At 38.1% G+C, this 62,707-nt stretch overlaps 1 protein-coding gene across 1 annotated transcript; it reads right to left on the reverse strand.

Moving 5' to 3' along the window:
- Positions 1–312: 312 nt before the first annotated feature.
- Positions 313–46,580, reverse strand: nubp1 (nucleotide binding protein 1 (MinD homolog, E. coli)). Its single transcript, XM_067414639.1, has 11 exons — positions 46,427–46,580; positions 45,887–45,991; positions 43,380–43,513; positions 22,173–22,241; positions 21,543–21,575; positions 21,330–21,420; positions 15,960–16,114; positions 14,454–14,564; positions 9,203–9,305; positions 8,789–8,872; positions 313–779 (listed from the first exon to the last, which is right to left on the reverse strand). The coding sequence occupies exons 1-11, from the start codon at positions 46,455–46,457 to the stop codon at positions 730–732; spliced, it is 966 nt and encodes a 321-aa protein (XP_067270740.1). The 5' UTR covers positions 46,458–46,580; the 3' UTR covers positions 313–729.
- Positions 46,581–62,707: the final 16,127 nt, after the last annotated feature.

A 62,707-nucleotide genomic window follows, 5' to 3' on the forward strand; every position in this document is an offset into this window, starting at 1 on the left:
CAGCTTTTGGATGCAGCCAAAGCAAAAAAGACCCCTAAATACTTTGCAGTGACTCAAAACAAATATTGATCTAGCAGACAACACCTTAAAAAAAATGGAAACTCCCCAAAATTTTGAGTTGAATGCAAGTACTTATGGTAGCACTATGAATAATACTCAACGAACATTATAAATACTCTGATGTGCTTCAGAAACATTTTGGTACTTAATTGTATCACAGAATAATAAAAAAGGTTCAATGGTGAGTGTGCTATAAAAGGTGCATGTGTTGCATTTAAAGAAAGTATGAGGTGTAGTACAGATCAGATTTAGAAATTGTTGTCTTAAAGTATTTATTAGCAAATTTTACAAAGCATTTAAAACACAAAATCAAACATTAGCCATTCTCTACTGACAGGAAAAGGTCACTGTATGATCCACATTGCAAGTTTTCTGATAATTAATTAAATGGACAGACCAAGACTCTTTCTTTTCAGTAATAATTATATTTCTGTTTCACTTTCATCATTTGCAATTTGTATACTTGAATTCATGTACAGCTTCATGTGAAATTATAATATATATATATAATATTATATATTTGAAATCTGTGATTCAAAGCAATCTGGTTATCCAGACTTAAAGGCTACGTTGCCCTGTAAATACATTTTCGTGTCCAAGAGTATTAAGCAGATAATCATGATCTTTGATCTGGAATCAGAATCATGATCTGGCTGGACATTCTCTGTATCAACAAGGATCATCTGATGCAGAATGGGAAGAACAATAATCTCTGATTTCTGTGAAGAAAAAATAAATAAATATTGTCAGCACAAATTAAGCAAATGCCAAGCACATAACTGCAAACTTAACTAAACATTGAGTCAAAATAGCAAGATATCCGGATTCTAAAGAATACACACTTCTGTATTCTGGGTCTAGGGAAGGATCACACTGACATCAGGGCCTGTATTTATCAAGCTTCTTAATCACTTCAGCTCTGCAGCACATTCAGCGCCCTACCCACATACATTGGAGTAAATTGATAAAAATGGTCTCATTTTACAGAAAAAACTCTACATTTTAACACAGTGGTGGAATATTGCATATATTATATTGTATCTATTCACAATCTTATGATGAACATAAATAAAAAAATATATATTTTGATTTATTTTTTATTAATTTGTTATTAATTATATTATCATCATTTTGGTATCCAAGCTTTTTAGAAGTTTCTTTTGATTCTATAAATTGGCACTAAACAGGGGAAAAAATAAATTTCTTGATATCTCCTTGCAAATAAAAGTATCTAATAACTCCTACTCATCTCCACTGACATAAACTGGCCACTAGGAAATCGAAAAGAAGGCTCCGCCTCTTCAAATTTGTAAAGGGATATCTCGGGCTCTGATTGGTCTAGAATCATGATCCACATGTCTATAAAGAGCTGAGATTCTCAGCTTTTCTGTCGCATGATGCAATATGTGATTACATCATCAGAAATCGTGGCTAACATCGACAATCAAAACTTGCAATAATAAGAGTATTTGTCTGCATAACATGTTTTGATCTGGACATCGGTGACATTTTACAGGGTCATTTGGCCATGCTTGCTGCTCACAGACATGTAAAAATAGTCTCATTCTGAAGCAAACAACCTAAGGAATACCTTAGGTGTTTGAGGATAGTAGCTGATATAGTGTTTGAGGCTAGTAGCTTTACAACAAATTTGTGATCCGAACAGGAATACTACTCATGTGTTTGGTTGTTCAAAGGAGTCATTTCCATTCTTTTGATAATAAATTTACTGTAAATTATTGGATCGGTGAAATTAACTGCTCAGCGATATTCCTGAGGCAGATAGCTTTCATTTGATATACGACTTGTCTATTTTAGGTGTGTTTGTGTGATAAAAATATGAAATTTTATATTATTTGCATGATTTTCTCCAAGGGGGGGTCGAATTCAGACCGTATTATTTTCTTCTGTGTAATATAAATGCAGAAGGTATTGGGTTATTAAGAAAGCCGAGGTTCTAATCTTTCAAATGATACCATATATGTCTAGTTTTGTGGTGCGCGAGTTATAGATTTTTAAAAAAGATTATGTTGATGCAATTTTGGACTCACGTGCAGAGCTTAAGTGGTTAAAGTGCTATTTTAGTCTTAAGTACTGAGAATTCATGAAATGTACTCATACTTTCTAACTTAAGTATAAAAGCAAGTTATCAAATTTATTAAAGCTAAGAATCACTCTTAAGGCCGTTAAGCTTGGGACATACTCAGAAGGAAAACAAATTTGTGTCTCCCATGATTTCATTTTGTTCTTGCAGCCCTGGTTTGGGAGTTCTCGCAGCTTGTTCTTGACACATTGTCAAGCAAAACATTTTTCTTTTGGGTGTCCGAGAACTATTGTGTGATTGGTCATATATTTAAAGAGGGCATGGTTAATGCGGTGAAACGCAGATGATCGGCACCAGCGTTTCTCGTGAAGTATGGAATCAATCAATCAATTTGTAAAAACAATCAAAAAATAACTCAAATCAAGTTGCCAGCCACCGCCAGGGTTTTTGACCATTTTCACAAAAATGTCATATAATATAATATTTTGTTTTATAACAAAAAAAAAAAAAAGAGCTTTTTTATTTTTATTGTAACTTATGCATTCCTTTTTTTAATCAAGGCCTCGAGTCCATCAACACTCCTAATGCTTGCACAGTCCTGTAACTCGTCCTCGGGTCACATTTAGGGTGCGTTCACACTTGTAGTTCGGTTCGTTTGGTTAGTTTGGTCCGGACCAAAAAACAAAAACAAACATAATAGTCCTGGTCCGCTTAGCGTTCACACGGGCATTTTTAACAGCGAACCTAAAGTTACCGAACCAAAGGCACAGGGAGACGCTCACAACCTGATTGGTCGGTTTATATGACGTAGGAGCTCGTTTACCGAACATTCAAAACAATGCTGTGTGCGGATTACACGCGCAGGCATTTTATGCGTGTACATATGGCATTATTTTTTTACCAGAGAACTCATGAAGAGCTCATGAAATGTTCACAACATTCAAAACAACGCTGTGTGCTGGATTAAACGCGATCATTTTATGTGTGTAACACATATGGCGTTATTTTTTACCAGAGAACTCATGAAGAGCTCATGAAATGTTCAAAACAACGCTATGTGCTGGATTAAACGCGATCATTTTATGCGTGTACATGTGGCATTATTTTTACCCGCTGAGAACTCATGAAGAGCTCATAAAATGTTCAAAACATTCATAACAGCAGCAGGATATCCTCCGTTGTGCAGAGACGGCCGTTCTGTCGTCTGTACCTGCTAATAATGGGCAACACAGGAACTTTGATGAGAAGAGCCAGGTATGCTTTTTGTGTGTTTTTTCTAGCATTTTCGAAACATGCTCGTCAGACCAAATATTGATGAGGCTCTTCCTCGTTGCTCTACATTTGCCCTCTAACGTTAAAGTTACTCATTTTGGATAACGTACACCGATCTTTCCGCGTCGTCAAATCAGCTGCATTATGCGTGGCATCTTGTGACATTATACGTCCGGTTTTTGGTCCGTTTACATGTCTTTGGTCCGTGTTGCGTTCATATATCAATCGAACCGCACCAGAGTTCGTTTGGAAGCGGACCGAGACCCATCTTTTTAGCGGTCTCGGTCCGCTTGTTTGGTGCGCACCAGAGTTCGGGTGGCAGCGTTCACATATGTTCAAATGAACCGCACTAACCGAGCAACCGCACCAGGGTTCGTTTTAATCGAACCAAACATGACAAGTGTGAACGCACCCTTAGTTCACTAACATTAGATAGTTTTGATTTATATAATGTTTAATGTTGATGATCATGTTATTTTACATATGAATTTGCGTACATATGATCGCTTGTTTTACTGTGTCTTCCTCACGTGTTTTGATTAGGAGATTCTGTACTCATTTAAAAGATGCGCAACAGTGCCCCCTAGCATCTAACAGTGAAAACCCAGAAAATTCTGTGTTTGGCGGGAAAGTGTTTTTCTCATAAATAACGGAGTTAAAGGTGGGGTAAGTGCTATCTGGTAACCGTTGTTGATATTTCAAATCACCAAAACAAACACGCCCCTACCCCCAAAAGGGTCTCGCCCCTATTTTGATAGCGCCGCCCCACACATACGTAACCCAGAGGCATCAACGGCTATGGCAGAATCTGTGTGCATCTAATCCAGGTCGAATATTCAATGAAAAAGTCATCCCTTCTATCACAAAAACACAAACCGTTCATGTGAACAACTCGATAGTACACGAGCAAGACAGTCCAACTAACGAACATATTATTATTATGACAAGATTAGAGTTACAGCAATCACAAAAACACCCACAAACCGTTATCATGAACAACTCGATAGTACATAAGCACACAGTCCAGCTAACGACATATTACAATTATGACAAGATTAGAGTCATAGCGATCAAACTGTTCTCATGAACAACTCTATAGAATACAAGCACGGCAGCCCAGCTAACGACATATTACAATTATGACTGGATAAGGGTTATATAGATCATGAAAAGAGTAAAAAAACATATATTAGGAGTATAGTATCTTACTTGTCGGAGACATTGTGTGAGCTGATGCTTGAAGCACACAGTGAGGAGATTTAGATGCTCCATACGGTGTGGAAATGAACGGGTCTTTATCATCGCTGAAGTGAGACACAATACGATCGCAAATGGACTAACAAGTGAACATGACACACGAGCATATTCAAGCAGCATATATTAGGCTAGTTCTCGGCTAATGTCCGTCATGTGTGACTCGTGTGTTTTGAATAATGACGTGCACAGAGCGAGAGCGAGCGCTCTTCTCACCATCAAAAGTAGACACGCCCCTTACCTTCTGATTGGCTACAAGTTTGCTATTCCACTCGGCCCGTGTCCTTTTTCTAAAACGGTTTTAAAATAACACTTATCCCACCTTCAAGGGAGTTTGCCACTGTACTGTTTTGTTGTTGTGTTTTTCATTAATAGTCTAATGACCCGCAGCCGAAGCGCTTATTCAAAACCGAAACTAAAATGTGCACTTTCATTCTTTCATGGCTGTACAGGGAAAATGTTTTTTACACATACATTTTGATTCTATTATTCTATTTTCCACAAAGTCAAACCAACGCAGCTTTAACCCAAAATGCAAGTTCAGGCTTGCGGTTTCTTCCATGTAAGCTAGTGCAATTGTTCGCTCTAGACAGCTACTTAGGCTAAGAAGCAGCAAATATATGTATTATGTACTAAGTTGTATTCCTATTCAACTGTTGGCTAGGCTATAAAGATAGTATTGTATTTCGCCTGAATATTCGAATCCCAAATTTAAAAATTGAATACCAACCCACTGAACAAATAGTGTAATATTCTGGTACAGCCCTAGAAAATTCTGTGTTGAATGTAAACTCCTCTTAGGAAATTCACCATTCAATGTCAATTTATCTGAGAATATTTTTAAATAAGGAAATCTATTCAGTGATTGGTCCAAATGTCATGATCCAAAATCCTGTTTGTGGCACAGCGAAGTGTCATGAATCAACTCTAAGACTGACACTTAAGATTTAATATTCACAATATTCAGGTTAGGGGAACTCATATTAATGTTGAAAAACCTCATAAAATAAAAATGTCATGCCATGGAAACTTTAAGCCTTCATAGGAATGAAGATGCTTTTATGCCTTTTTTACCAAGAGTAAGTATTTAACATTACGTGCAGCTTACACGCAATGAGTTCTGCTCAGAAAATCCATGGCCTAGTTGCAGGTTGATGTATTCAAGTGACTGTTGGATTATGTTAATGCTAAACTGAGGTCAAAGAACATAGTTGCTGTTTGGTTGTTATGGTATCTTTTTTAATGTGTGCAGGAATGCTGGTGATGTTTCAAAAAATTTAACAATACAGAATGTTTACTTTAAAACTATGATGTTGACAAATACATAAATAGTTTGATTCAATTGAATTTAACTATTTACATAATGGATTTTGGAACTTTATAAATTCACGAATAAGGCCTTTTTTTCTTAAAATCACAGATTCTAGCAAAATCACATTTCTTCTTCAGACCCTTTTTATTAGAGTATATTTTTGGCAATATACTTCCAATGTAATATACCACAAAGGATAGTCTTATACATTTTTTTTTTTTTAAACTGATTTTTTTTTAAAAGCACTGTTGATAACTATAGAAAATGCATCATCACAGTCTAAAAAGTATACACCTTGTACCTAATAGAGTGGTAAAAGAGTGTATACGGATCAAGAGAAATAGATCAAGTGCAACACCTTTAAGGAACCAAAAAGGGGAAGACAGATTCTGTATAAATAAAGTTCTCAGAAAGTTATCTTAGGCATTCTTGGCACTCATTTAAATGCCTTATGCCCATTGAGTTTCACAACTCAAAAATCCGTTGTAACAACCGGTTTTCATAAAAAGAATGGGGAATTAAATTCTCTCAATCAAACTGCTAACACACTGTCTTTATATTGTGTTATCTGTGCAGGTGTTTACTCTTAATGTCAGGGGTAATCTGTCCTTTATTCAGTCGTTTTCAAACATTTTCAGTGCGAAAATGTATCCTACCCCCTTGCGTAGGATACATCCGTTTCTTGGCAAAACATCAAATATTAAAAGTGCATTACAATTTATATAGGTTACAAAGTCATTGAACATGGAAAGCAATAGAAATTACATACAATTTAGGAAGTAAGCCAAGTTTAATAATATTTCCCACAAAGTTAAATGTTCAGTTGTATGTCCCGCTTTGCGCTTGGATAGGACTGTGGGACACAAGCAGGACAGAGCCCATCTCTTGTCTAATATCTTCCGATGTCTGTTTGTCTAATGTTTTCTTCTGATGCAATTGACACTGGTTGTAAAAGGTCAGGAGAGCGAATTTCATCTTCCGCACGAGCGATATATTATAGGCTGTTTGACGTTGAGCTTCCAGAGAAATCAAAACCGAATTAGCGGCACGTGTGAAATGCACTACACAAATAAACTTGATGTACCTTACCTTGTCTAACAAGCACAAACTAATTTTCTAAAAAATTTCTACAAGAAAAAGATATAACTGTAAGAGTGCACATTGTGACCAATAATGTAATTTGCCAATTAACAAATCACTTGTTGAGATTACTGTCATTTGCCGAATTCAATTCAATTAAAACAAAACAAAAAAGTCCATAGCCTAATGCATTCTGTTGTTTTGGCAGGCTTGTTTGTTTGTTAATTAAGTTTTTAACCCCATGTTAGCATCATAACTATTTACATGGCAAACACAATATCACAATCCATATTTATATACTATATTAAATTATATCAAACATTAAAACTTGCCATAAGATATAAAATCTAAAAAACAGTCGGGTGATAAATTCTATAAAAAAAACGATGTGAATATTTAGCCTGGCTCCACCCTCATATGTACTCCCACTCAAAAAAATGTCCCCTTCAGTACATCGTTTGGGTTTGAGGTATAGTCGCTGGTTTTCTCCGGTCCAATCAGCGAACAGAGAGAGTGGTTGCGAACAATGACGTTGATGCCGTGTTAGTTTGCGCACGACATGCGTCACCAAATTTTAGCGATTGGTTATGGCAGATCCAGAGTGGCTCTGGGCAGATCCAAATGTTTTAAACTTCAACAGAGTGCCCGACTTCACGGAAGTTAACGCTTGTCAAAGGAGTGGCCAGACTCTCAGTACAAATGAAATGTACGACAGTCTGGTAGGACCAGGGTAGAGAATATTGGGATTAAAGGTGAACAGAAGGAAGAAACATTTCTAATCCCCTACAAAAGGACGTGAGTGAGGATTTGGGAAAGTCCAGAAGAATAACTCACGGAATATTGTTTAATTCTTAGAAAATCGCGAAAAGTCAATATTATCACATAGCCATCTTCACTCAATCAGCACAAATCAAAATATTTACATGGCTGCAATTTTACATTTGGTTGCCATGTCCTAATTCACGTGTGCAAAATTGTGTTTTGGCATTGTCATGTTACGTTACGTTATGTATTGTCACGTTAACACAGCCCTAAATAAAAGGGAATCATTTATGTAATCATTTATGAACAGTATTGTTGTGGCAGGGGACGTGGTTTAGCGAGGTCCATAACGGGAGAGAGTTCGGAGACAAGCGCAGAATTAGTGGGTCAAATGAACCTTCGTCTTGTTCCAGTAATGGGCGTGGAGAAATTGCATAAAATCAGCTGGAAGAGGACATTCATGGAGGGAGACGGACTGGAGACTCGTTCAACAGGGGAGAGCTCTAGAAAGCGTATGGACTGAGTTACAGAAAGGATTGAGTTGCTGTTGAGCGACAGTGGGCGTATTGATGTATTGTTAGATCACTGACTTGAAGAAATAAAAAGTACCCGAGTCTCCTTTAAGCCGACCCCGCCTTCTTACTTGCCAGGTTTCAGCACCAGTGTAACAAGTTTGTAGTTAGTGAAGGTTTAAAGGAGACTTAGGTACTTTTTATTTCAACAAAACATCAACACGCCCGCTGGCGCTTCACAGCAACTCAATCCTTTCTGTAACTCAGTCCATACGCTCTCCAGAGATCTCTCCTGTTGCCCGTTTCTCGAGTCTGCCACCCTCCATGAACCTTAGTTTGTCTAAACCAGTAATTCTTGGTTTGTTTACACCTGTAATTAGAACTGTTAGGTAACACACAAAAGTGACATTACCAGAATGGTTCGCTGTGTCAGTTCAGTAGCTTATGGGACAGGTAAGTAATGAGAGGCTTGCTGGCGTTTTGATGACTTACTCTGGACTATGCCCTGATAGGCCAATGCTGCAGGAGATTCTGGAACTTCAGTTAGGAAAGACTTTCCCTCATCGCAGCTTTTCCCTTGAAAAGCAAAATACAGAAGTAGATTTTGAGAACTAGAAACTGCTGGCTGCTGAATTTTCTTTAAATGTTTTAGAAGAACTACTGCAGGGAGTTTTTTCGTACATGATTCAATCTACTGACTTACATGAAGTAAATATAAAAACAAGGAAACACTCTCACAAAATCAAGAAATGGTATGCACCACAGTGCTACGGTGTAAATTGTTATACTTCCTCATGTCTTGACCACTTAATGGGGAACAAATGTACAATAGTATTTCATCATTATTTAATCCGGTTTAAAACATTCTCTTCCTTGTAAATGCTTATCGATTAATGCTCATTGTACCTATTCGTGGGTCCAGGGGTACTCTGCCCAACAGAGGGAGATTTAGTTCTTCACACATTCTCTGTGCTCCTCCAGTGGTCAGAGGAAATATCTGTGAAGTATTCTGTAAACAGAGACAAAGGGTATCAAAAAAACTATATATAATGCTGTGACAGGTCAGTCACCTGTGTCATTTTAAACATGTACAACCATCTGTCTTCTGTAATTCACATGAATCGCTCTTTTCCATGCAAGTTCAATGGAGCATTTAAAAAAAAAGCTTTATGCGATGAAGAGAATGGATTTGAAGTTATTTCCTGACAATGTGTGACATTTTTTTTCTTCTATTTGAATATATTTTAAAATGCAATTAATTCCTGTGTTTTTTCTGGATTCAACACTTTATTTTTTCTAATTTGTTTGAGTAAAAAGTGTCATGATTGCGATGTTCAATTTTATTTTCAAGTAGCCCGATCTTGCCCATGAGATCTGATTTCATGGCATTACATTTATTTTTTCAGATCAGATGATGTAATGTTTTTTTTTGTCAGTAGTGGAAACTACTCCAACAGCGTTCCTTTGTTTGACAGATGCCCCATTTTTATTTTTGATGAGCTACCAAGATTTTTAAGCCACTATATTTCCCTCATCTATTTTGAAACAAAACGTTATTATATATGATTAAATTGTAGTCTGTATATAAAATAATTGTTATTAACAACCGTCTTTTTTTTAACTCTGTTATAAAGACTATTTAGATCAATACTTGACCAAGCAATATTCAGAAAAGGGTGCAGCTATGATATTTCTGAGTTTTATCAGATTGTAAAAAACAGACAAAATGACAAAAATAACGATGAATAATGTTTGAGAGGCAAAACCTCTTATTCTTACGACAGTAATAAAATAATTGAATATACAATTTATAATATGAATAAAATAGATTTAATGCATCTACATAGAACTACAGACAAACGGTGCTTTAAAACTAAAAAACACCATGAACATGGACCCTATAGGCTAATTATGTCATGTGACACCAAAGTTATTTGCATTAAAGCCAAGCGGCAACCTCCCATGATCCCTCTTGAAGCCAATACGGAAGTAATGTAAACTGCAATTCCTCGATTGACCACTAGGGACAGGCTCCAGAAGGGAGGTGAATCTTATTGAGCCCCATGTTAAAATTCCCAACTTTACAGCAGAAAAAAAACATGTTTACAGCCTGGTACAAATTGTGGTTTTGGTCTATACGGCTAATTTTGCCCTTCATGACAACTGTGAGGGGGTGAACTCATTCGTTTACATTATATAAAGCCTTAAAGTTCTGCATAATTAAGTGGCGTGGTTACTTTGAGTGACAGGTGGATAGCCATTTATCAGCTGTTTATAGTCATCGCGTCACCTAAGCTCTGCCCAAATCCCTTTTTGCTCATTTTATGTTATCCAGGAGTGACGGCGATGACGCGCTAGCAAAGATGACAACGGCCAACTCATCTCTACTTTAAGCTTTAGAACGGCTTATTGGAATCCTATGGTTGACGTCACGGATACTACGTCCATATTTTTTTTTACAGTCTATGGTAAAAGCCCCATTTCTCAACAAAAAGTGTTTCCAAACTGTTTTTTTTGTGACATTTGAAGTATCAACAGAATTTATACGCTAAAGTTAAATGAAAAAAGACTGTCAACATTTGATTATCGATAATTGTCATTTCCATCAGCTATATAAGTAAACATATTGATGCGCTAAAAACGTCCGGAAAAAAAATAAATCAAAAAAATATAAAATGCAATTTTAATTTTTAATTTTTAATATATATATATATATATATATATATATAATTGGATGAAAACCAGGCTAGTGTCACATAATTCTTCAGAAATTATTCTGATATGCTGATTTTCTGCTCAAGAAACATTTATCATCATCAATGCTAAAAGAGTTGTGCGGTCTTTGATGAATAGAATGTTCAAAAGAACAGCATTTATTTGAAAAATTATTGTTTTGTAACATTATAAATAATGTCACTTTTGATCAATTAATTAAATCAATTAATACAAGTATTAATTTATTTTATTATAATTAAAGATTACAACTATATCATAAAATATTTTTTTACTTTATTTTTGTGAACTGCAAATGAAATCGGTATGAATAGAGTAGAAGAATGAATGATACAAATTCATCAGGCTGGGGATGATGAGGCATTATTAATTCCCCTGGGCTGTGTTGTGACGTATGTCAGAAATCTCTTTGTCTCTATGTAGTTTGTGGTGGAGTTCAGGAAAAATGCAAATGGTTATTTCCAATATACAGTATAACAATAGTCCATTTGTTCTTTCAGATGCATTTACAGATGGAATAACAACATTGGTATAAAAAGAGCATTCAAGTGTTTGGTGATTTGTATGAGATAGATATACTCATACCATTTGAGTTGGTGGAATTGATTGCAAAAGCCCTTAACGATTATCAGGTGCAGCATTATATTGCTACACAACATTATAAGAGATTAAAGTGCCTTGTGTCATATGTATGTCAATCTCATTGACTTTTATGGAGATGATACACCACCTTCTAAATACAGATGTGTATTTTTGAACAAGATACTTGGTAATCTACAGGTCCGTCTCAAAAAATTGTGATAAAGTTAATTATTTTCCATAACGTAATGATAAAAATCAAACTTTCATACATTTTAGATTCATTGCACACCAACTGAAATATTTCAGGTCTTTTATTGTTTTAATACTGATGATTTTGGCATACAGCTCATGAAAACCCAAAATTTCTCAAAAAATTTGCATATTTCATCCGACCAATAAAAGAAAAGTGTTTTTAATACAAAAAAGTCAACCTTCAAATAATTATGTTCAGTTATGCACTCGATACTTGGTCAGAAATCCTTTTGCAGAAATGACTGCTTCAATGCGGCGTGGCATGGAGGCGATCAGCCTGTGGCACTGCTGAGGTGTTCTGGAGGCCCAGGATGCTTCGATAGCGGCATTAAGCTCATCCAGAGTGTTGGGTCTTGCGTCTCTCAACTTTCTCTTCACAATATCCCACAGATTCTCTATGGGGTTTAGGTCAGGAGAGTTGGCAGGCCAATTGAGCACAGTAATACCATGGTCAGTAAACCATTTACCAGTGGTTTTGGCACTGTGAGCAGGTGCCAGGTCATGCTGAAAAAACAAATCTTCATCTCCATAAAGCTTTTCAGAAGATGGAAGCATAAAGTGCTCCAAAATCTCCTGATAGCTAGCTGCATTGACCCTGCCCTTGATAAAACACAGTGGACCAACACCAGCAGCTGACATGGCATCCCAGACCATCACTGACTGTGGGTACTTGACACTGGACTTCTGGCATTTTGGCATTTCCTTCTCCCCAGTCTTCCTCCAGACTCTGGCACCTTGATATCCGAACGACATGCAAAATTAGCTTTCATCCGAAAAAAGTACTTTGGACCACTGAGCAACAGTCCAGTGCTGCTTCTCTGTAGCCCAAAAGTGTCTTGACCTGGGGAATGCGGCACCTGTAGCCCATTTCCTGCACACGCCTGTGCACGGTGGCTCCGGATGTTTCTACTCCAGACTCAGTCCACTACTTCCGCAGGTCCCCCAAGGTCTGGAATCGGTCCTTCTCCACAATCTTCCTCAGGGTCCGGTCACCTCTTCTCGTTGTGCAGCGTTTTTTGCCACACTTTTTCCTTCCCACAGACTTCCCACTGAGGTGCCTTGATACAGCAATCTGGGAACAGCCTATTCGTTCAGAAATTTCTTTCTGTGTCTTACCCTCTCGCTTAAGGGTGTCAATGATGGCCTTCTGGACAGGGTCGGGTCGGCAGTCTTACCCATGATTGCGGTTTTGAGTAATGAACCAGGCTGAGAGTTTTTAAAAGCCTCAGGAATCTTTTGCAGGTGTTTAGAGTTATTTAGTTGATTCAGATGATTAGGTCAATAGCTCATTTAAAAAAGCCTTTTCATGATATGCTAATTTTTTAGAGAATTTTTCATGAGCTGTATGCCAAAATCATCAGTATTAAAACAATAAAAGACCTGAAATATTTCAGTTGGTGTGCAATGAATCTAAAATATATGAAAGTTGAATTTTTATCATTACATTATGGAAAATAATGAACTTTATCACAATATGCTAATTTTTGGAGAAGGTCCTGTATTTGTGCAAATGCCCTAAGATATTCATGTACAAACTACAGTGCATCTAGAAAGTATTTGCAGTGCTTCACTTTTTCCACATTTTGAAAGAATACAGAATCTCTGGATCAAAACACATGCGACAAACAAGTAGAAACAAGCGATAAAACCATTGCTTATGCACGCTTTAGCTTAAAACATTTTTATTTGGACTTTTGTTGATTTTATGAAACTTACCCACCTTCAAGTGTTAAAGGGTTAAAAATACATGGGTTAAAAAAGGTTTAAAAATGACAAAAATACATCTTGGTCCAAAAATAACAAAAACTATGACTTCATTCAGCATTGTCTTCTCTTCCTTGTTAGTGTTCAAACTTCAAATAAAGATTCAAACGGTTGTGAATCAGTGAATCGATCAATGATTCGGATCGCATGTCAAATTGCCACATTGCTGAAATCACATGACTTTGGCAACCCGAATCATTGATCGATTCACTGATTCACAACCGTTTGAATCTTTATTTGAGGATTGAACACAAACCAGGAAGAGAAGACAATGCTGAATAAAGTGGTAGATTTTGTTATTTTTGGACCAAAATGTATTTTCGATGCTTCAAGAGATTCTAATCAACTAACTAACTGATGTCACATATGGACTACTTTTTGAGGATGTTTTTATTCCCTTTCTGGACATGGACAGTATAGTGTGCATACACTTAGATACGTTGTCGGACTAAATATAAAATATCTTAAAATGTGTTCCGAAGATGAACGGAGGTCTTACGGGTGTGGAACGACATTTGAGTGAGTCATTAATGACATCAATTTCATTTTTGGGTGAACTAACCCTATTGAACTAACCCTATAATAACAAAGAATGCATGAAGCTAGAACAAAACAGTTTTTTTTTTGTTTAAAAGCAGAGGCTTCTTTTTTGATATACTGCATATTATATAAATACACATAAAAAAACAAAAAGAAGAAAATATCGAACTTCATTACACAAGTTAGAAAAAATAATAATATTCAAAATTATTATCATACAGAAAACATTAAGGGTGATGTGTGCTGTAATTTACCGTAAGATGGAATTTAAACTTGTATACTATACCTTGCATTTAGGACAAACAAAGCCACTCATGTTTTCAATCACACCGATGATGGGCAATTTGACCTTTTTACAGAATCGGATCTCTTTTCTCACATCCTGCAAAGATACTTCCTATTCAAGAATGGGAACAATAATAACAAGAAACATTATACAGCAGTCAAAACATGCGGTTACAAATTAAAGGGACAGTTCACCCAAAAATGTAAATATCCCATGATTTACTTACCCTCAAGCCATCCTAGGTATGCATCATATTCTTCTCTCAGAAAAATGCAATCGGAGTTATATTAAAACATTTTTGTTTTAACATTTTTTTTAAACACTTTTAACACTTTCGAATGCAACTGGCTTGTCTCAAGTCCATAAAAGTGCATCTATCCATCATAAAAGTGCTCCACACCGCTCCGGGGGGTTAATAAAGGCCTTCTGAATCGAAGCGATGGGTTTGTGTAAGAAAAATATCAATATTTAACACACTACAAAAGTAAAATATCTAGCTTCTGGCAGACCGACTTAAGCATTCAACTTTCGAAAAAAGAGTAACTGGTGCGACAATGACGTTAGACTTAAGTGTTTTGAACTGCTAAAGTTGTTACACTTTCTTCGTAAGTTGAATATGGAAGGTGGTCTGTTGGATACTTCAGTTTATCAAGTTTTAAACATGGATATTTTTCTTACACGAACCCATAGATACGCTTCAGAAGGCCTTTATTAAACCCCCAAATATTTCAAATTTTGGGCTGCAATTCACTGCCATTATAATGCTTGGATTAGCCAGGACATGTTTTAAACATAAGTCTGATTGTATTCGCAAAGAAGAATGTCATCTACATCTAGGATGGCTTGAGGGCGAGTAAATTATGGGATCATTTCCATTTTTGGTTGAACTATTCCAGCAAAATTGTTTACGTTGGATGATACTTTTCCCCCCTCATGTGCAGTGGTGACAGTATGTGTCTTGACAATGGTGACCCTAACATCTACAAAGCAAACATTAAATTCTAAACCGTAAAGCAGTCTGGTATTGCAAAACACTATGGTCCTGCAAAAAATGACCGTTGGCAATTTTAAGGAAGTGCATTTTTGTGTCCTTTCACATAGCTGCAGTGGAAGCCTCTCTAAACATGATTTATTATTGATGTTACTAATCAATCGCCTACTACTTGATGCTTGTTGTTATACATATTTATAGGTGGCTTCTTTAAGCATGTGTGGAACTGAAGACATAAATAACTTTTTTTTTGTACAGTGTTCACACCACTAAGTTCCACTTCACTGGTAATGTGCAGGAAATTAACAATTTTTTTTTAAACTTTCAGTTAAGTGTGAAAGCATACTGTTCTTGGCACGTCAATACATCTGAACACCTAAAACAAACCAGATCATTTTGCACGTGTTGTTTCTTTTTTTTTCTGTTAATCTTTTTTTTAAATGCAAACTAGATCACATGTAAAAGCAATTTCCTGGAACAAGCAGTGTTTCACATGTCTGAGTGTTGCTGTTCACCTGCGGGGTGGTGATGATGACCGCCCCATCAATGCCAGCACCGCTAAGATACTGCACAATGGACAAGTGTTCATCAGATGTTCCTGGGGGCGTGTCTACGATCAGATAGTCCACTTCTCCCCAGTCTACATCCCTCAGGAACTGTTTTATCATGCCTAAACAATAGCAAGATACCAAAAATGAAACAATATACAATACCAAATGTATCAAGTTGCAAACAACTGAACTGTTTAGCACTTCAGTTTCCCTTAAAGTTGATTTAACCATATAAATGGGCCTAATAAAAAAACACTAATATTATTTGTCATCAAATATTTAAATGTTTTTAAAAAATACCATTAATCTATAACAAAAAAATGTTCAGAGTCCATTTAGAATCAAACTTAACTGTAAAATGTCAGTGGCAGACTCAGTGACTGAATGAATCAAGAGCAAATAAAAAGTTCCAGTTTAGAAGAATCATTTGTTTGCGTATCCTACATCACAGCTTTCGTTGCGTTCGATATCGCGTGCAGGAAACAATGGCACATTAACCTCTTACAAAATTACATCCGGCGAAATCACATATCGACTGACTTGATTTTTTTGGAAGCATTTGCACCCATTTTAGGTGCAGTCCGGAGATATAATGAAATATAATCCTGATTTTCTAAATTCTATTTCAGCCAGACAAGGCCAGTGATACTCACAATGAGCCTTTCTCACAACTCTCACAAAGTAAACAGAAAGCACAGAGATAACAGAGTGCTTTATAACACACAGATAACACAGAGTAAAAAATACAATATTCCAAGTTTGTTTTGATTCCGTACCAAATGTACAAACCAAAATCATTCTTGGTGCATAATAATCACTGTCCTGCCAAACCACCCACTTTTGATAAATGATCACAAATAGTACACAGTGTTAAGAACAATACAATACATAAAAATACAAAAAATAAATAAATAAAAAACAGATGAGAAAACTACAGGTCCTTCTCAAAAAATTAGCATATTGTGATAAAGGTCATTATTTTCCATATTGTAATGATAAAAATTTAACTCATACATTTTAGATTCATTGCACAGCAACTGAAATACTTCAGGTCTTTTATTGTTTTAATACTGATGATTTTGGCATACAGCTCATGAAAACCCAAAATTCCTATCTAAAAAAATGAGCATATTTCATCCGAACAACAAAAGAAAAGTGTTTTTAATACAAAAAAGTCAACCTTCAAATAATTATGTTCAGTTATGCACTCGATACTTGGTCGGAAATCCTTTTGCAGAAATGACTGCTTCAATGCGGCGTGGCATGGAGGCGATAAGCCTGTGGCACTGCTGAGGTGTTCTGGAGGCCCAGGATGCTTCGATAGCGGCCTTAAGCTCATCCAGAGTGTTGGGTCTTGCGTCTCTCAACTTTCTCTTCACAATATCCCACAGATTCTCTATGGGGTTCAGGTCAGGAGAGTTGGCAGGCCAATTGAGCACAGTAATAGCATGGTCAGTAAACCATTTACCAGTGGTTTTGGCACTGTGAGCAGGTGCCAGGTCATGCTGAAAAAACAAATCTTCATCTCCATAAAGCTTTTCAGCAGATGGAAGCATGAAGTGCTCCAAAATCTCCTGATAGCTAGCTGCATTGGCCCTGCCCTTGATAAAACACAGTGGACCAACACCAGCAGCTGACATGGCACCCCAGACCATCACCGACTGTGGCTGCTTGACACTGGACTTCTGGCATTTTGGCATTTCATTCTCCCCAGTCTTCCTCCTGACTCTGGCACCTTGATTTCCGAATGACATGCAAAATTTGCTTTCATCCGAAAAAAGTACTTTGGACCACTGAACAACAGTCCAGTGCTGCTTCTCTGTAGCCCAAAAGTGTCTTGACATGGGGAATGCGGCACCTGTAGCCCATTTCCTGCACACGCCTGTGCACGGTGGCTCTGGATGTTTCTACTCCAGACTCAGTCCACTGCTTCCACAGGTCCCCCAAGGTCTGGAATCGGTCCTTCTCCACAATCTTCCTCAGGGTCCGGTCACCTCTTCTCGTTGTGCAGCGTTTTTTGCCACACTTTTTCCTTCCCACAGACTTCCCACTGAGGTGTCTTGATACAGCACTCTGGGAACAGCCTATTCGTTCAGAAATTTCTTTCTGTGTCTTACCCTCTCGCTTAAGGGTGTCAGTGATGGCCTTCTGGACAGGGTCGGGTCGGCAGTCTTACCCATGATTGCGGTTTTGAGTAATGAACCAGGCTGGGAGTTTTTAAAAGCCTCAGGAATCTTTTGCAGGTGTTTAGAGTTAATTAGTTGATTCAGATGATTAGGTTAATAGCTCGTTTAGAGAACCGTTTCATGACATGTTAATTTTTTGAGATTTTTGGGTTTTCATCAGTATTAAAAAAAAGACCTGAAATATTTCAGTTGGTCTGCAATGAATCTAAAGTATATGAAAGTTAAATGTCCCGTTCTTTGCGATTCCATCTTTCAAACTTTAGTTAGTGTGTAATGTTGCTGTTAGAGCATAAATAATTCCTGTAAAATTATAAAGCTCATAGTTCAATGCCAAGCGAGATTTTATTTAACAGAAGTTCCCTTTCAAAGCCTACAGCGAACAGCCAGTTTGGACTACAGCAGGAAGTGCAGGGATGTAATGACGTCACTACCGTTTGCTGATTAACCCTCCACCCACAAGAACACACAAAATAGGGGGCGTGGTCTTGTTGCTCTCTCACTTGGAGAAGAGCGCACATTCAGCGCTTACATATCCCAGTTATGGTAAGAGGCGGGACCTTTCCGGGCAAAGTGTGCAAAGCTGCTGTCCAATCACAACACGGGAAGCGCTGGCCCAATCAGAACTCGTTACATATTTCTGAAGGAGGGACTTCATAGAACAATGAAATCAACAGGCCGTTTTTAGGACAGAGGAAACAGCGCTGTACAGATAAGTAAATTGTGTGAAAAATACTGTTTTTTTACATGCGAAACATGAACTCATGTTATATTGCACACTGTAAACATAATCAAAGCTTCGAAAACATGCGGAGAATGGGACCTTTAAATTTTTATCATTACATTATGGAAAATAAACTTTATCACAATATGCAAATTTTTGGAGAAGGACCTGTATTTGGTTTTGTAAAAGGTAAATGTCAGTCATAACTTTTATTTGACACTTCCCCTTCATTTTATTTTTACAAAGATTGTTGAAAGTCCTGATGGCCTGTCCTTTATCTTTCTGGCCATTTGCATTTAGGGTGCTTTCACACCTGCCTCATTTAGTTCGGTTGAATCGTACTAGAGTTCGTTTCCCTCTTTGGTGCGGTTCGTTTGGTCAGGTCTGAAAGCAGCAATCGCACTCGGGTGCGCACCAAAAGCGGACCAAACAAGTCTACCGAGACCACCTCTTCAAGGAGGTGCTTGCAAACGAACTCTGGAGCGGTTTGTTTGTGGTGAGAACGTGATCCGACCTCGAACAGAACCAACTGCAAAAGTACTGATCATTTTTGGACTGAACCAGCTGCCATAGTTAGCTGTGCATGAGATTATTACCTGATAGATCGTTGGAAATATTTTCGGGAAGATGAGCATGTCAATGAAGAATAATTAATGCATGCCTCCGCTTGAAGTGACGAGTGATGCGCGCTCGCCGTCTGCAGTGCATTAGAATGTTGTTTTCATGTCGCATCCGCGCTTCATTATAGAAATGTATTGTTTGCATACTGTGGTAAATACACACAGTGTATTATGGCCAGGGACAACACTGGCCCGCGCGGCCGTCTCTCCATAGTGTTATTATATCTTGCTGGCTTTGCCTCTTCTGTTGGAATTTTTCCACACGCAAATTCTGACCAATTGAAAAGCAGTTTAGGAAATACGCCATGGCCAATGAGTGATGTGGATGTTGTCACGTGCCTGCTTTTTGGTTCGTTTCAACTGGTTCGGACCAAAGCAATCAGTGTGGTGTGAAAAGGAACCAAAAAAGCTGAAAAATGCAACAATGTATAATTGTTTGCCCTTGGTTCGGACCAAATAAACCGAACTAGAGATGTGAAAGCACCCTTAGTTGAAAAATGAAAAAAAAAAAAAATAATTCATACAATGTTGCTTCCTAAAATGCTAAAACAGCCGGCTCAACATCTGATAAACATGCTTGAAAATGGCTGTGCCATATTTTTGTGTACATGAGATTCTACAGCAATCAAGAGTCATTTAGCTCTCACATGGGGCTACTCAACATCTTGTCCATGACTGTATCAACAGAAAACAGAATGGAGAGGCCGCATTCAACCCACCTTAAAAACACAGTTAAGGAGACCAAATCCTCATGACAGATGAGACAATTAGATATCAGACGGTGGTTACGATACATAGCATGAGGAAGTGAAACTCACTCGGTCTAAACTTAACTTAGTGCTCCAGATAAACATAATTTCTAAGCATGTCATTATGGAACAGTTTTTCTGTTCCTTTTTACTAAAGGCTATAAAACACATGACATTTGATCACACACTTTAGACTTTTTACTAATTATTAGCAACTTTGCAACTACATAGCATCAATATCAATATTGTATGTGCAAAGTTACTTAAAGTCAGTAGAATGTTTGTTGGGGGCCCATCTAAGTAAAGTGTTAGCAGATATTAAGCAGACAGTCTAATAATGATAATAACAACAGTCAAATGACTGGTAGGTGGTAGACTGGTAGTTGAAATGTTACTTATAGTTAGTAGAATGTATAAAGTGGTTAATCGAAATAAAGTGTTACCTATTTAATAATAATTCTAAGTCTAGCACAAAAATAAGGATGATTTTCACAATGCATTTGATTTCTGTTTTGTTTTGGCCAAGTTCCGCTAATAGTCATATCTGTTGGAACGGAACCATTTTTTAAATTTAATTCTGAAAGCAGCACTTCTGCTTCACAGAGTTCTAATGTCGCAGGAAGCTAACACTGCCCTTATATCAGCTACCACTGGATCAAATGCCATTTATTTAATGAAATTTACATTGTAAGAAGCGGCAGTTATTGCAGACTAACTGGAAGAGATTGAGATGAAAGATAAAAAAACTGTTTACTGAAATGAAACCTGCAGATTAACCAAGTGGAAACATTTTAGAAAAACAGCTGCATGAAACCAAATGTGTACTACTAAGATATACTTAACCATTAAACCAACAATCCTATGACTGCTACCCACAGTGAAAAAAAAACATGTACCATTATCTGTCATCTTTTAGGTCAAGGACATGATTAGGGAATTTTCACACTCCTGAAATTTTTCAACAAGATAATGGGGTTCTTGCACTCAAGACTGCATTACTACAAGGAAGGCAATTTAAACAAATCAATACAAATATAAAAAAGGGCTAAAGTACAAACCATTCTTTTTGGGGCCTCTCCAGATAACAGCATCATCTGGACTACTGAGCAGAAAGCCGATGGACATGACGGCCAAATTGTCCTCAACATACTAGACACAAAGAATATGCAGGCATGTAATAAAGTAAAACAAATCCCAGTTTATACCAATGAACCGGCATGAGAATCCAAATCAAAATAATAGATTAAAAAAAAAATTAAAAAAAATCTCACCACTGGGGACCAGCCTGAGCCACTCTGATGAACCTGCAGAGAAAACAAAATGAAAACAGAATGAGATTTAAAAAAATCTCAGCATTCTGACACAAGTATGATGCCTAATGAATTAGGCGTTTTTATTGTCATTGTAAAAGAGTTACAACGTTTCTAGCTCTCTTCTGTAACCGACTGGTATAAACTTCACCCAGGTTTATAAGCTCAGATTCAATGATCCTTTGTGCTGCTTTTAACCACATGCTGAAGTTCTCTCTGATCAGCGGCACTGTAGCTATCATACCATACTCTGATAGAGTAGGAGAGTATACTCTATGTTACTGTGGTAAAAGTTGAGGCATTTGTACCCTTTTAAGTTACCATAAAAAATACTTTTGTTAGGCCTTTTTAACCTGATGAGACATGTTGTGACCAAATCAAATGGCATGAAATATAAACCAAGAGGGACTTAAAGTGCTCTGCTCTCTCCACCTGCTTCCTCACCATCTTCTATTTTCCAGAATCTTCTGAAGTCCACTATAATCTCCATTGTCTTTGCAGTGTTTTAAGTTATTACCTTGACACCATTGAACAAGATGTCACACCTGCTCTCTATATGCCGTCTCATGAAGTATGTCTATAGTTACATACCTGCTCCCCCTCTAAGCCCATTATTCTTGGTATAGATGGCCCACAGATGTCCACATCTAGGAGTGCTACCTGGAACAGAATTTTTTTTAAAGAATGAAAACTGGCATAAGGTTATTTAATATATCTATGGATTATGTAAACACTTTTAGGGCCCCATCATACACCGGGCTTAATGCAACAATAGGCGCAAGGCAAAAGTTTTAGCTCAACGTAGTCATTTTCACGTCAGGCATCACGTTGTTTAAATAGCAAATGCACTCATGCATGTTCATCCATGGGTGTGCTGGCCTAAAAACGAGTTGTGTTTGGGCGCATTGTTGGTGTGTTGCTATTTTGAGGCAACTGAAAATGACTGCACCATTGACCAACAAAAACCTGGTATTAAAGGGATAGAAAAAAATTACATAAATTACGGCTCAATTTCTCACACAAACTGACCGTTGTGTGTCTTAAGATATCAATGTGTGGTCATGAGCCACAGGGCTCTTTGTGCATGTTGTCTAAGAATGTTTTTTTTGTTGCTCTTATAGAATTGTTATCCATTCACATCATTATATGACTGGCACCAGGAACTGGATGCACTGGGGTAAGCAGATAAACATCACATTTTCATTTTTGGGTGAACGATCCCTTTAAGTCAGTAGCGCAGTATTATTTTTTAGTTATTTAAAAGGTGCGTTATAGATGGGTGCACAATGCTCAGTACACTCTGCTTATTGCAGTGACACGCAGCAGCACACAAACATTTTTAAATATTAAAAATAAAAGAAATCATCTCTGGAGAAGCGTTCTTACCACCATGTAAATAGCGAATCTGCCATGGTGCAAGGTCAACTGGCTTTTAAAGTGAATGGGAGATGAGACTCTGACTGGTTTACTGAACATCAAGCCCAAAACTCATCCATGACATATTAAGTCTAGGTACAAACCTTTTGATCCATGCGCCTGGCGTGCCAACCATTTTTCTAGCAAAACTGGATTAGCACTAAGTGCACCTGCATGCACTCTTATCGTTAAAATAGGGCCCTTAATGTCTCATTTTTACATTGTGTGCCTTTTAACCTGACTTTAATAATTCAGCAGAACAATTATTGTATAAATGTGGCAAAAATTACCATTCAAATGTGTACATTTGGTAAGTCCAGTTGAGTACCGTGCTCATATTATTTGCTTTAATAAACAAAAAAGACAAACCAGGCAAATAGGTTGAATGAAAATTGCACCACAACAATGTTACCACAAGATGTCAGTGTGCCACAGCTTAGTGAGTCACTCAGCAACCCTCACACAGACTACACACACACAGCTTCAGTCTGAACAGCACTGACTCATACATAAGTCATTACATAAGACCACCGCTTCAGTTCCAGCTCTATACACACAGGCCGCAGCAACCTCCAATACATGTTTAAGCTATTTAATCTCATCTCTGAATGCCACATTACCCTGCTGTGACCGGGAACCATAACCTTTCCATGGCCTACATGATATGAATGAAATCATCAGGTCTGTGGTATGTCATGTCTGAGTTTACAGCCTTGATTTGGTGTGGGTTGTGTACCAGACCTAATGGTTATATCTGAACATTAGGCCAGATGTTGAGCAGAGCTTTGAGATAAGAACAGGTGGCCAAGTTTTTTGAAACAGTCTCCCGTTACACGTTAAGTCTGCCCCTTCTTTGTCTTGTTTTCAATCAGCTCTAAAAATGTACTATTATGCACTCACATCTAACAGTGTCTAGGGTCTTAATTTTTATCATTGATTCATGTTGTGTGGGTTTGTCGTTTTATTTGTTGGCTTACTGATTGTGTACAAAACTTCAGAACAACACGCGTTGCATTTAAAGGGGGGGTGAAACACTCAGTTTCAGTCAGTGTCATGTCAATCTTGAGTACCTATAGAGTAGCATTGCATCCTGCATATCTCCGAAAAGTCTTTATTTTTTTAATAATTATATAAGAAACATGCGCTGTTCCGAGTCTTTCCGAAAAAAGCCGAGCGGGTGGGGGCGTATCGTGTGAGCGGAGCTAAATAATGACGTGTGCTCGCTGCTGCTATGTTGAGTCGAGCTGTGTCATCCCTAACAGCGGGAAAAAAACTTTATTCAAAATAAAAATATGGCTTTTAATCAGATACAGCCATACATCTATGATCCGGAATCAGACCCAGAGGCTGCAGTTGAACAGGAGCAGCAGCAAAAACGACTAGAGCAGGACGTCTCTATGTGGTACAAGTTATACACTATCTATATAATATGCTTAGCGGCTTGTGTTATTTACATATTTATACTTGAATTATATCGTCGTATTTTTGTCTTTGAAGGTGTACATGTGGGAAGTGCAGTTGTGCACGTGTGTTTGTGTGTTTACGCGTGGTTTGTGTAGACAGTAAGCGGACTAAAAAAAACACAGACATTTGAAGCAGTCTCACTCACCCTTCTAACGTTGGGACTGCTCCATCCTTCAGCATTAGGCGATTGGGAAAATCCGGCGTCGAGCTGGGCCTTGTTTATGAAACAGTCGGCACCGAAATGCAGCGAACAGATATAAACATTCGCGCAACTCAGTTGCTGATCCGGAAAAGCAAATTCCATCCACTGTTGCCTTAACGCGGGGTTTTTGGCGAATCTGTGCAGGACTGTCTTGGTCTGGCAACCAAAAACGCCCTTTTTATGTGACATTGTTATGTGCACATCACCTGTCCTACAAGCATCCTACAAGCCAGCGCTTTGATGGGCGTAGGCTGTTGCTTTCGCTCTCTCCTTCGCTCTCTCTCACGCGCTTCCGGTAGAATTGTCCGTAAGGCCCATACAAGGAAATTCCGCCCCCATTAACGTCAAAGGGGACGCATAATCGAAAAAAACTTGCCGAAACTTATGACTAACCGGAAGTAGTATTTTTGACAAAGAAATACTCCCATCAAACGTCCACCTTAACTTTTGAAACTTTGTCTATGTTTAGTATGGGATTCCAAGTCTTTAACAGTGTAAAAAGATCAGTATGCATGAAACAGCATTTCACCCCCCCTTTAAATGTGCTTTAAACATAAATTGAACTGAATTGCCTAGTGTGCATCAGTGTGTGTGATAACATCCAGAGCAGGTGAGATAATTAACTGTATTTGAATTTTAAACCATTTGAGGATAGACTCGATCACATTCTAATTAACCACTAATCCACTATCCATCCATCCATCCATCACAAAAAACACCTCAGAAGGGCCTTGCAGAAACCGCAGCACATGTCATTCGGTACAGGAAAAAAATAGGACCGGGAATCCTGAGGGCTGCTGCATGTCCATTGGATTATAGCAGCATATGTTTAGATGATCACACCAGAGCAAATCTCCACACATGAGTTAGTGTTTGTGTGCGCGACTAATCCGTGGATATGATAGGAACTGAGCAAATTTCCAGATGTGCTGATGATTTGACGTTTTGGATCCATGGAAGGGAGCCCTTGCTTTTCCTGCAACAAAGACATGACTCGCACCTAAATGGAAATATCAACAATGAACTGATTACAAGTTCTCAAAGCATTTGTTTAAAGTTAAAGTGAACCGGAAGTTGCAAGTGATTTTATTTCAGAGCTGTGACGTATTTCCAACGGAAGTTACTTTTCAGATTACCATGACAAACTTTTTTTCCCTGTGTATTAACACTGTTTGTAAATAAGGTCGATTTTGATTTCATGAGGACTTTAAAATGTTACGTGCATTTAGTTTAAAACCAAATACAGAGTCTAATAAACGTGACCTTCGTGCCCCTGGCTTGTGTTAAATGTTAATGCGTCGATGGCTGAATAAGCAGCACGCTTTTTGAACACACACTTCTTCTGTGGTCACACTCAGAAGTTTATTTCTCCCTCCCTGTTCTTCTGCTTTCTGAAGGAAATTTACTGAAAGCAAACAGGGGAGTGAAAGTAGCAAAGAAGGAGTACAGAACCCCACTTAAGTCCCACAGGAACCGAGCAGTTTCCCCCTCACTCTCCATTTCGCTCTCTCTCCGGAAATGGCCGTTCAGTGAGCAAGGTTGCAGAGAGGCTAAGATCTTATAGTGGCAAAAGTCAGGGATTCTCCCGGAGAGCTACAGGGGGGAGTCACACCACTTCCTCACAAAGTCTGAATACTTTTCTTCTGGTAACCACACTTATTTTCCAGTACTTCCTTTTTCTTGACCTAGAAACAAAAATGTACATGCTCCTCTGTCTTATTTGGTCTTCTTAAATCAATGCCTGAAAACCCTTAGGGCTCATTAATATATGTTGAGCAAGGAGGGGAAAGGTACATCTTAAACTTACAAAAATGCTAAGAATCCCACAGACCTCTTGAGGGAAACGGGCCTGTATGGGACCAGATGTAGGTTTGGTTACTGTAGCCTGTGCGCTTCTAGAGAAGAGACATTTGCTATGCTTCCTTCCAAGTTGCAAATTCAATGCGTGCAAAACTATAATGTATAAGTATTTGAAAATGAAACATAACATTTAAGAGAATAAAATCACCACTTCAGAAGAAACTGGTATGAAATTATTATGCTTATATTAAACATAATAAGTTACTTTTAGTTTTAAACTAGTTCATGCTCATCTTTTTATTGAATAAAGAAAAAAAATCAAAATCGACCACATGATCGAAAATTGGATCAGAAAAAAAGAGAGCAAAATGCAACACGCGTAAAATATTTATCCCAATAAAGCAAATATTGCACCATTTGTATTCAAATAATTTGACCTGGCTAATGAGTGGAGAATATTTGATCTTCATAAAATTGACTTTTCATTTACTTTCAAACTATATTTGATTACAGTGCTACAACATTAACCACTCAGCCAAAATACCTAATATTTTGTTTAAAGATCTAGAATGGTGACCCTATTGGTTCAAAGCCCAAAAGGGGAGACTCCTGGACCATATTCAAAGACCTCGTAGTGACTTGTAACACCACAATAATTGATCATCTAATGAATGATCAAATGTTTAATTTACTTTCAAACTATTTGATTACAGTGATTACCACAATAATTTATTAAATGTGTTAGCAATACCGAATAAGAACTAGGTCTTTTAAACTGTCCATCTGCAGGCAATTATTGTTAGCCATCAAAACAAGTGGCTGCTATATTCATCAGGATTCTGCAGACAGCTACTAAACCACCAGCATTTCCTCAGAAAACAGCTTGGGATACAGAAATAAGGAGAAAAAAGTTTTACATAGGCACAGCTCTCTCATAAAGGGTATTTATCCTCCGTTAAAGAGGAGGAGGAGGAGAGAGTTCATCCAAAGGGAAATTCTTATATCTTATTTCTTCATGTCTAGAGGCAAGTTCTGAAAATATGTCACTGTATCTCTACAGACGAACAGAAAGCTATATAATAGAAATGTCTAAGAAAATAAAAACAGCCTAAGATTTCAAGATGTATGGTTTCTACTCAGAACAGCCCAAAGCACTTGAAAATGCCACAAGAATAAGACATTCTTGGGTCAAACACAAGTCTCTTTCCAGTTTCAGTTGAGGGAAGTTATTCATCTGTAATCAAAACTATGAGACAGACTCCATTTGGAAACAAAGCCTTTGCTTTTCAGTACACATATTCTAACATAATGATTTATCATTAAAATATGTTGCATCACAATTTCGTTGAGCTTAGTCTAAAAATAAATGTAAGAGGTATCAGTAAAATGTGTGAACTTGATCTGATTACTGCTGTGCAGCAGGTTTATCCAGTTATCACCATTAACACAAACTTCCTCATTAAAAGCTGCTTTCATCACGCTCGAACGATGACCTCATCCATCATCGCATTGCTCCAGTTACTGAGTGAACGCCACACCTATAAATTACTCTTCTATTATTATATTTTTCCAACTCACATACACCTTCAATCAAAAGCCTGAAGCACTCAATCTATTAAATGTAATTTGAGTAAATTCAATACACAGATGCTTATTAGCCAGAAATGAGGGTAAACAATGTTTACTATAATATCTACATTGTTACAAGAACAATATACATTATTTTAATTCATGATGTCTATGTTTAACAGTATGAACTTTAGCATTTAATGCAGCTGGCTGGATGTGCTGAAGCATATACCTACTACATAGGACATGCTCGGAAAACAGTGGAGATAAACAAAGCCAACATAAAGGACACAGCTTTTACTAGGAGGAACACTGCCACTGACCAACACCTTAGAACATGGGACAAAGAATATTAAACAAACAAAAACACAATTTCTTGAAAATACAGAGAAAATATTATGTGTCAGTCAGTCAGGATGTGTCACTTGAAAACTGATCTGCTTCTGCTTAAAGGGGGGGTGAAATGCTGTTTCATGCATACTGATCTTTTTACACTGTTAAAGACTTGGAATCCCATACTAAACATAGACAAAGTTTCAAAAGTTAAGGTGGACGTTTGATGGGAGTATTTCTTTGTCAAAAATACTACTTCCGGTTAGTCATAAGTTTCAGCAAGTTTTTTGAGATCATGCGTCCCCTTTGACGTTAACGGGGGCGGAATTTCCTTGTATGGGCCTTACGGACAATTCTACCGGAAGCGCGTGAGAGAGAGCGAGGGAGAGAGCGAAAGCAACAGGCTATGCCCATCAAAGCGCTGGCTTGTAGGATGCTAAACAGGTGATATAACCAGTAGCTACTGACTTACCCACTGATAGGCCGGCGGTCGATCTGTATTAGCACTTTCCTCACGCGACGGTAGGGCTGGACGATATGGCCAAAATTCATATCACAATATTTTTCTTAATTTCGGTCGATACGATATAATTCCGATATCGATATGAACTATATAAAAGCTTTAGAAAAAACTACTAAGAACTGCCACAAAGGATGTCTGTACCTACAAACTTCTAAAAAATGTACTTGCCAAGTCTATGAATAGTCCTCCTATAAAACTATATAATATCTTTAGAAATAAAACCAGTACAAATAAATTAATGTTCACCTTTTATTTGTATTTAGCCTTTATATGAAAATATTATTAATATTAATATCTTTAAGTTTAAACTATAACATAGGCTGATTATATTATTCTTAATATAGATTAAACAAAAGTGCTTCAGCCAGGATTCAGCCTGACTCAGAATATTCTAGCGGATGGATCTGCTTCAGATGGTGGATCTGCTTCACAGCGTACAGTGCTCCTGTGCCGCAGACGCAGTTTATTGAGCATTTTCTTTTAAGTTTTAAATTTCAGTGAAGAACAATTCATTACGCTCTATTTTCCATTTATGCAAAACTATAGCATATATTTAATGCTGCATTTATTTAATTAAAAATGCAGTAAACAACGTAATACAGTGAAATATTATTCTGATCTACATCATCTGTTCACTATGTGAATATATAGTAAAGTGTCATTTATTTCTGTGATCAAAGCTGAATTTATCATCATTTCTCCAGTCTTCAGTGTCACTCATCATTCTCATATTAGGATTTGATGCTCAACAAACATTTATGATTATTATCAGTGTTGAAAACAGTTTTGTTGCTCATGATGCTCCTTCATTGCTTTCATATATTGTTTTTGTCTCTGAAATTAAATCTTGATGTATTCACGTTGGTTTCTATGTACACTTGCCCGTGACCTCAAGAAGCACACAATCAACCGAGGTTAGAGAAAGCGGTCTTTAGCGTCCCTGTTAACTTGCCCGCCCTCGCTCCAGGTAACGCCGTTTGGAATCCCGCTCGGAGCGGGTCGACTAGGATCGGTGAGACCCAGTAAAAGTGCGGGGGATGAAAATACACTTTATTAAAAGTGCGGGGGACACGCCGAACCACTTCCACCCCACTGAATTAACGTTAGTGTTTCTCATATCAACTATTTCTTTCTCCTTGCTTGTGGAAGTTCGTTCAGTCACATTTGTGTTGCGGTCAGGGAAACTCTTTTTTTAGCTAAAACTTGCCGCGTTGGCTCTATCAGCCTACTACTGCTGAGCACTGACTGCGTTTCTGTGGTGTACGTCATCGCGCGAGTAGCCAATCATGTTCTGCTCTTTCTGACGGCTGCGCCCTGAACGTCAGTCAGTGAGGAATGCTGTAATATATTTATCGAAATATCGGAAATGTGTTTAAAAATCATATCACCGTTATTGAAAAAAAATATATCGCGATATATATTGATATTGAATTATTGTCCAGCCCTACGCGACGGGCGAATCATTTTCCTCACAGAGCGACTCACTTTCCTCACGCGGCGGGCGAATCACTTTCCTCACTGAGCGAATCACTTTCCTCACAGAGCGAATCACTTTCCTCACAGAGCGACTCACTTTCCTCACGCGGCGGGCGAATCACTTTCCTCACTGAGCGAATCACTTTCCTCACAGAGCGAATCACTTTCCTCACGCGGCGGGCGAATCACTTTCCTCACTGAGCGAATCACTTTCCTCACAGAGCGAATCACTTTCCTCACAGAGCGACTCACTTTCCTCACTGCAGCGCGCTGCTGCACACGTCATTATTTAGCTCCGCTCACACGACACGCCCCCACCTGCTCGGCTTTTTTCGGAAAGACTCGGAACAGCGCATCTTTCTTATATAATTATAAAAAAAATAAAGACTTTTCGGAGATATGCAGGATGCAATGCTACTCTATAGGTACTCAAGATTGACATGACACTGACTGAAACTGAGTGTTTCACCCCCCCTTTAAGGATGAAAGAGCATTTTTAAGCCACGCCCACTTGAATCACCAAATAAAACAGTAAAAATAACAGCTATTTTCTTTACAAACTTGTATGAGTATTAAACTGGGATAGTTTTTCTATCTAAATATTTAAAAATTTAAAAAGAAGGTCTCATGCTCAACAAGGCAGTATTTATTTCATGAAATATACTGTAAAAACTGTAATATTGTGAAATATTACAAGTTAAAATAACATATCTATTTTATTCCATTTTAAATGTAATTTATGCCTGTGATGACAAACAAAGCTGAATTTTCAGCAGTCATTACTTAAAGTTATCATGAAATCCAAATTGACCCTCTTTACTTTGTTAGCACATCTTATTAGTCTTGTGGTAAACAAATAATCAGTTAATAATAATAATACAAAATATAGCTGCAAGCAGCCATTATCGGGGCCAAGCGCAAAGAAGAAGACAAGACATGCCAGCATGGCTGGAAGTCTCAAGCCAACTGCAACAATGAGCCATTAAGGACCTATTAAGTTGATTTTAGGCAAAATAGCAGTCAAATTTTAAATACAGTCAATAATAATGGTTTAATGGTTTATCACTTTCGACCAATAGGTGTCACTGTTACGAAACTGATGTGGTTTAGTCAGATTGAGATGACAATGACACATGCAAAGTTTGGTGTCAATATGTCAAAGCATTGCAGAGATACAGCCTCAAGAGTAATTTTTGCATCATGGCTCAACTCTGTTGCAGTGGTATATGAAAACTGTTTTGTCTATCAATCCGAAATCCATAACTATTTGTCAGCATGGTCTGAAGACGATACGGATCAATTTTGGTGAAAATCGGACAAACGGTCTAGGATGAGTTTGAAAAAGTAGGTTTTTAACAAATAACAAGACGGAGGACAGATAGGTTTGCAAAATATGGCACAATTGGTATCCATGTTCTCGGCATGAGCCAATGAATGTATTATGACCAGTTTCATTACAATGGGTTAATTTAATCTAAAGTTATTCGCATTTCTGTACATTTTATTACAACTTTTGACCACAAGGTGGCGCTACCCCGAAACTTTTTGAGTATCTTCAGGACATGGAGCGGAAGACACATACCGAGTTTTGTAACGATACGCTAATGCATTCTTAAATTATAGCATTAGCATTTTAAACCATAATACTGCATTGAAGTCAATGGGAATTTCATGTTTTGTTTTATTATAGCGCCACCAAGAGGCACAATCCCACCAATTTTTTTATGTGTCCTCATAGTGAGCCCATACATATGTGTGTCAAGTTTGGTGAAAATATCTCATTTTGTTTTGGAGTTATAGACATTTATATGAAAAAACACGTAAAAAAGGACTGACACCTGACTTTGATTGGATTTTACTACCCCTTACTATCAATATTTTGAGATTTGGGCATTAGCGTATAGCTATCGACCTATGTTTCCGAACTTCTGAGGCTGGTTTCGTCTCGATCGGACTAGCGGTTTCGAAGATATCAGCAAATGTTTTTTAAGCACTAAATTACAACTCTGCGCAAACCATATGCCGAAACCTGGCAAGTCTGGTATCGTTGGAGTCGGCAAGGATTCAGGAGACCAAAAAACACACTCCCATCAAAATATGTCAACCACACCCAAAGTTATAAGCGTTTGAAAAAAAAAATTCTCCACTAGGTGGCGCTGTTTCGAAACTTCTCAGGCTACTTCAGGGCATCGTGGTGATGACCCATACCAAGTTTCATAACAATCTGTTCATGCGTTCATAAAATACAGCATTTTTGCACATAATTCAAAATGGCCGACATCCAAAATGGCCGACATGGTAAAATTGGATATCAGTCGACTCGGCATGACGCCCTGAATCTAATGAGACCAATTTTATGATTTTTGGATAAACGGTTCAGAAGTTATAAGCCAAAATAGGCATTTTTCATATCTCCGGACAGGTAGGTGGCGCTGCGCCGAAACGCTGCATGTTGCTTCAAGTCATGCTTGTGATGACATGTACCAAGGTTGGTTTGAATACGATAAAGCGTTGCGGAGATATAGCCTTTAGTGTGTTTTTGCAACCTCCACGTAAAATTTGTTTGTGCGTTTATTGAAAACGATTGGACGAATCAACTTGAATTCCATAACTTTTTGTCAACATGCTCTGAAGATGATCTGTTTCAATTTTCGTGAAAATCGGAGCAACGGCCTAGGAGGAGTTTGAAAAAGTAGGTTTTTCAGAAAATTCAAAATGGCGGGAAAATTTGCATACCGGAAAATGACATCATAGGGTGAAATCGAATCGGCTTGAGCCAAGGAATCCGATGAAAAAAGAATTTTGTTTCTAGCCCTTAGGGGTCAAAAGTTATAAGCATAAATATGAGTGAAACTTTGGACAGGTGGTGGCGCTAGAGGGATTGAGTTAGAGGCACCAAATTTGCTATAGTGACAGCTCAGACTGGCCTCTATGAGTGTGCCAAATTTCACAACTTTTTACCATACGGTTCTATGGGCTGCCAGAGATTCCTATGGCGGAAGAAGAAGAAGCAGAATAATAAATATAGCTGCAAGCAGCCATTATCGGGGCCAAGCGCAAAGAAGAAGACAAGACATGCCAGCATGGCTGGAAGTCTCAAGCCAACTGCAACAATGAGCCATTAAGGACCTATTAAGTTGATTTTAGGCAAAATAGCAGTCAAATTTTAAATCCAGTCAATAATAATGGTTTAATGGTTTATCACTTTCGACCAATAGGTGTCACTGTTACGAAACTGATGTGGTTTAGTCAGATTGAGATGACAATGACACATGCAAAGTTTGGTGTCAATATGTCAAAGCATTGCAGAGATACAGCCTCAAGAGTCATTTTTGCATCATGGCTCAACTCTGTTGCAGTGGTATATGAAAACTGTTTTGTCTATCAATCCGAAATCCATAACTATTTGTCAGCATGGTCTGAAGACGATACGGATCAATTTTGGTGAAAATCGGACAAACGGTCTAGGATGAGTTTGAAAAAGTAGATTTTTAACAAATAACAAGATGGAGCACAGATATGTTTGCAAAATATGGCAAAATTGGTATCTATCTTCTCGGCATGAGCCAATGAATGTATTATGACCAGTCTCATTACAATAGGCTAATTTAATCAAAAGTTATTAGCATTTTTGTACATTTTATTACAACTTTTGACCACAAGGTGGCGCTGCCCCGAAACTTTTTGAATATCTTCGGGACATAGAGCGGAAGACACATACCGAGTTTTGTAATGATACACTAGTGCATTCTTAAATTATAGCATTAGCATTTTAAACCGTAATACTGCATTGAAGTCAATGGGAATTTCATGTTTTGTTTTATTATAGCGCCACCAAGAGGCACAATCCCACCAATTTTTTTATGTGTCCTCGTAGTGAGCCCATACATATGTGTGTCAAGTTTGGTGAAAATATTTCATTTTGTTTTGGAGTTATAGACATTTATATGAAAAAACACGTAAAAAATGACTGACACCTGACTTTGATTGGATTTTACTACCCCTTACTATCAATATTTTGAGATTTGGGCATTAGCGTATAGCTATCGACCTATGTTTCCGAACTTCTGAGGCTGGTTTCGTCTCGATCGGACTAGCGGTTTCGAAGATATCAGCAAATGTTTTTTAAGCACTAAATTACAACTCTGCGCAAACCATATGCCGAAACCTGGCAAGTCTGGTATCGTTGGAGTCGGCAAGGATTCAGGAGACCAAAAAACACACTCCCATCAAAATATGTCAACCACACCCAAAGTTATAAGCGTTTGAAAAAAAAAATTCTCCACTAGGTGGCGCTGTTTCGAAACTTCTCAGGCTACTTCAGGGCATCGTGGTGATGACCCATACCAAGTTTCATAACAATCTGTTCATGCGTTCATAAAATACAGCATTTTTGCACATAATTCAAAATGGCCGACATCCAAAATGGCCGACATGGTAAAATTGGATATCAGTCGACTCGGCATGACGCCCTGAATCTAATGAGACCAATTTTATGATTTTTGGATAAACGGTTCAGAAGTTATAAGCCAAAATAGGCATTTTTCGTATCTCCGGACAGGTAGGTGGCGCTGCGCCGAAACGCTGCATGTTGCTTTAAGTCATGCTTGTGATGACATGTACCAAGGTTGGTTTGAATACGATAAAGCGTTGCGGAGATATAGCCTTTAGTGTGTTTTTGCAACCTCCACGTAAAATTTGTTTGTGCGTTTATTGAAAACGATTGGACGAATCAACTTGAATTCCATAACTTTTTGTCAACATGCTCTGAAGATGATCTGTTTCAATTTTCGTGAAAATCGGAGCAACGGCCTAGGAGGAGTTCGAAAAAGTAGGTTTTTCAGAAAATTCAAAATGGCGGGAAAATTTGCATACCGGAAAATGACATCATAGGGTGAAATCGAATCGGCTTGAGCCAAGGAATCCGATGAAAAAAGAATTTTGTTTCTAGCCCTTAGGGGTCAAAAGTTATAAGCATAAATATGAGTGAAACTTTGGACAGGTGGTGGCGCTAGAGGGATTGAGTTAGAGGCACCAAATTTGCTATAGTGACAGCTCAGACTGGCCTCTATGAGTGTGCCAAATTTCACAACTTTTTACCATACGGTTCTATGGGCTGCCAGAGACTCCTATGGCGGAAGAAGAAGAAGAAGAAGAAGCAGAATAATAATAGGAACACTAACGATTTCAATAGGTGCCTCCGCACCTTCGGTGCTTGGCCCCTAACAAGCAGCCATTATCGGGGCCAAGCGCAAAGAAGAAGACAAGACATGCCAGCATGGCTGGAAGTCTCAAGCCAACTGCAACAATGAGCCATTAAGGACCTATTAAGTTGATTTTAGGCAAAATAGCAGTCAAATTTTAAATACAGTCAATAATAATGGTTTAATGGTTTATCACTTTCGACCAATAGGTGTCACTGTTACGAAACTGATGTGGTTTAGTCAGATTGAGATGACAATGACACATGCAAAGTTTGGTGTCAATATGTCAAAGCATTGCAGAGATACAGCCTCAAGAGTCATTTTTGCATCATGGCTCAACTCTGTTGCAGTGGTATATGAAAACTGTTTTGTCTATCAACATGAAATCCATAACTATTTGTCGGCATGGTCTGAAGACGATACGGTTCAATTTTGGTGAAAATCGGACAAACGGTCTAGGATGAGTTTGAAAAAGTAGGTTTTTAACAAATAACAAGACGGAGGACAGATAGGTTTGCAAAATATGGCACAATTGGTATCCATGTTCTCGGCATGAGCCATTGACTGTATTATGACCAGTTTCATTACAATGGGTTAATTTAATCTAAAGTTATTCGCATTTCTGTACATTTTATTACAACTTTTGACCACAAGGTGGCGCTACCCCGAAACTTTTTGAGTATCTTCAGGACATGGAGCGGAAGACACATACCGAGTTTTGTAACGATACGCTAATGCATTCTTAAATTATAGCATTAGCATTTTAAACCATAATACTGCATTGAAGTCAATGGGAATTTCATGTTTTGTTTTATTATAGCGCCACCAAGAGGCACAATCCCACCAATTTTTTTATGTGTCCTCATAGTGAGCCCATACATATGTGTGTCAAGTTTGGTGAAAATATCTCATTTTGTTTTGGAGTTATAGACATTTATATGAAAAAACACGTAAAAAAGGACTGACACCTGACTTTGATTGGATTTTACTACCCCTTACTATCAATATTTTGAGATTTGGGCATTAGCGTATAGCTATCAACCTATGTTTCCGAACTTCTGAGGCTGGTTTCGTCTCGATCGGACTAGCGGTTTCGAAGATATCAGCAAATGTTTTTTAAGCACTAAATTACAACTCTGCGCAAACCATATGCCGAAACCTGGCAAGTCTGGTATCGTTGGAGTCGGCAAGGATTCAGGAGACCAAAAAACACACTCCCATCAAAATATGTCAACCACACCCAAAGTTATAAGCGTTTGAAAAAAAAAATTCTCCACTAGGTGGCGCTGTTTCGAAACTTCTCAGGCTACTTCAGGGCATCGTGGTGATGACCCATACCAAGTTTCATAACAATCTGTTCATGCGTTCATAAAATACAGCATTTTTGCACATAATTCGAAATGGCCGACATCCAAAATGGCCGACATGGTAAAATTGGATATCAGTCGACTCGGCATGACGCCCTGAATCTAATGAGACCAATTTTATGATTTTTGGATAAACGGTTCAGAAGTTATAAGCCAAAATAGGCATTTTTCGTATCTCCGGACAGGTAGGTGGCGCTGCGCCGAAACGCTGCATGTTGCTTCAAGTCATGCTTGTGATGACATGTACCAAGGTTGGTTTGAATACGATAAATCGTTGCGGAGATATAGCCTTTAGTGTGTTTTTGCAACCTCCACGTAAAATTTGTTTGTGCGTTTATTGAAAACGATTGGACGAATCAACTTGAATTCCATAACTTTTTGTCAACATGCTCTGAAGATGATCTGTTTCAATTTTCGTGAAAATCGGAGCAACGGCCTAGGAGGAGTTCGAAAAAGTAGGTTTTTCAGAAAATTCAAAATGGCGGGAAAATTTGCATACCGGAAAATGACATCATAGGGTGAAATCGAATCGGCTTGAGCCAAGGAATCCGATGAAAAAAGAATTTTGTTTCTAGCCCTTAGGGGTCAAAAGTTATAAGCATAAATATGAGTGAAACTTTGGACAGGTGGTGGCGCTAGAGGGATTGAGTTAGAGGCACCAAATTTGCTATAGTGACAGCTCAGACTGGCCTCTATGAGTGTGCCAAATTTCACAACTTTTTACCATACGGTTCTATGGGCTGCCAGAGACTCCTATGGCGGAAAAAGAAGAAGAAGAAGAAGAAGAAGAAGAAGAAGAAGAAGAAGCAGAATAATAATAATAGGAACACTAACAATTTCAATAGGTGCCTCCGCACCTTCGGTGCTTGGCCCCTAAAAATGGTCTTCATAATCTGTAATCATTATCTGAAAATGTATATCCACTCTGGAATGGCATTTTTTGACGGCTTTGAGTAGAACTGTCAGTCAATGGCGAACTTTGACAGCGAGCTGAATGAAACGCCTACTTTCTGGATCCAATCAAGCTGAACAAGCCACACCCTCTTTTCACTCCACATTCAATATTTGGTTTTACTCAGAAAATGTGTCACCGCATTTCACCGCAAAATAATCCCAAAAAAATATATGAACTCACAAAAAATAAATTATATTATCTAATTGAACTATCTTAATTTAATTACGTAATTTATTTAAAGCTGTAATGCATTGTTTTCATGAGGATACAGAAACCCATGTCTTGCATACGTCTGTGCTTAGTTGTTCTTAAAGCACTGACACCAGCTGCAGTCCACTCTTTGTGAATCTCCCCCAGATTTTTTAATGGGTTTTGTTTCAGAATCCTCTCCAGGGTGCAGTTATCGCTATTGCTTGTAAAAAATTGTTTTACTTTTTTACAAAAGTTTTAAATGTAAAAACTTTTCCTTCCCTTCGCCTCTCTTTTAATGTGCTTGAACACAGAGCTCTGTGAACAGCCAGGCGCTTTTGCAATGACCTTTTGTGTCTTGCCCTCCTTGTGGTTGTCTTTTGGACGTTCTCCAAGTTGTCAGTTATAATCATCAAAATTAAAATGAATAAACATTTGAAATATTTCAATCTTTGTTTAATTACTATAATATAAAAGTTTCACTTTTTGAATGGAATTAGTGAAATCAACTTTTTGATGATATTCTAATTATATGACCAGCACCTGTATGTCTATGAAAAAGCTAAAAATCCTTCCCTTGCGGTCAATTTGACCCCTTAATTGAATGTAAGGAATGTGTCAGTATACATAGGCAAACCTAAAAAAATGCTCAAAATTAACACTAAACATGCACAAATATTTTAGAAATGTCTAAATGTGCATCTAAATGCATACTGAAGAAATAAAACTGACTTTTGCAGCGGGACAGCTCATTTGCTCCATATAGTCATTAAATATGTTATATTATTTTTTCCCACAAGATGTCAACAGAGACACTAGACTGGGTAAACCCAGCCTGATCTGGTCTGATTGGTTAAAGGACTATCCAATTGCGTACAGAGTCATTTGAATAATGCCCATTGATCACGCTTCTTGTGCAGTAGAAAATACAGAGCAGACTCCCCAGACCAATGTTCAATCTCAAATTGAGCTTGGTCAGGTAATAGCCAGACAACAGAGACACCCAAATTTACCCAATTGTGAGATATTTTGAGCTGGTTATTCCAAGTATTGGAGAGTTATCTTGAATTGAAGTTAAGAATGTGCTTAAAATTATATTTATTGATTTATCATCTAATCATTTAAAGGTAGTCATCTAAAAATCTAGTCATTTATAAATAAAACAAACAAAAAACATCCCACAAAAAAAGCATTGAAAAAAATAGAAAACAAATATTTAAATTAAAAAAATATATATAAAAATGAAATGATCCATGCTTTCAGGTAAAAAAAAAAAAAATCATTTTGACCCAAGAGGGAAGGATGAAGGAAGGATGAAGGTTAATTATAAAATGAATCCCAAATGCAAGGTTTCTTTCTGTTTCACATCCAGTGGTTTTCTCAATGTGAAATGACTGATCAAGCATGGGCGTTAAAGTGTCTCTAATCTACTGAAGATTGCACTAGGAGGGCCTCTCAACGCTTTCCTGATTCTTTCAGTTATCAGGAAGTGTGAACACAACGCAAGGCATACAACAGGATGTTCCCACTCAAGCTCTAAGCCCTTCTGGAACGGGGGACTTTTGACGCAGCAGATAAGTGTGACCTATCAGCACACATGCCTGAGTGGAAGGTGCTGTTTGGAGATCATACTGACACAAACGTATGATTTCAACTGTCAACTGCATCAGCAAGGGTGACCCTAGTCCTACACTCACCTCAGATGAGCACAAAAAAGAGACGCTACAGCATCCCATTACAACATATACAATGTGCTTGAGAAATAATAAAAGAAAAAAATCAATGTAGAGAAAAATGCAATTGCACAAACTGCCATCTTACATGGAAAGAGAGTGGGATATAAAAGAGAAGAAAACAAACATGACCCATAATTTCACAGCGAGACCTTTTAAAGGCACGTCTGCATACTGGAAGCAGAGAGCATGGAACTGAATTCCTCTCTGCTTTTTAGTTGTCAGCCACATTGGATCGCTTCATATTGTGGAAGTCCCCAAGCTTTGCGATTTAAATTGTTCGAGGGATGGAAGATTATTTCAGTCAGTGAGCTGCCAAAGGGTAAACAGCGGACGCAGTCTGCACGCTGACAGCACTATTGTGGCCACAGTTTGTTGAGACGAGATCAATACAGCTCTCCCTAGTGCACTGGCTCAGAAAGAGTCCCAGGCAAAGCCGTGCTCTTCTCAATGAACCCGGTAAATACAGCTCTTTCTGCCGCAGAGCCCTACAATGCACTAAAAATAGCCAGCAGTCTCAGACAGAGAAACATTATTGTGAAGTGCTTGGCTCGGATGCTAAGATACAAACAGAAGCTTTTCCTGTTCACTGCACTGTCATAGTGATTCATCCAAGTTTGAAAGCATAAGTGTTGTGTTATCACTCAGCAGTTGGTTGTCTTTCCTATATATATAATAATATACGATAATGTTTTGCTAGAGGCACTGCACTTAAAATGTCTGATATGATTTCAGACAAGTTTAGAAATGTGTTTTGATGTTCATAGTGCTATAAAGTAGTCTGTAAATAATACATTGAATAACATGCTAGAATGAAAATAAATCAAAAGGAAACTTAGTAAAAAAAATATTTTTTTTTTAAATTAAATAAACCAGAATGAGTCCAAATTTGTCATGGCAGCTCATATTCGATGAGTGCAAAAATATATTTTTAAATCAAAAAGGGCAGGTTATAGTTAAGTTGATTAAAAAAACAGAAGAGGTCAGAAAACATAAGGGTTTAAATTTAAAGGGGTCCTATAATGCTGATTTTTAAAAGATGTAAAACAAGTCTCTGATGTCCCTGAAGTGTGTATGTGAACTTTTAGCTCAAAATACCCCATAGATCCTTTTATAGCATGTTAAAATAGTACATTTTTGAGCGTGAGCAAAACGAGTTATTTTTGTTTGTCCCTTTAAATGCAAATGAGCTGCTGCTCCCAGTCCTTTCTAGAAGAGGGCGGAGTTTTAAGAGCTCATGTTAGCAGCTTCTATTAAAGGGTTACTTCAGCGATTAGCATATGGCTTTGTATCAGTAGAAACCCTGGAGTATATTCAAATGATTGTGCTTCCCCTTCTCATATCCCCCTGAGACAAGAGATTTATGCATTTTATTTCTGAAAAAATTCCTCCGATGACGCAGATTGGCGATATTTGCGTCATCAGAGGAATTTTTGGCCAAAGGCTAAAGACTACAGCCAGCAGAGGGAGCTATTTCCACATGTTTTCAACCCGCCCATGGAAGATGGGATCTCACAGCACTCATTTACTGCTCGGCAGCTGCAGGCATTCATGTAACCGGAGCTATGCTGAGCAATGTAAATGTTTTAACTTCTCAGATTAATTTCCATGAAGTTAAATTAACTTCATGGAGCGTGGTCGCAATTACCTCAGCTCTCATCATGAGCTCTTTCAGCTCATTCATGACATTAAATGTAATCTGATTCCTGCAGCGTTAGCGCTGTGACTCTCGCACGGTGACTCACTCATTATGTTGAACAGACACGTTTCAGTATTTAATTGTAGTGTCTGTTCTCCAACTCAGTCACAGTAATCCAGTATCAGTGGCTTTGAGAATGGCCTCACAGGGCAGCGAAGCAAGCAATTGTTGTCTTTTATCCCCATGAGCCAAAAATAAATGTTCTGTCTTTTCTCAGTCTAGAAGGCACCAAATTCAAAAATAATTTCACATTTCTACTGCATTAATGACCCAGTTTAAATACAGATCCATCTTCCCAGCGCTAAAGTACCCATTTAACTCACAAAGACACACAATGAAAAGGTCTGAAACCGGTGTCTGCAACAGGACATTTCTGAAGGGTTAGTTGATGAATATATGTAGGTGATGTGTTTTTTGTAGATTTTGGTAATAGATTGTATCAACTTGAGGTGTGTAAGATTGTAAGTATATTTTTTCGGCACAACAATAAATAAATCTATAATGACGAAATAAGTGTAATTCACCTTTATTCCACAAGGTGGCAATGTCTGATACGCAATGATGAATTGACGTTTCACTCATAGTTACCTCAGACAGAAAACTAACCTATATAATCAAATTTAATAATTATAATCTGCAAAATTTAAAATGGCTCAGCGATTTACTGCAGAGAAAGTACTGAACACATTCAAATATTAGTGTCACGGTCACTTGATGGTGGATCTGGTGAAGAAGCTGTCAGCGATCAAAATATTGATTTTGAAGACGTTGAAAAGGAATTAAGAATATGTGTGTGATCGCGAATATGAGCCAGCTGGATGTGCTGGCAAATGAGCTCTGATGAGGACAGTGATGATGGTATAAAACATCTGCTCAAACCAAACATTTCCGAGCTCCAAAAGGTAACGAAATACGCTTTATTTTATTCTTCTGTAATTGTTACTCTAATATCAGGAGAGTCTAACTTCTATCTGTATTTGATATAGATCCGGGTTGCTAAAGACCAGAATATTTAAGAATGATTGGTAAAATAGTCATGGATTTAAGCGTTACAGTTTTTTGCGGTATACAATTAAGTAAAACCTCAACTCTAGCCCTAACTTTTCAAAATGAAACTAAATTAGTGCAAATGAATATAACTTAAATCCTTTCAAGTTACAAATTGAGTAAATTTAATATATTTATAAAAATGATTTATATATATATATAAAATCTATGATCAGATTCCTTTGACATTTAGGGTGGCGTCAGCAATTGTGTGGGATTGTTTTCCTGCTGAATATGAATCAACCAACAACACATGAAAATAAGGTCAGCAAACTCATCTGCTAGGAGACAATATTATCCAGAATTCAAGTCAGGCCTTATTAAATAATATTGCTTAACACTGTTAATCATAAAGAAAATGTATACACTTAAAACTATAGGCGACCCAAAAACATAAGAAAAGCACAATTCACAAAATGTTTTAAATTCAATTTAGAAATGAAAACGAATGAAGTGAGGCAGAAAGGAGGGAACTTGTTTCTTAAAACAGAAGAAGAAGAAGAAGAAGAAGAAGAAGAAGAAGAAGAAGAAGAAGAAGAAGAAGAAGAAGAAGGAGAAGAAGGAGAAGAAGAAGAAGAAGAAGAAGAATATATATTATATATAAAATATTCTTAAAACATTTGTCCACCAAATCAAATATAAACAAAAAATGATATCTCAGATATTGAACCAATTAACTAGTGCTAAAATCTATTCATATTTTATTATTAAATGTATAAAATTATTGCAATTGAGCCTTGCTCAGTTTTGAAATCTGTAATGGTCAGAAGATGGTGACATCATAAAAGACTCAAAGGAAGTATAGAATTCTTTGGTCTTACCTCTTTGGAGTCATCACTAGCTAATGCATGAGACAACTGTGCGCTGAATGTGCTCTTCCCAACACCCCCTTTGCCAGACAAAACTAGAATTTTGTGCTTCACAGAGGTCATTTTCTGTCTGATTTCTTCGATGGCTAAAATGACAAAACAATGTTGTACACTTTAGATTTAAATGGAGCCAACATGCTATTATAATAAAAAGAACTTTGACATTGTACATTAATCATCATACAATAACAAATCTAAAAGGATCAATCCAGGGGTGTTCAATTAGGTGTTGGCGTACCTGGACAGGTCAATGCAAGTAATACATTTTTATTAGAGGATTAACAAAGTTACATTAGTACATGTAACATACGACAATTAAAAAAAAAAAATTATACAGAAAATTAAGTAATTTAAAGAGATCTGGCATTGAGTATTGTAACCAATCACAGGTATTTCTGTTGAACATAATGTCCAATCAGAGGTGTTTAAGTTACCGGTAGTTGGAATCTGCTCATTATCTCTCAAAACACTAAGCAAGTTTATATTTAGCACAAGTCCTCTCATTATAACAAACAAAAAGGATACACGGTTTAAATAAAAGATTCATTGATTAAAACATCATTAGAACCTCATTTATCAATCTTGCGTGGAAACGGGCGTATATGTTGGCGTAAGATTATGCTTACACTCCTCTCATCGCCTGATGTATGAAGCTGTGCGCACCTCTGCAATTCAGGTGTACGCAATACCTGCCCTTGATAAATGCTGCGGCTGAAAACGATCGTCATTAGAATAACACGCCCCTATATATTCAAGTCTCCGCCTCCCCCATGCCCTCATTTTACGCCATGGACACACGGAATACGGCAAAGAAGCGAAACTTCTCCGACGTGGAGATCGGGCGCATCTCAATCATCTCACTAGTCCACTAGTCAGGGCACTGATTAGGACATAAGTCAATGGGCTGACTCCCTGATCAGTGCCCTGACTACTGAACTAGTGAGATGATTGAGACGCGCCCATCGAGATCACCAGGGAAGTGGAAAAAAACGAAATTGTTTTATTTGGGAGTTTAAAGAGTGGGAATAAAGGCACCTACAAAAACAAAATGTGGACCTAAATTAAGAGTACTGTTAATAGTGTGGGGGTTGAGAAACGCACTCCAGCAGTTTAAATTGCTATTTGGATAATAAATTATCACAATGCATTATTTTACAGAACATGTTTCGAAACAATTAGCATTTAATTTCGTATCACGGCACATGTAGGCTATTGGGATGTACGATAGTGATGATGATGTGATGTGGAGTACCATTCATTCACATTAATAATTGCATGACAATTTGTAAGATTCTTATTATTATTATGATTTTTATTATTAAGGACGCTTATTGTTATTCAGAAGAAGAATGTCGTTATTATTTATTTTATTATTATTATTTAAAAGAAAAAGAATGTCATTTTTATTATTTTTTCAGTCTGAATTATTTTCAGTCCCAGACCGTGCGCAGCTGCCGGGCCTAACCCTGAAACCTCAGGTAAAGCGCACAGGCTCGCGACTGGAGGAATACATATGCCTACAAATCAAATGCTTTGGTATAGTCACACAAATTAAACATTGAAGTCCATTGCACAAAAATAATCACTGAAGTTTATAATTACTATGTTGTTGTTGTTTTTACAGTGGGTCATAATATAGCATATATTTGTCTGTTCGTTTTGTGGTGTTAGGAATTGTTTTTCTGCACATTTTCGCACTAACTCAAAACGTGCGTACACCACCTCCTGAGCTGGCGTAGGATTTGAGCCGTACGTCAACGTGCCTATTTTGATAAATCTCAAAGTCACCGTGGGTTTGGGTGTACGCTGGAAATTTGGTGTACGCACTTTTGATAAATGAGGGGCCAGTGTATTTGCACTAAACTGACTGACAGCTTCAGTGATGATAAAGGAAGCGCTTTTGACTCACTGTCTAATTTAATTTGCAATTTTAAGTTTTACGTGAGACTTTGTGTCTTTTCCTACATACTTCAGTAGAACAAATATTACAAAAATAGATTTTTAAAATAACAACGATTGTTGGTCACTATTCTGCTGGCTGCAGTGGTAATTGAATGTACTCTTAGATTTTATAATTTAAAGTTAAGTGTTAGCTTTCCTACATCACAAAACTTTTTTCGTTTTACAAATGATAACAATCTTTTGAAGGACATTTAACACATTAAAAATGGGATAATATTCAGACATTTCAGCTTTGAAGGCCTGGCAAAAGTTGTGTGAAGTACTTGAAAGTGGGACTGAGAGAGTAAGAGTCTGCCATACCTTGGTTTTTGGTGGACTGATACCACTGGATAAATCTTACAGTCATATTATGACATGACCCATTTAGATGTTCTTTGCATTTTACTCCTTTCTTTATTCACATTTGAAACATCTATAAGGAAACTCTTCACTTACAAAAATTATATATATATATATATATATATATATATATATGAATGAATGAATGAAAGCCATACCTGGATCAGGGGCTTTGGTGGCACCAGACGCACATATATTCTGGTTTGGGCATCCCTGACATGCTGAAGATTTACCAGCCTGGTCACTGGTTGTGCCCGGACAGTCTAGAGATAGAATGATAACAGACTTAAACAAAAAGTAAACAGACATAATGTGTGGATCATGAACAGATGCCTCTCTTTATTTTTCTTAACTGAGTGAGCACAAAGTCATATGGACTCAGATATAAGTTCAGAAGTTTACATTTAGTTTGATAGCAAGTTGAAACTGTATGTGTGTATGTATCATATGTATGTTAAAATAAACAGTAAGGTAAACGTCCAGGCAGCTGACACAGGCAGTTGTGTTGTGGTTGTTGTGCCAGACTGTCTAAATGACAGATGTCAGTTTTAGATAAACATCAAAGAGTCACAGCGAAACGTGTTGGATATGTGTATTTAGTTGGCGAAAGCGTATTTTAAAATGTAAGCAGATGGCAGATAAAAAAGTGTGGATTCAATGTCCTTAAAGGTATTATTATACACGTTTATTAGACTTACGCTGTGGTGCATCACTAGGAACATCCGCCATCTTTCAAATCCTGCGCAGTTCCTGACACTGGTGCAACGACCACGAACTTCCCCGGATAATGCAGTGTGTCGAAAGTTCCGCACGGTCACATTGCGGTATTATTTTGACGCACAGAGTAGCTTTGATTTCTGTGGCAGTAAAACGTAAAATGTGAGAATATTTGTTATTTAATTCACATCAGGGACCATTTAAAGTGGAAAGAAACACTCAGTTAACATTAAAGTAAGTGGTGTTTATAGAAAGTGGATTAAATCTAATCAAAAAGTATGCAACAAACGCAACAAATTTAACCCTTTTAAATAAAAAATAAAAAGTAAGATGCATTATGTATTAACTAAAATCTAAGTTACCTAAAATCTAAGGTTTTTTATTAATGTAGCCTGTTTAGATTGGTCATAGATTTTTCTGCTCTTAGCCCATATGAAAGGAAAATATATTTACAAATATATTACTTGAAATATATTATAATATATTGTAAATACATGGAATAATATACTGATGGTATTATACAATATCTACAAATGATTGCCGCTTTCATATATTGCAATATATTGGAGAATATAAATATTAAATCCCATATATGTGAATATATTGCCTAATGTATTACATGATATTTTCCGATATACTGCAATATATTTTTGTTTCGTAAGGGTAGCCTACTATTTTTCTGTTGTCACTATGTCTGTTAGCAGATAAACTCATCCTAATTTACCAAAAAGTTTACCAAAATAGTTTTAAAAGGCAATACATATAATAAATAAGTAACCAAATAAATTTGTATTTATTTATTGTTTGTTTGTTTCATTGTTTACTTGTTATGTGATCTATTGTCTGTAGCTTAACAAGTTGTCAGCAACTTAAATAAATTAATATAATAAATCTGACTTATTAATTAGGTAATTGGGTATAATTTTAGGATTATTTATTTGTGTTCCAATCACTTCCATGATAAATTCAAGCACCTAATCATGCGGACACTTCTACAAACATTTGTGAAAGAATGGGTCTCTCTCAGGAGCTCAGTGAATTTAAGCGTGCAGTACCGTGCGTGATATTGCCACCTGTGCAATAAGTCCATTCATTAAATTTCCACACTACTGAATATTCCACGGTCAACTGTTAATTTTATTCTCATCTAACATCAGTGCCTGACCTCACAAATGCGCTTCTAGAAGAATTGTCAATAGACACACTCCTAAACCTTATGGAAAGCCTGCAGAAGAGTTGAAACTGTTAGCTGCAGAGGGTTGGCTAAAGTGTGACTCCATATTAAACCCTACAGATTTAGAATGGGATATCATTAATGGTTATGTATGTGCATGTATGCAGGCATCCCAAAACTTTTGGCAAATAATAATAATAATAATAATATTAATAATAATAATGTATGTTTATACAAAATTAGCATATATAACTCTTAAATGTCTACTTATTCGTCAAGTCCTTGTTTAATTTTTAGTGTGTAGCATGTTAAGTAGTTAGATTTGTTGGTCTTACAAATATTTGGATGGCAAACACCTAGCTCTGGAGATTGATTAAAAAAAAAAAGAATATTGTGGCTTTCTGCCTACTTGTGTAAACAGGATGAGAGGTCAGTGGGAATAACGCTTGTGCAAATCAAAAGGAATGTCTCTCTGTGGCTACAAATGCCAGTCATATCAATCCCAACTTCTGATCTCGGATCTTCACACTCTCTCAACTTATAGTTACATAATAATTAAAGTGTTTTACCTCTCAGTCACCAAAGGGTTAACTCAAGTGTTTGTAGCTACACAGCTTTTGAGGAAGCAGAAATGACTTTCTGGCAACACTGGAGTTAGTTTCCTAGATCCTCCCAAGGGCAGTGTCACTTTATACAGGATGGCTTTGTGCTTGAATTGCCCAGTTACGGATGTTTCTTTTTAAATGCCAGAGAACGACATAAAAGGCAAAAGGTAATTGCCTGACTACTGGCCATGTGTCATCAACAGCTCTTATAAAGCGTTTGAAAGCTTTTGAGATTGACTCTTCAAAATTCTCAGACTTTTAACTTGTTGTGGAAAAGGTGGCAACATCAACTTCAAACTAAAACATGTTAGGTTGGATTTTGTAACCTGTATGTTTATTTTAAAACTTTGTCTGAAAAGTAAAAATGAAAAAAAGAATGTGTCTCATGCATGCAGAGGTTGATTTGTTTTCATGACGGTTGTATAGCTCCAGGTGATTAAAATCTGAATGTTGAGCCCCTGGTTTTCCCATGGACAGGGAATGTAATATGAGATGTCCTTTGTTTTTGTTTTTTTACATCCTTCACAAACTGGCCGTGAAGAGGAACGCCCATAGACAGGGATTATGGGAGGAGATCTCTCGCAGTCGCGCCTCCCCCCTCCCCCTCATTGATAGAAAACCTCTTTTATGAATCCCTCAGGTGCAATGCAGAATTTTCCCTTTTGAGTTGATCAGAAAACTTTAGTTTGTGAAGCTATAGGCTACTCTCTCTGAAAGGCTATATATTATCAGTGATATCATGTTTAAAAATACATTTTTAGCATTGACAAATTAAAAATAAAAGTTTTTTCATTCTTTAGTTCATGCACACACCCGTGTAATATTCCATGCTGTCCTGTAGGGGGTGACAAGAGAATTGGCACTTGGGAATTTATTTTTATTTAATTTTTCAATATTGATAAAGTTATATTTTAGATCATTTTTTGCATGTACTTATTAATTTGTATTCATTTATAAATGCCTAAATTATGGAGAAATAATAATGAAGAAATATCTATAAACAAAAGCTTCAAGAATACCTAGCATGCAACATTTTAAATAAAAGGTACATATGTGATTGGTTATCCCCTTGCATCACATGACCTGCACTCAAATTATGCAAATCCATATAAAAGCACTGACTCATAAACGTTAGAAAGTCACTGTCTGCCATAAATGCGTCTCTGTAACCTCAAATACTCCAGGGCAAGTACACCGATAAATGTCAGTTTGTTGCCAAGGAAACTATTCCACCTAGATAGCTCACGATAGACCAGTCGCTACTCCTTGTCCACTGGAAATGGTGTGGGATGGTATGTTTTTGTTTTATTGTACTCCAGAGACCAAGAAGAGGAGTGTGTTTTTTCTCATGTATTGTATTGTTATCATGTTTACATTAGCGTCAGAGACCAGAAATAAGTGGTTGAGAATTATGTTATGAAAAAGGCAAGACACGGAAAGTGAGCCTGTGCTTTGAGTGTTAAAGGCACAATATATAGATAACGTCGTGTAGATGCACATTCAATTTGACGGATCAAGTGTTTTGTGCAGCACCCTTATCTTTTGCTATGTTATGTGAATCAAAGGAATGAATCATCTCTTGGAAAAAAAAAGTATTTTCCTTAGGCATACACAGTCTCATGGATGAATGACAATGAATCAAGTCAGTAAGCCTTATACCTCAATTGCTTTTTGAGAAAAAGAGACTTTAAAGCCACCTGACAAAAAAAAGTTCAAGATATACATATTTGGATATGACTGCCCTGCTTCTCACTGTTAGGGGTTAGGGTTAGGTTAGGTTAACAGCTTATGATGCAAAACCAGTAGTGAAAAATGAAGACCAAGACAAAAATTTTTTTTTTTTTTTACTGGAGAATAGTTTGCAGTTTCAACAGCAGAAGCCAGCTTCAAGTCTCACAAGGAGATCGTAGGCCAGACTCGTCACCCCGCCCTATCGTACATACAATTGTCCCAACAGTTATACGGTTTTTAAGGTCTAGCCACGTCATTACTGCAATGTAGATGATTCTCAGAAATTGCACAGTCATGGTAAAGTCCACCCATCTCTTAGGGTGCCCATTCTCAACACTGATCTGTAACATAGAATATTGCACACATTTATTAATAAGATTTTAATGTAATATTATTATTATTTACCAGAGCATACTTTTCTATTAAGGAGGTATTCTTCATCCCAAACCCTTTGAGTAGTCAATGTGTCAGGGTTTGTAGAGTGGAAAAGGAGCGAGGACTCAATTGCAGGAAGAATGGGCTCTTTATTATAAAAATCAAACAAAACAAGACAAACAAAAACAACCCCGAGGGGGAAAAACAAGACTTGACTTTTCTTGGCTTGGCTTGACTCGACTTGACTTGACTTGACTTGACTTGACTTCAGGAGCAGGGAAACATGAGGAAGGTTTGACGAGGAAGGTTTGACGACGATCCAGCACAGGACTGCAAACACAAGGAGATTAAATGGGGAGCAAACAAACGAGGGTAATGGGAGAAGACAGGTGGGGCAAATGAACCAATAATCAGGAAACAAGGTGGGTGGGGTTAGACAATTGACATGAGAGCACATGGGACAAAGAAATTGTGGCAGGTGCTCACACCAAACATGACATGAACATGCAGTTAATGAAAACTCATAAACTGCATGTTCACACGAAACATGACAACAAGAAAGCATGCAGCAAGTAAAACACCAGCTGCATGCTACACTACACAAAACACACAGACAGGACAGTGCACACACACAACCACACAGGGTGCACAAGAATGAGCGAATGCTCATTCTGTGCACTCACAACAGAAGACAAAACACAAGGAGCATGAATGTCCGAATCCCAACACAAAACCGAAACCCAACTAGACAGAAGTGCTGGGACCCGAACACCACGCCCCACACAGAAAATGACAGGGACAGAAGAGCACGCAGCTCGAGCATGCTCAAAGCTGCGTGCTCACACAAGACAGGACAAAATACAGGAGTGTCAGGACTCTGTCACCAAACCAAGAGAAAGCTAGACCGAAGTGACAGAACCCTGACACAATGAGCACTTTCATTTTTTTTTTTTTTTTAAATCTCCAATTGAACATTTTCAAGTGACTGATCACATCTAAATTTTTCAGTTGGCCGAATTTAAATTCTGTTAATTGATGCAATTTAATTCACAGAAATTCAATTAGGCCAACTGAAAAATTTCGAGGTGATCAGTCACTTGAAAATGTTCAATTGGAGACCTGAATTTTTGGCCACCTGTCCAAGTTAAGATTTTAGGAAACACATTTGGACATGATTACCCTGTGTCATATCCACCAGCTGGATTGCCCTTGATCTCCACCAGACGGCACTCCTCCCAAGGCCATTGCCACCACTTCATGAACTACATTTCCCACAACCCATTGCCTGGACTCTTCTGATTACTACCACCTGTTTATCATTATCTGCTTTATGGTCCTGTCCCAAATGACACACTTCATGTGCACTTTTTGTAGAACTTATAATGCGTGTGCATTTCTGTTAAGTTCACAAGACCGTAGGGTTTCCAATTTGCCACTTTGACTGCCTGGAAGAAGTCTGCTACAGAACCTGCACCAGTGCGGGCTTGGCAGAGGTGTGCATCGGGGGTGCATATAGACCTCAAAGATGGCGTTGTGAGCACCCTTCCGAGACCTAAAATGAAAAATGGGACACCCTGCGGTCTCATGAATTCAGTACCACCGCTGGCCGTCTTGATGCCCTATGCATCATTACTTTATGTTACCTACGGGTGTTGCGCTTTCGTATTTGTTGACGGTGAGGTGGTTGCTGAGAGAAAATTATCGTGGTGCCCCCTTCAGCGCTAGGTACCGTACGCGCAGCACCTGATGCGCATGGTGGGAGCGGCGGCACTGCGTGGATTTAATGGACACGTGCACGCAGCAGCCATTGTACGTCCACAAGACTGAAAGTGCACATGAAGTGTGCCATTTGGGACAGGGCCATTTAAGCTTAAAGAAGGGGGCTTGTGATTCTGCTTCACTCCCAGATAACTTGCATGGGAAAAGAGGTGGGACGTGGCTGGAGCTGGAGCTGAAGTGACGTGCCAATTAACAGACAGCAGACAAATGACTATCCACCTGTCATTCAAAGTGGCCACACCCTTAAATATGCAGAACGTTAATATAATGTAAAAAATAAATAAATCACCATGTCATGAAGGGAAAAATTAGCCATGTAAACCAAAACCACAATTTGTACCAGGCTGTAAACATGTATAAAAACATGTATAAATTATCATTATTATTATTTGCTTTAAAGTTGGATATTTTAACATGGGGTTCAATAAGATTTTTGCTCCCATTTGCAGCCTGTCCCTAGCAGCCAGTCGATGAATTACAGTTTAAGTTACTTCCGTATTGGTTTCGGAGGTTGCCGCTGCTGTGTTTGAAATCACCCTCTATACCCTCATTCACTATTCCCTACATTACTCCACTAATATAGCCTAATATAGCCATTTTTCTACTAATATTTCGCTTTTGCATAGTTTCTGCTTGCTGTTTAATAGTTATTTAAAACAGCAAACTGGCAGCTCCAGTACTAATGGTGTTCTCTAGCTGTTGAGTGTACATCAGTGGTATACTCATTGGATTGAACGAGTGCACTCAATAACGTTCACTATGGTTCGGACACCACTACAAATGGATGTCCCCTCAAATAGTGCCCTATTTAAGGGTATGGGGGTGATTTCGGACACAGACCCTGTGTGTTCTTTCACTCATTGCAAAGGCTTGTTGGTGTTACACTGCATTTTTGAGTGCTATTTCAGGTTTTTGTTTCATGGTCCTGGTTTCCTTGAACTTTTGTTATTATCTGGATGGTTTGCTCTGGGGTTTTGACGTTTTGCTTGATTTATGGATTACGATTCTGGATTGGCCCAATATAAGCTGTGTTTGGATCCTCAGCCCGTGTTTCGGAACAGTTTTGTAACACCATGCTTTCTCAGGTAAGGATTATTATTAATATTATCTTCATCATTATGGTAGAGCATATTTTTCCTTTAAGCAGTTATATGTAGAAGATTCTGTTCTTCAACCCAAACCCCCTTGAGAAGGAGGCTCTGTAATTTATGGTGGAGAAACTGAGGTAAGCCCCCATGTGATGGGTCTTTCTTCCAGGCCTCAAGGACAAAGACTTAAATCTTCTCCAACGTCCCTCAGGCCCGCTTGCTCTTCTGCGCAGATTAGCCTCCAAGGCTAACGCAAGCAGTCTTGTCTACGGGATTAGATTTTGTTCTACGAAGCTTTGCCATACCACGGACTTAGGGCAAAGGATTGTAGAGCGCAATTCAATCAACACGAGGCTGATCGGCGAGTGCTCCAGGAGAGCGGAGAATGCGCAACCAATATCCGTGAACGCACTCACCCTGAAGGGCCAGAGACATGTTCAACACTTGTTAACAAGTGTTCTCTTGTGACGGCCCTGTGGATCATTGAGAGTTGATCTCCAGTATTCCAGCACAGCCGTCCAGAGAGCCGATTTTCATCATACACAGCCCTCACTTGTTATACTAGAACAACATGACTTCTGTTCAATGAAGTGTCTTGATGATTCCAAGTGGAACAGTAGATGTGTTATGGATGGTCCAGGATTTCTGCCAAGACTTCGTTTAATCCAATATATTTGGAGGAATGTTTGCGAGAAACGTCTTTGCTGTGTCTATAATTCATCTAATGTAAACTCAGAGCTTAGTAGGCTATTAAGTACGGGAGCTCTTTTTTCTTTGAAAGTTAATTACAGTAATCACCACACTGGGATGGATAGAATAGGCTCCATCTGACCTCAAATTCCTCCCAACAGTGCATGTGAACATCCAGGGAAAACCACCATCGTTGGAAGAAAAACAACAACAATATTTTATTAATAACCAAACAGCTGCTAAATGAACCATGTAAGATTGCATTCAAGATGAATTTCTCTCTGTGGAAAGAAAGATCAACAAGATTAAACAAATCTTTAGCCCTCTGATGTGTGAGTGAATTTTATAAAGTGCTGGTAAAGCAAAGAGCAAAGCGAGAATGCAAATGTGCATTGTTGCAGTGACTCAGTCAGAGTGCCAGCTTGTTGCCCAGAGGGAGTGGCTCGCTGGCATCACCAGCCATCACTGTGATTGGATTCACTCGCTACAAATGTGCTAATCTTGCCATTTCTCATTTGTCTCCATGGAACTGTAAAAGAAATAAGAGAGTCCGGCAGAAACATCAGCCCACATAGTCAGACTGGAGTTCTTGAGTCACTAGAGTGTCAGAATATGACAGCATACCTGCCACAATTAGTTCTTGTGCTGTCCGCACACCCTGCAGGACATTTGCTAGATTGAAAGGACAGCCGGTGAGCTGGAACAGGCCAGAGCTTATAACAACAATAAAAAACAAAAAAACTATGGAGTTCAGCAAAACAATACATCATATAAATGTTTGTGTGTGTGTGTGTGTGTGTGTCTGTCTGTCTGTCTGTCTGTCTGTGTGACATGGGTAATGCCCTGATATTACACCCTCTCCTTGTAATACCGATGTCATACCCATGTCATTATACACATTTGTGTCCTGATATTTAACACACACACACACACACACACACACACACACACACACACACACACACACACACACACACACACACACACACACACACACACACACACACACATTCAGCTTTACCATTGCAGGAATAAATTACATTTGAATATATATAAATAAAGAAACAAATATTTTGCAATATGTTTTCACAACTGTTTTACTGTGTTTTAATCAAATAAATGCAGCCATGGTGAGTTTTCATTTATTTTATTATTCCAAACTTGAATGCAGTTACATTTTTTTTCCCTGAATGCTTAAACCCTAACCGTGATTCTTCATTTCTAAAACTATTCATATTTATAGCAAAACCACAAAACTAAAAGCACAAACACTGCTTTGCGCTCAGTTTTCAATTTTGTAACACACACTTTGCAAAACAGTTCACATAACTCTTTTGCAGAACTGTAAACACAACTCACTGCTTTGTACTCAATTTTCAAATGATCAACACACTCCTAATAAAACTATACACATGTATGGCTATTATTTACAATATTTTGCCAACTGTCTCAGACACTGTCTCATGTGAAAACTGTTTTAGATAATTAGTTCACTTTGCAATCAGCCTAAGCACTATAAATAAGCCACAGGTAAGCCGTCTGTGTGGAATACAATGGAGGAAGCAGGAAGAGTGAAAATTAGAGGAGGTTGAGGAAGAGGATGTGGAGGTGAAGAAGCAAGAGGGAGAGGGCAACAAGGACAATGAGGTGAAGTTAGAGGACGAGGACAAGGAGGAGCAAGAGGAGGACGAGGAGGGGGAAGAGCAAGTGTAAGAAGAGTATGAAATAGAATTACTGATAACATCAGAGCTACAATTGTGGACCATGTAATCATGGAATAACCCTGAGGGAAGCTGGCCGACGAGTTCAACCTAACTTGAGCCAATACACTGTAGCAAGCATCATAAGGACATTTCAAAATGAGAATAGGTTAGTACAATCACTTTGCACTAGGTTTTGTAGCACTGCCATTCTCTAATGAGAACCACAACTGCTCTGACTGATTTGGTGAAGGTTTCTCAGACCGATGAGTTCTCCTTTTCAAAAGATTAATTAAAATAACCTCATCAGAGTCCTTTGCTTGTGACTCAAATTAAACCGAATGCAGTGCTTTGTGAAATCGAATTTTTTTTTTTTTTTTGCCTTTCTCACTAGGACAGAAAGTAACAACATGCATATATGTATGCAGGTGAGTAAATAATACATCCATTTCTTCATGTTCCTTCAAGAAAAGATTTTCCAAGCAGTTTCAAGATTGTTTTAATGTTGTAATCCTTATTTTAGAATAGTGTGCTGCTAATAACAATGACAAGAATAATACCATTGAGCTCTTTTGTTTTGGAGTATTGCTCCTCATAAATCCATCGGATCAGCCCGTGTTCATTCACATACTCAGCTGTCATCTATCTTTAAAGATGCACATTCCTTAGAGTCGATTATTGTTTGGCCCACATCTCACCCTTTGTTTATGCTGTCTGCTCTTTGTTATGAAATTGTTCAGCTGTGTCAGAACCCCTTTACATGCCTCTCACGGTAATATTACAGTTCTCACTACTCACGTTTTATTTTGTCAGACAGGAACATCTACAATAGATCTGTGGACAAGATTTCTCCTTGTGCATTATAAGAAAGTGGTATGTCTGTTAAAGTCATCTTGAAATGGAAGCTGCGATAGTGTTTTCTTTCTTTCCTGAGTGAACGGCTGTAGGATGTAGGACGGGGCTTGATTTTGTTCGGTTGCGGTTTACTATTGCTGTGATCTCATGCGAGTAACAGACTGTCCCACCATCACACCAGTAAACAGATTTGTCACTGCAAGAGGGGGAACGTTATTTTGATTAAAGTTTATAAGCAGTGTGGTAGTCAAGACTAGCTCATTCGAGTCCGAGTCGAGACCGAGTTCAGAGAGGGTTGAGTCCGAGTCGAGTTCAAAAAAGGCTGATTCTGAGTCGAGACCGAGTTCAAAAAGTGTTGAGTCCGAGTCGAGACTGAGTTCAAAAAGGGTTGAATCCGAGTTAAGACCAAGTTCAAAAAGGGTTGAGTCCGAGTCGAGTTCAAAAAAGGCTGATTCTGAGTCGAGACCGAGTTCAAAAAGGGTTGAGTCCGAGTCGAGTTCAAAAAAGGCTGATTCTGAGTCGAGACCGAGTTCAAAAAAGGGTTGAGTCCGAGTCGAGTTCAAAAAAGACTGATTCTGAGTCAAGACCGTGTTCAAAGAAGGTCGAGTCCAAGTCAAGGCCATAGTTCAAAAAGTGTAGAGTCCGAATCGAGATAGAGTTAAAAAAGGGTCGAGTCTGAGTCGAGACGAAGTTCAGAGAGGGCCGTGTCTGAGTCGAGATCGAGTTCATAAAGGGTCGAGTCCGAGTTGAGACTGAGTTTAAAAAGGGACGAGTCCGAGTTGAGAACGAGTTCAAAAAGGGTCGAGTCTGAGTTGAGAACGAGTTCAAAAAGGGTCGAGTCCGAGTTGAGAACGAGTTCATAAAGGGTGGAGTCCGAGTTGAGAACGAGTTCATAAAGAGTCGAGTCCTAGTTGAGACCGAGTTCAAAAAGGGACGAGTCCGAGTTGAGAACGAGTTCAAAAAGGGTCGAGTCTGAGTCAAGACTGAGTTCAGAGAGGGTCGAGTCCGAGTCGTAACCGAGTTCTTAAAGGGTCGAGTCCGAGTCGAAAACGAGTTCAGAGAGGGTCGAGTCCGAGTCGAGTCCGAGTTCAGACAGGGTCAAGTCCGAGTCGAGACAGAGTTCAGAGAGGGTTGAGTCCGAGTCGAGTCCGAGTTCAGAGAGGGTCAAGTCCGAGTCGAGACAGAGTTCAGAGAGGGTTGAGTCCGAGTCGAGTCCGAGTTCAGAGAGGGTCGAGTCCGAGTCGAGACAGAGTTCAGAGAGGGTTGAGTCCGAGTCGAGTCCGAGTTCAGAGAGGGTCGAGTCCGAGTCGAATCCGAGTTCAGAGAGGGTCGAGTTCCGAGTTCAGAGAGGGTCGAGTCCGAGTCGAGTCCGACTTCAGAGAGGGTCGAGTCCGAGTCGAGTCCGAGTTCAGAGAGGGTCGAGTCCGAGTTGAGTCCGAGTTCAGAGAGGGTCGAGTCCGAGTCGAGTCCGAGTTCAGAGAGGGTCGAGTCCGAGTCGAGTCCGAGTTCAGAGAGGGTCGAGTCCGAGTCGAATCCGAGTTCAGAGATGGTCGAGTTCCGAGTTGAGTCCGAGTTCAGAGAGGGTCGAGTCCGAGTCGTGTCCGAGTTCAAAGAGGGTCGAGTCCGAGTCGAGACAGAGTTCATAAAGGGTCGAGAACGAGTTCAAAAAGGGTCAAGTCCGAGTCGAGAACGAGTTCAAAAAGGGTCGAGTCCGAGTCGAGTCCGAGTTCAAAAAGGGTCGAGTCCGAGTTGAGAACGAGTTCAAAAAGGGTCGAGTCCGAGTTGAGAACGAGTTCAAAAAGGGTCGAGTCTGAGTCGAGAACGAGTTCAAAAAGGGTCGAGTCCGAGTTGAGAACGAGTTCAAAAAGGGTCGAGTCCGAGTTGAGAACGAGTTCAAAAAGGGACGAGTCCGAGTCGAGAACGAGTTCAAAAAGGTTCGAGTCCGAGTCGAGACCGAGTTTGAAAAGGGTCGAGGTTAAGTCGAGACAGAGTTCAAAAAGGCTTGAGTCCGACAGAGAGGGTCGAGTCTGAGTCGAGACCGAATTCATAAAGGGGTCGAGGTTAAGTTGAGACCGAGTTCAAAAAGGCTTTGACCGATCCACGCAGACACTAATGAGGAATCTATATATCTATCTCTGATAGTGCCGGGATTTTAACCTAACTTGGCAGAAGTAATGGCGCTGAGGAATACTAGATGAGAGTCATCTGATATGAGGTAAAAAATAACTGGGTTTTTCATAGAAACCGATCGTTTTGTGTCTGTAGACATCAATGTGTTGCCACGAGTCACAGGGTTTAATATGGATTTGTATGACTGTGTTTGAAAAATGTTCCAGAGGAAGAGAGGGCGGGCGGCTTTCTGTTAGACATTTTCGGGGGAGATGCTCATTTTATTATTAATTAAACAAGGTTGGGATTTCTCTGTGACACTTTTGTCCTACTTTGTAAACAGTAAATATATTAAAATAACAGTTGAGACAAATAATTTAGCAACAATATGACTTTCTGGAAAACACAATCACTACAGGTGGATGCCAGGTGGACACAGCGTAAAAAAGAAGCGAGAGCATGAGCGCGGCCTAAAAAGTCACTTGCAGACTTCTACAATGAACAAACTACTAAGCATTAGCTGTCAAAATGCTGAGATTTTATGCATATACAGAAATAATCATGAATATTTTGAATGGGACTCGGAAATAAGTCAGAGTCCTAATATGTTCGAGTACGAGTCTATACCGAGTCCAAATGCACACGGATCCATGACAAGACCGAGACCATTAAAATATTGTCCGATATAGAGTCTCGAGTACAAAATCAATGATTATAAGGGCACATGAATATAAACAATGTGCACAGATAAATAATTTATCATAAATAGCCTACTGCAGCATTCCAATTAATATATTTTTTTTTTTTGGTGACTTTAAAATATAACGAGCAACAATTAGATGTTATATTAGACTTCTCTGATATAGTATGATGTATGTGTCTGGCATTGAGGCCTGGGATATCCATGAGACAATGATCATGCTGGAGCAGTGGCTCAGTGATTCATGTGACACAATGCGGCAGCTGGCTGGCTGACTTTGAGGCCACACTGGAGCAGGAGGCCAATCCATTGTTTACAGACCTGGAGCGCCACACAGGCTTGCACAAGGGTTTTCCCTGTGCACCCGGCCAGGTGTAAGATTCATTCAAATTTCGAAGCACACAGACACATATGCAATGCCGCACAATAGATTTGGTTTGAACACTGGGGAAATCGAAAAGTAAACCATTTAAACAGGGTCCCCGGGGGATTCTTCCTTGGTATTTGTTGGTTTTATTTTTTTACAAAATTTGTGGTAGTTTACCTATAATCCACATATGCAAAGTTTTTTGAAACCACACAACTGCAATTAAGTAATACATTAACATTTGCTAGATTACATATGTGAGGTATTTTTTATTATTGAACCTTATCAGTTTGACAGACTATTTTACTTCAAAGTAGAGATACACCAATACTAAAATTCTCAGGCGATGCAAGCTGATTATTCAGAATGATATTTATTGATACCAATACCAATAGATTTTCTTAAAGGAATCACCCCCATCTTATTCATCTATTCATTTGAAAATAAGGTATTGTGAAGTGGTATTGTGAAGTAAATAAGGTATTGTGGTATTGTGTAAGGTATTGTGTGTACCTTATTGTGTAAGGTATTGTGAAGTGCCCATTAAAACAATCATCATTCATGGACGAGACTAACACTCTCTCACAAAATGCTGAATTAAACCAATAAGACATGATGCAGCAACCACCATTTCAACAGTAGCCTATTCTTTACTTATTAAATGAACCACTTACCCATATCTTGCTCACTTTCTATCCTCTTAGATATATGCTGCCTCTTTATTTTCAAACACTAACACATGTGACTGACACAAGCAAACTTTATCAAAGTTCTTATTACCAAGTGTAGCCTAAAAGCCTAAATTAAATCTGTTCATCATATAACGTGACAAAGTCTCTCCCGCTTCCTCCCCCCAGAAACTACACTCTGAAGTATTATCAAACAGCATTTTCTGCACAGCACACAAACTCATAATTCGGTCATAATTTAGCCTATAATTCCCTGTGTCATTACAATGTTTGGACTATAAAGAAAGAACATTGTTTTACAGTCAGCAGGATATTTCAGCAAACCTGTGCTCTGATCATCTGGATCAGTTCATTCCACAATGGTAATGGTGTCCCAGCCAGCTTCCCCTTTATGAAATTTACAGATTTTTGTCAAACAATAATGCATGACCCGTTTCCAACGGCAATACAAAGCAGCACATGCATGACATGCAAACCACCCCTAAAGACTGCCAGCTTTTCGCATCCATTTAACATATCACGCATGCAAATTCTGGCTTGCTTTGGACCATCAAAGGCACTATATACTCGTCCTTTAGTTCCTCGTCTTCACCTTACTGCACTATTTGTGCTTGGGTGGAACAAAGATTTAGGGTCGTGACTGATTGCAGTCTAGTGGCTGGATTTAAAATCAATCTGAATACAATGCAAATGTTAGGGGATTTACACTGAATGATTCAGCAGAAGCAAATACCATTCCCTTGAGTAGTTTACACAGAACTGATCACCATTAAGGTTTTTACTTACAGACCATTTTTATAAATGTGACATATTTTCAAAAGAAAGCTGAAATTCAATGAGAAACTTGATTTTATTAATCTGGTATCGATTAGATCTTGGAGCATGGGCGTTACATACCAGAATGGAGCCAGACTGAATGTGAGATTCCCGAAACAATGTCTAAATAGTTTTTTTTTTGGCCTATTGGTGAACATTATCTAAGTGACATCAGTGGAAAGGCTGTTCCAGAGGAAGAGCTAGTTAGTACCTTTTGATTAGATATTACAAAGACTTTTTCCGTGGAATAACATCCACGTGCAGGGAAATACATTTGTCACGATTATCTTCATGTTGCTTTAAGGTACCGCTTTTCTGAACTGATCACGTTACTGCTCTTTTTGTAACAGCTTGTTTTGTTTGCCAGCATTCTTGAGAGTAAAGCTAGTTTTTGTATGGGGAAAATAAATGAGTTTCCATCCAGTTTGTTTGCACACTAATACTGACGCATAGTGCCTGTTGTTTCAGCGGGTGCTGTCCATTGAACCTTGTCCAAGATCCTGTTCAGAAGCTCCACCATTAGCAAGGTGTCATTCAATCTTAGTTTACAAAAAGAAAAGGCAGCGGCTATTTTCACTGAGCGTAAATAGAATCTAGTTGCTATTTACATGCAAATAGTAAAAGATGCTATTCACATCAAGTGTTAATAGCAACTATTCTATTTACACTCAGTAAAAAAACTATTTTCTTAGCAGTAGATGATATTTACACTAAGTGCTAATTGCTGCAGAATGTATTTACTATGTGAAAATAGTGATATATTCTATTTACACCTTATAAATATTAGCAGTTATTTGCCATATAAATAGTATTTACATGTAATATAGCATTTATTTTGACAGATTCATACTATTTGCACCTCAGTATTGTTGTACATTAACATGTTGAAACAATAACAGTGTAAATTATTATTTTTATTTAAATTACAAAATGGATGCCGCCTTAAAGGGACAATAAAAACCCTCCCTACATCTATCCCTAACTCTACCCAATACATGCTTTTATTATTATTTTTAAAAAAATTGGCACTTTATTTCCACATTTAAAACATTTTCATATATATTTAAAAAAAATAAATGCCTTCCGATGTGATTTTTGATGAGAAAAGAGGGAAGAGCAAGCTCTGCAAAGGTGGATTTGAACCCCTGTTGATCATGACAAAGCAATGATTCGTTCGCCGTACACTTTACTGATTGTGCCACTGAAGATGTTGAATTATGGGCATTTTTTAATCTTGTTTGGCAAAGCCAGGCATTGTTAGGTTGAGCTAGTGCGAATAGCACTTACCAACAAGGTACGCTATTTGCGCTTAGTGTGAATAGACACTCCGAAAAAGAAATGACACCGATTTGATTAATTGAGTTCTGGAATGTCAGAACGTTACAAAAGGTATAGAAAAGGTATAGAAAGCTCATTCTATACAAAACGTACAAAAGGTATAGAAAGCTCATTTCTAAATATATTAGCTTAAGATATTCTCAGTTGGTGAAATCATGAAATTCCAAGATGTTTGTGAGTTTTTTTTAGCAGTTTTGCACTGAGGCTGAAACCCAATTTGCATGTAGGAATAGGATGCAGGATGGA

The sequence above is a fragment of the Pseudorasbora parva genome, chromosome 2 (assembly GCF_024679245.1).
Source record: "Pseudorasbora parva isolate DD20220531a chromosome 2, ASM2467924v1, whole genome shotgun sequence".
In the NCBI taxonomy this organism is placed as follows: Eukaryota; Metazoa; Chordata; class Actinopteri; order Cypriniformes; family Gobionidae; genus Pseudorasbora; species Pseudorasbora parva.

Excerpts from the sequence above, each read along its gene's own strand:
- nubp1 (XM_067414639.1), bottom strand. The coding sequence starts at position 46,457 with ATGGCGGATGTTCCTAGTGATGCACCACAGC. Across the intron at positions 21,421-21,542 it reads GCTCAGGCTGGTCCCCAGTG|TATGTTGAGGACAATTTGGC; the intron begins GTGAGATTTTTT and ends CTTTGTGTCTAG. Across the intron at positions 16,115-21,329 it reads GAGAGGCCCCAAAAAGAATG|GCATGATAAAACAGTTCCTG; the intron begins GTTTGTACTTTA and ends GCTATTGTTTAG.